The following is a 72089-nucleotide window of genomic DNA, read 5'->3' as shown; positions in this document are numbered from 1 at the left end:
CTGTTCACAAGCTCACAGTTGTTCTGTTCTCTCAGTAAACTCAAAGATTTCAGAGGTAGAGTGGCACCAACCTGACTCGATTCAACAACTTTCTGGCTTTAGTGATTACTTTTATTAGTGCCATGGATCTTATATGAATGTATTAAGCTCATTCAGCCAGAAAAAAAAAAAATCCAAAATCGGCCAGCATTGAGGGGTATCATTTTTTTTTCTTTTAACCCGCGCCGTCCCGGTGACGTGAATTAACGCGGCAACATTGCAAGGTCCCTAATTTGCACAATTTTCAGTTTTCACGAGTGATTTCGCGAGAGATTTTTGACACGTATACACGGGACACCTTCCTCTATTCCCCTACAAGATGCCAAGCAGGAACAATGCCTTACACTGCATAACCTCTCCCCCCCCCCTGCACGCCATTGTCTCGGCAATTCACCTGTTACCAGTGACCTGGCCAATAAAGACATTCAGGGCCAGATTGATTCCCCAATCGATGACAATGTAGAGGACAAAGTTTACATAGCATTAGAGGAAGAAACAGTCAGAAAATGATGATCAGGTAATGTGGGAAAAAAAAGGTCATGAATGGTGATGAGTTAGTGAGTGAAACAATGCTTATAATGCCTATATTACTGTTTGAAAACCAATATACTCTTGTACTACATATAAATTCGTACCAAGTAAATAAATAAATACTACTCTTACCTAAATCCGGTATTTTAAACCTCAGGTGAGCGATTTCTCTATGAATTTTCGATGTTTCTCACCAAAAGCGGATGTTTGAGCCAAAAAAAAAAAAAAAAAGGTCCAAAAACGTTGGAATGAGGTAGGTTAATGGAGAAAATACATCTATTTCTAGTGCTGGATTTGCATTTTCCGAACATGTGTAGCACATACTCTGATACCTCACCGTTATTCACAAGAGATGATAGAATCGATTATCCTTCATATTCACTGGAAAGTATGAAGTAAGCAAATAATTTACCTAAGATCCATACGTATTTAAAGTCTTGTTCAGCGCAATATATGCTCATTATTGTATAAGTAGTTGATGTATCTGTATCTTAGCCATTTCTTAAGTGTAGTCCAGAACTGGGCCATCGGAGAGGGAAAATGGAAACAAAATTTTACTCTTATAAATAGTGACCAACTGCAAATCAAAAAATGGTGCCTATTATTAGAGTAGTGCATGTGAAAATCGGGAAGTTCCGTTCGAAGTTGGTTTTTGTTACAGTCTGTAAATGTCATCAGTATGAAATTACAATGTACGAATTATCCAAACACATAAAGATATGCTACCAGCACTATCTTAACCCCTAAACCGTGGGGTTGTTTTGGCTCGACTTGCGTGTCCCGCGGGCATATTCGCGCTCTGACAGACTCTCTAAAAATATTTGCCAAAAATCAGTTATTAGTCCAAGAATATTATAATTAAATATGCTTATGGCACATACCTTTAGCTTTCTCCTGGGATGTTATTGAGCCTTCGTCGAGTACCGTAGGACTTGTGGAGACTTCTGAAGTTGGGTAACGAAGTCTCCACTTTACACTTCCTGACACCCCGTAATATGATTACCACAGCCTGATATTATCACTAGAAACACTATTCTATGATTTTCAAATAGTTTGGAATCCATACTCAAAAAAAAAAAAAAACACTGTGAAAGCAATGAAAATTACGAGCGCGTATGACCTTTCCACTTGCGCTCGTTCACCCCCTGGTATTCTGTCATTTATTATTCATAAAAACACTCACACTTTATATTTCTATTACTATAAAACACTTATATATATCTGCAGTCTTTACCCATAAGTTTCCTTCAGTAATAGTAGTTTATTGTCACTGTAGGCATTCAATTTCTCTTTCAGTAAAATACGTAGCATTCACTTACTCGTCCTGTATACTAGCGTTGAGAGCGAATCTGTCACTTTCACTTCCACTTTCATAACTCATAGTATTCATACATGCTAGATTGAAACTTTTATTTTCATTACTCCTAATATACATACTCGTATTCTTATATTACTACTCATTACATTTCTATTTACATTCTCTATTTTATTTACATTATTTACATTTCTATTTTATTTACACTGTGTTATGCACTGTCACTTGCAGTAACTTATAAAACTATTTTCCACTGTTCACTTATATTTACATTCATTGCTTTCACTTGCTGTTTACACATTATTTACATTTCCACTTGCACTGTTTTAATCGCTAGAAAGATTGCAGTCACTGTCCATCATTTTCATTGATAAATTAGCCAGTTCACGTTCCACAGCAGTCACTTAGCCCTTTATCCCTTTCCACACGAGTTTTAGTAGGGGTAGAGGTCACAGGGCCCTTTGCATGGGGCTAAAAAGCGGCGGAATTGGACAGGCGTGAATCCGACGTGGTTTCACCTTGAAAGACGACAGTAAACTGAATGCTGTGGTGGCCTAGGGGGAGTGCAATGCTGCCAATGTCAGCTTGGTGACAGCTGCTAATATATACACTATGAAATGATGGGTAGGAAATCTAGACAATACATAATAAATTAGGTAGTTCCAGGTGAATGTAAATATCACTTAGGCTTCTCCCTTCCTTTCTCATATATATTTTTATTACAAGAATGTATTATACGGCATATTTCAAGGGGAAATAAACAGCGAAAATTAGTGAACGAGTGCACGTGAGCTGTTGTCAGGTGATAATTAGCCAATTCCAGGTGTATGGCACTATCACTTACCTTATTTCTTTTTTGTATATATTATTTGGTATAAGAATAGGGCATAGGGCTTATTTCAATATATGAAATCAATGGAAAATTCCGAGGGAAGATTTACTTAGTGCAAAGTGGCTGGGCAGGAGAGAGGAGAGGGTAATGGAGAGGACATAGGGAGGGGAGTCAAGAATGGGGAGAAATGGCTACTTTGTCAACAATGGATGGGAGTACAGATGAGATTAGAAGTGCTGACTAGTGTTGGACATTGGCAGTACTGATAGATGATACAAGCCACCACTTGAAAGCCCCGGGCGATTCAAAATAACACAGAATCACAAAAGTGATGCCCCGTGGTATGATCCCTTGCTCCCAAGCGTCACGAAAGTGATGCCCCGCGGTTAAGGGGTTAAGACAAGGGACATTACAAGCTTGACTCATTCCTATAAAGATACAATTAGGTAAAGAACAATTAGGTAAGAACACACACACACACACACACACACACATGGTCAGCAGGCAAGGTAATAGTTTCACAAATGCTCTGCATGCATGCCGACACCACAGACAAGCAGGGAAACTATTAAATGTCAATATGGATATTTGAGGTTAGTGATATTGATGTTGAAAACAATAATGATCATATTAATGATACACGTGAAATGATATTTTAAAATCAATTGTGCCTTGCCATTTGTTTACTAGTCATTTCATAAAATGATAAACCAAATTTGCACTGTCTGGAACATCACTAAATTTTGTAACAATACAGTAATAATGAAACTTAACATGTCATAACACCGGTGCTACAGGTATTCTCACATCGTTATGAGTAGTGCTATGGTGTTTGTTGTAAGTGTGTTGATGGTGCATTGCTGGTATGCCATATGAAGCTGTTTTATAAGCTTACATTATTAACCCCTCTGCCCACGATGACGTGTTTGTCGTCATTTGGGCATATCTGCGACTATACTTGATGACATTGTTTGTCATCATTTAAGCATAAAAACCTTCATCAGAGAAAAAGTTTTCAGTCGATCGGTGTCCTTTTTGGAGGCGTCATAGTTCCCACGCTTCTCGTCATAAGTAATGACTTGGCAACCTCGGGGCCTGAGACATGCAGCAGCCCGGACAGGTTGGTTAGTTCCACATCAGCTGTCAAGGAAGATGGTATCGTGCAGCTGGACATTTAAATCGTACTCAGGATGCGTGTCGTATTCCACTATACCTATAGTGCTTGTGTTTAATTTTTGAGCACTATTGTAATTAGATATGATGTTTGCAATAGGGAATTAGGTTTTTGTGAGTCATTCCTGGTCATTATCAGCCATTGATCCAACAAAGATTGCACTAGGCCTACCCTGTTTTCTGGCATGTCCCAACAACTACACTCCCTCTACCCTGCACCCAATGTGAGTATTTAACCACTGAACAATAGTGACAGTGAATCAGGTGAATATAGAGCACAGTAGCTAGTGAGGAAGGACATGGTGAAACGTTTAGCAGGAGGAGGCGGGAAACCACTTGACGACACGGCGTTGTCTATCTATCTATCTATCTATTGCCAGACGCCTTAATCCCATATGGGGTGGCCACAAACAAATCGCCTCCACGTTGCCCTGTCCCCTGCCATTTCACTGCCCTGCTTCCAACTCCCTCCCTCATATACCTCTCCACTCCATCCCTCCATCCCTCCATCTCATCCTCGGCCTCCCCCTCCCTCTCCCCCCCTCCACCTCACTCACATACACTCTCCTCGTCAGTCTCTCACCCTCCATCCTCTTCATATGGCCAAACTACCTCAGTATGTTCCTTCTAATGCTTTCTAGCACATCCACATCCACTCCACAATGCTCCTTTATATCCTCATTTGTCAGCCTGTCTCTCCATGTGACTCCACAGGCTCCTCTTAAATAACTAATTTCCGCTGCTCTCACTCTATTTGTGTCCTTCCAACAACGTCCAAGCTTCACTTCCATACGTTAGAGTTGGTGTCACAATCCTTCCATGTAGTAACTTTTTCACTTCCATGCTCACTTCCCTGTTTCTTATCACTGCTTTCAATGAACCAGCAACCTTTCTTTCTTGTTTTACTCTTACAAACTCTTCACCCTCCAAACCTCCATCCTTACTCATCACACTCCTCAAGTACTTAAACATACTCACATTTTCCATTTACCATCCAACCTCACTGTACATTCACTGACTTCTCCTCTCTCAAAGACCATCTCTTTACTCTTCCCTACATTCACCTTTAGATTCCGTTTCTTACACACTCTCCCAAACTCATCCACCAAGCCTTGCAGCTCCCCTTCGTCTTCACTTAACCCGTTGACTGCTCAATACAACCTGGGCTGTTCTGAGTTCTACTGCTCAATACAGCCCTGGCTGCACAGGTGAATTTCGAATATAATGCCATGGTGACCAAGGCCGACCCATGCAAGCATGTTTAAGCCTTGAAAACCGAAAACGAAACCGAAAAAAGAAAACTAAAACCATACATTCCAATCAGGAATCAGACACTTCAATCTTCATCCATGGCTTTACCAAGGTAAATATTGAGGTAATATTTCATTACTATATACTTTGGCATGTGTTCTCTCAACTCCTAAGAAAAAATTTGGCCTTTGGGATTTTTACCCCTATGTCTACATACCACTGACACCCCCAAAAAACCGCCATAAGCAGTTAACGGGTTAACAACACAGTATCATCTGCAAACAACAGCATAGGGAGTTTCCAAACACTACCCTCTCTCACTTGGACCACCCCAACATCCACTGTTTATCTTGTATCTCGTATTACCCCATCCATGTGCAGATTGAACAACCATGGAGACATGACATATCCCTGTTTCAGCCCAACCTTCAAAGAGAAAATTTCACTCAGTTCACCATCCACACGCACTGCAGCCTTAGCACCATCAGCCATACTCTTCACAGCATTCAACAACTTCCCATCTACTCCATATATTCTTGATACTTTCCACAATCCTTGTCTATCCACCCTGTCATATGTCTTGAACAGAATATTTGGCAAGGTGTTGATGAAGTCCTTGTTTTATGCTGATATATGGTGGATAGTGTTATTGTGCAATAGACAGGAGTATAGTGCAACAAGTGTACCGTCTCGGCCAGGTGTAAGTATCCAGCCTCTCCCAGTTAAATCAGGCATGTGGCAGCGTCGCATCCATGGATTCGAAAGGTGAAGCAGGGAGAGACATATCAACCTGAGTCGAATCAGTTACTTGAGCTATAGCTAGCGAGACGATAATGGAAGGTGATGTTTTTCATTGTTACATTATTGTTCCAAAATACTGGTATAATTTCATTGTCAGCTTTACAATATTTAAAAGCACCATATTTATGTGCTTTACACGTCATGCCATCTTTGTAGCAGATGGAATCATGTAAAATGCATCGTGTTCAGGCGCATCATTTACTATATTTTGTCTGTAAGTTCCCATATTGTAGAGCCTCGACGAATGTCGGTCAAAGCGATAACACTGATTGGTAATGGTTCCTTTAATGAACTCCTGTCACGTTATCAGTTAAATCCCTTTATACAAACACCTGTGTGTGTGTGTGTGTGTGTGTGTCTCCATCATTCCAACACGAACAGATGACATGGAAATGAATTCCACCGAGGTTGGCATCAGAGGCCATGTAGCCCTACTAGGGTTATTACGGATGGGCACTACCCACATCTCGAGACAACACAGCGGTACCGGGATTCGAACGCATCACCACCAGGTCGCCAGTCGGAAGTGCTACCAACTGCGCTACTAGCCTACTCACCTCACACGAACTGATGAGGTGACTATGATGCACATTGTGGATCAGACTGTTCCCCTCTTCGTCATGAACACATCCCATGAGAGAGTAGCACGTCGGGGCCGTATAGTCGGTATGCGAGATGCAGGCATGTCAATTTCTGCCATAGCTCACGAGCTTGGAACAACACAAAAAACAGTGAGGATGTGGTTGAACAGATGGGAAGAAAGTGGCAGCCTACTTGAACATCCGAAAAGAGGAGGACCACGAAAAACAACAGAGGAACAAGACAGACAAATAGTGGAAGAGGCAAGGCGTAATCCCATCACAAACGCTGCATTAATTCGTGATCGGCTGCAGTTTGATGTGTCAGCTAGAACTGTCAGACGCAGGCTACACGAACGCGGGTATCATCATCGGTCCCCAGCTGTGAAGGAGAAGTTAGAGGAGAGGCACCGAGAGGGTCGGCTACGATTTGCTGAGACCTATGTGCAAGAGGATCTTTCATACTGGGGTAGAGTCGTCTTCTCTGACGAGAAAACCTTTGCCAGCAACACCCACGGACGTTTACGATGTTGGCGGTTGAACAACACTAGGTAGGCCTATAAATGTTTTGCATGTCTTAATGTTCTCATAGTTATGTTAATCAAACCATTATCTCGTATTCTGTAACTGATTTTTTCTACTCTGTTCCCTTTCTGCTTATGTCCCACATCTGTCACCTACTCGCCCTACAAATACTTTTTAGGACTAAAGAGGTTTTCCTTTCATTGACATTAACCATTTATAATGAATATCAGTGTATAACAATTCACTATATTCTAGGTATTCCTGCCAAAATATTTTCGAATCACAACGGAGTGGCCATGTGACCTGCAATGTGTGAGGCTGGCTACATCTCTACGGCCTAGGTGAGCTGACAGAAATTCATGGGCGATTTACTGCTGACCAGTATCTCGAGATTTTGGAAGAGGTGATGTTGCCATCTGTTCGGGCAATGGCTCTCCCTTATCCTGAGCGGATTATCTTCATGCAGGTAGGTGAATGAATTTTGTGTTTACGTTACGTTATCTTATAGGACACTGTGTGTATGAAGCACCTTTTCTGAATATGGGACACAGGGTTGGGTGTCCATAAACTGCGTTAAGAGTATGCGACACTTTGGTGACGTGTTTTTTTCCTGTTACTTTATAATTACTTTTATTCGTACTCTTTTCTGCGGACTGAGGCGATAAAGTATGCAGTAAGTTTGTAAAATGAGTGCATGTGTTAATAATTACTTTATCCATATTCAATTGTAATGGAAAATATCAATATTTTTTTTTTTTCCTCTTATTTAGAATGCCCTCTTATGTCCTGTTTCATTTGGTGGTTTCTTGCTCTAATATATAAATCAGTATCTATAATCCGGAACATGCAACTACCATACATAAATGTAAGCAGCTGCAACTCCATTATCATGCGTTCATACGTAAATATCAATAATAATAGTAATGTCTAAGAGATGTCGTTTCATTCTACTTTTACATCTTCATTATCCATTAATCACTGTTTCAAACTAACATTGCATCTAAATATATCAATTCTATATGTCACTATTGATAACTGCTACAAAGAAGAAAACTAATATGGTATGTTGCTTCAACAGGATAACTGCCCAGTCCACACCGCGCGAATTGTTAAACGGTGGTTTGAGGATCAACGCGATGTAGACCTCCTTGAATGGCCAAGTAAGGGTTGTGATCCTAACCCAATAGAGAACATCTGGGCGAACATAGTGAATTCGTGGGTTCCACAACACGAACGGAGGTCAAACCACCTGCTGTGTCACACGAATGCAGAATGGGAAGCATATCGGAACAACCACGATGTGATATACAAAATTGTGGCGTCCGTTCCAGACAGACTGCGCGAAGTCATTGCCAGCGGTGGAGGGTGGACCCATTACTGAGTTCCGGTTTACTGTTAGGGCTCCAGTGTTTGTAGGAGTTGAAGATGAAGGGAAGATAATTGTAATAAATAATATATATATGCATCACTCACTTGCTAATAACAAATCATGTTGCTTCCTTTCGGAGTTTCTCTTTATTCCGTAAGCAAATGAGGCCTCATATACGGTGAGTAAAACGTTGTGGGCTCTAGTATGAAATGGATTTTTTTTTCTATCACTGTACGATATGGCAACATTATGACATACTTTTAAAAACATATATTTTATTGGCAAGTGTGGAGAGAAGTTCACATTCCCGTGAACTGATACATGGAAAATCAGTATGATGCTGGGATGGGTGGGTGGAGGTGGACGAGATAAACTGAGTGGAGGTGCGGTTGAGAGAGAGAGAGAGAGAGAGAGAGAGAGAGAGAGAGAGAGAGAGAGAGCACACACACAGGTGTTTGTATGAAGGGAATTAACTGATAACGCGACAGGAGTTCATTAAAGGAACCATTACCAATCAGTGTTATCGCTTTGACCGACATTCGTCGAGGCTCTACAATATGGGAACTTACAGACAAAATATAGTAAATGATGCGCCTGAACACGATGCATTTTACATGATTCCATCTGCTACAAAGATGGCATGACGTGTAAAGCACATAAATATGGTGCTTTTAAATATTGTAAAGCTGACAATGAAATTATACCAGTATTTTGGAACAATAATGTAACAATGAAAAACACCACCTTCCATTATCGTCTCGCTAGCTATAGCTCAAGTAACTGATTCGACTCAGGTTGATATGTCTCTCCCTGCTTCACCTTTCGAATCCATGGATGCGACGCTGCCACATGCCTGATTTAGCTGGGAGAGGCTGGATACTTACACCTGGCCGAGACTGTACATGATAAAATATTGGCTAGGTCAGGAGTCACGCACGGCTTACAATCACGGCCCGCCATTGTCAGGAGGGGATAAAATAGAAGAGGTTTATAGGGATACTTGATTTTATCATATTGTTATATTTATTCTGTATGCTTTCTGTGTGAAATAAAGCATGAGTGTTATATTGTATCGTATGCTTGTGTGGATGAACGTAAACACTGCACCAAGTGCTCGTCAGAAAATATCGTCTGCAATACCTTAGTATCGCAGATGTGACATAAGAGCATGTTCATGTAATGTTGCGGTGAAATATACTGTATGTCTCATAAAATGATGGATTTGATTATGTGTAATTTGAAAAAAAAATCGTAAACACTGCAGTATCTTCAGGTATGGGAAACATCATCTGCTACACCTTAGTGAACAGGTAAGGGCCACATACTTGTACTTGTTGTGGTGTAATATACTGTGCATCTCATATACTGATAGATTTGGTTATGTTTTATGTGAAAGACAGTAAATGACTGACCCAATTGCTCGTACGAAAGAGTGCATCGCGTACATCTGAGATAGCACAAAGGTAGCATCATGCAACGTGAGGTTAGGAACAAGTGCATTTACATTTTATTGATGAAATATACTGTGTATTTCATATATTAATATATTGGGCTATGTATTATGTGAAAAAAACGTAAAAGACTGACCCACGTGCTCATAAGAAATAGAACATCTCGTGCACCTGAGCTAGCACAAAGGTAGCAAAATGCAACGTGAGATACATAATAGTAGATGGTGTAATGTACTGTGTATCTCATACAGTGATATATTTTGTTATGTGTTTATGTGAAAAGAAAGTGAAAGTGAACCATGTGATCGTCTGGAAATCATCGTCTGCTACACCTGACCGCCTAGGTATGGGCCTCGCAATTGACCTACAGAAGATGTGCATTTACATTTTATTGGATTAATATTCTGTGTATCTCATATATTGATAGATTAGGCTATGTATTATGTGAAAATAACGTTAAAGACTGACCCACGTGCTCGTAATGAAGAGTGCATGTCGTAGCACAAAGGTAGCGAAATGCAACGCGAGGTTAGAAACATGTGCATTTACATTTTTTTTAAATACCTGTATACTGTGTATCCCATGTATTGATATATTTGGCTATGTTTTATGTGAAAAGACTGTGAAAAACTGACCCAGGTGCTCGTAATGAAGAGTGCATATCGTACACCTGAGCTAGTACAAAGGTAGCAAAATGCAATGTGAGGTTAGGAACACGTGCATTTACTTTTTTTTTTTTTTTGTAAAATATACTGTGTATCCCATGTATTGATATATTTGGCTATGTTTTATGTGAAAAGACAGTGAAAAACTGACCCACTGCAGCGTGTTCTCGTAAGGGAAACACTGTCTGCAACACCTTAGCACACAGGTAATGGCCTACAGAACATGTCCATTTACATATTAGTGGTGAAATATACTGTGTATCTCATAAAAATGATAGACTTGGTTATGTGTAATGTGCAAAGATTATGAAAGAGGCAACCACGTGCTAGTGGCCCCTATCTGTGCGCTAAGTCAGGTGTAGGAGACGGTGTTTTTCAAGGACATACACGTATATCATGAACCTTGCGTTGTGCCAGTGTTGAGCCAAATTCTTGATTGGCTGTGAATAAAATATTTTGACTCATACAAAGTGATAGATTGGGTTATGTTTCATGTGTAAAGGCAATGAAAGACTGATCCACTGCAGTGTGTTCTAGTAAGGGAAACACCATCTGCTATACCTTAGCGCACAGGTACTGGCCTATGGAACACGTCCATTTACATATCAGTGATGAATGTACTGTGTATCTCATATAAATGATAGATTTGGTTATGTGTAATGTGCAAAGAAAATGAAAGCGGTAACCACGTGCTAGTGGCCCCTACCTGTGCACCAAGTAAGATGTAAGAGATGATGTTTTTCAAGGACATACACATATATCATGAACCCTTGTGTTGTGCCAGTGTTGAGCCAAATTCTTGGCCGGCTGTGAATAAAATATCTTGACTCCTTTATTTCAGCTCACACTCCTACCACGTCACTGGACTACCACAGGGCCCAGAATCCCTCTGACAGCAATTTATTCTCCAGTTGGATTGCAATGACAGCAGTCTTGCAAAGATGAAACGTGCGTTGGCACCACACGAATGGTATAAGATCCCCGATGAGGTAGAGTCGGAGAGCCACATTGAGAGTGAACGTTCTGGGATGGAAGTGGTTGAGCTGCCACCATCCAGTCAGCAAGTGGAGCTGCCCTACCGCCTTCCATCAAGGGAGACCACACCACCATCATCGTCCGGCTTCACTGGAGAACCCTTCCCACCTCTAGGACCTGCCGGTCCCACTGCTCTCTTCGTCAGCTCCCAATCTCCAGGCCCCTCTGCCCACCTTATCGGGCCAGTGTCACCGGAAGCCGGGCCATCATTCCTTGTGATGGCCACTCCACCTGCTTCTGCTGTGCAGGATGCTACGGTGACATCCTCGCCGGCCAGGACGAGGAGACTGGTGTCACCAGAGCCCTCTGTCTCGTCCTCGTCCGAGGCGAACCCTCCCAGAGGAGGGCGCCGTGGTCCACTGCTTGGGCACGGTGGACGTCCAAGGGGTCAGAGGGCAGGCCGAAGGGTGTCGACAGGCCGACCCACTGCCACAGCCGCTGAAGAAGATCCTGGGTGGAGCAATGGCCTGTTCACACTGAACCACAGGCAGTTCACTGGCTCCCCAGGGATCAAGGTGGATATTCCAACAACTCCCCCGCAGTTCTTCCAGCTCTTTTTCACGCAGGAGTTGTTGTCATACTTCACCGTGGAAACCAACCAGTACACTACATTCCTGGGGACTCAGCTGGATGCCTGGTTCTCTTGCAATGAAGAGGAGATGGCCAAATTCCTAGGGTTATACCTTTTCATGGGGGTCGTGCACATGCCGACCATCAGGCACTACCGGCGGAGCTCCGAGCTGCACGACTACCCTAGGATCTGGCGCACAGTGAGTGAAAGGAGATTCACTGTTAAGCACTTCCACACCTTCAACTTGCTCGCCATTCCGCGGGACAACCAAGATTGGCTCATCTGTGTTCGCATGGTCACGGAGTACCTCCTTCAGCAGTTCCACTTAGTATACCTACCCGAGGAGGAGCTCAGCCTGGATGAGGGCTCTCTTGGGTGGAAGGTCCAGCTGTCCTTAAGCGTGTACAACCCCCAGAAGCCCACCAAGTATGCAGTCAAGATGTACATGCTGTCTGAGTCGTCCTCGGACTACATCTGGAACCTCAAGGTCTACATGGGGGTGCATCTTACTCTTGAGACCACTGTGTTGGGCCTAGTGGAACCGTTGAAGGACCAGGGCTATAAGTTGTTCATGGACAACTAATACAATTCTGTTGCCCTGTGTGAACGACTCTTCACTGCAGGATTTTACGTGTTTGGGACACAATGGCTGCCTAGAGGAGCGCCATGCCAGCTGCAGGCCATTGCCAGGGCTGAGAGCCTGCCCGAGAGGGTCATGGCATAGAGGTACAAGGACAATGTGCTAGTCCTGCTGTGGAGGGACAAGCGCATTGTGAACATGGTGTCCACCTTCGACACTGCGGACAATATTCCGAAGAGGGTTCAAGGAAAGGTGCAGGGTAATGACGGGCAGACAACCTACATGGAGCCTGTCGTTGCGGAGGAGTACAACATGTACATGGGTGGGGTGGATCATTTCGATCAGATGGTCCAGTACTACCCCATCCAATGCCGAACTGTCAAGTGGACGAAGATCACATTTTACTTCGTCTAAATGGCACTGTTCAATGCGTTTGCCTTGTAGAAGATGTACAAATGCGCGAAAGTAACTCTCCTTAAATTTGTGGAGCAGATCATCTACGATCTTCTGCTTTTCCATAAAGAGGACTGGCCCGCGTCTGGACCGACACTCATCACACCCCAGACCTACCTACCCAGCGGCCAGCACCAGCAACACCTGGCACGCAACAGGCACGACCGCCAGAGCCAGGATGGGCCCAGCCACCTCCAGCACCAGCATGGCCTGCAGGACACCCCACACCAGCTCCACCTACAGCAGGGCCATCACAGGTGCCACCATCTCCATCAGCACCACCTGCAGGAGGCCCATCAGGGATACCAGCACCACCACCACCTCCAGTTGCTGGTCCATCGGGAGAATCCGTGCCTTGGCCTACAGCTCCCTCACGACAGGACCACAGAGCACGAGGGTATCCAAGCAAGCATTGCTGGATGATTGACGACAACATGAGGTTGGATTGCACTCTGGGCCACCACCGAGTGAGGATCCCTGACAAGAAGCTCAGGTGTACCTTGTGCTTCAAGTTAGGGGTGAGGAAGGACACAAAGAACTTGTGTCCTGGATGTGATGTGCCGCTTTGCATGGATGATTGTTTCGACTGGTACCATACTGACCAATACCTTCACTAGTGGAGCACACACACACACACACACACACACACACACACACACACACACACACACACACACACACACACACACACACACAGTACAAAACTCCTCACCTCCCAATTGATCTGGTCCTGCAGGAAGATCATCACCACTGGAGAAGTATGTGATATTCTTTTTTTATTTATCTATTTACCCCTATTTATGTAAGTATATTTACATATACATATATATTGTTATTTACCTCAACACAAATGACAGGGAAATAAGTACAGCTTCAGTTTCAGTTTTCTGAGAGGACTAAAAACAAAACAGAAGTAATTATATAATATAGACGTTGGTATAAAACCAAAGAAAGTGTAGCTAGCAACCATAAAAGTGTTAGCATGCTATGGTGTAAGTGATCGCGGCTGACGGCGGGTCAGCACTCAGGAAAATACACTGTAGTTTTTTTTTCATTTTTCTCGAAAACTATGAGACCTAGGATTACCATTCTTGGCTCAAATGAAAGCGAATGAAATTCTGCATAGGATGATGAACTAAAAACATAACAGTGCTGAGAAAAGTTCTTCGCTAAACTTCCCCAAATAAATTTTTTTTAATCTGTCGGAAATGGGTTTTACTTTTTCACTTATTACTCGAAGACCATACCTCGTATCAAACTGGGACCTCCCCCACTCGAAAGCTAATAAAATTCTCTTTCGATTGATGTATAACATGCAGAGCCTGATTAGTAAACATTCGACTTAGGATGTTGGGAAGTGAAATCTATGATCCCGAATGTTTATTTCGTGGGCCCTAACGTACGTATAATCTGTTCTTTTTCTGCTTATCGTGTAGAACAAACATCGACGAATAGGAATATGAGAGTTTTGTGGCAAAATAAATGTGTTTGGGTGGTGAAAATAAGCTGAGAATACACATTTTTGGAGCACACAACAGCCAGGAGGGGAGGGGATAAAAACCGGTGCGTCATATCCCAGAAAACTTATTGACTTATCTGTGTGGAAAAGGGTTAACATGTATTAAAATACTTTGAGGCGTTTATTTTAAAGCATCCACTCCGAACTCAGTGCAGCCTATTTTTTCCTTGTTGCCCATAGAAAACTGATATGCTATAAATGGTTCACATATGCTTATCTTACCCACATGGTAAGATAATGGGTGTAGTCTCCCAATTTATCACATAATGTATCAGATGTAATCAATTCCCCCACCCCCCCAAACACACACGGTTTGAATTGCAAGGGACGTTTAAGTGCATAGGTTAAGAGAGGGACAGGAGTCTTTGGTAGGGGTAACATTTTAACAACACCTCATGATTGTTGTGGATAATATAATACAATGCAGTCAACAAAGTACCAATATTTTAAGACAATGAAGGATTTACTGACTTTCATGGTGAGGAACTTGTTGTTCCTGACAAACCAAGTCACAGTTGACGACTCTGGGTTTTGCTGTAGTTAGACATCATTTTCATCATCAATATCATTACCATGATCGTTGAACTTTAATATTCCTTTTGAGATACTATAATGGTTTACGCGGCTACATTCTATAATGGCAGACGTGAAGTAGCGGATATTCATACAGCTGTATTCGTGTGTGCTTTATGAAGAGGGCAGCTCAGTATTCTGAAAAGGAATCTCCATGTAGGACTGACAGACACTTTGCAACTAATTCACAACTAGAGAGTTAGAATATACTGCTACCCACATACACTACAGTTAGCGCCTAAGATCAGACACTGCAGCTTCGAAAGCACTCTTAAGAGACATGAAATACAGGTAAATATGCAAACCATGTATTACACACTACTATTAACCACCACACCACTCCTGAAGAAGCAAAATTTTCTATTAATATAAATCTGTTGAACGGGAGTTGTTGAAATGTAATTTTTCTACACTTCTACAACCACTTCTAGTACTGCACAAATTTGAACTACTTACTGCTGCTGTGGCTGATGCAATTGTGCCTAACAATAACTATGGTCTACATAATATGCCTTGATTTACAATTTACCTCACTGCTAGGTTACTAAAAGAAAAAAAAAAAAAAAAAAAGAAGACACTGCAGTGCTATCTTTGCTAGTTAAAGTAGCCTGTCAGTGGAGTAAAGTGGAAAACTAAGAAAAATGAACACCGCTATTGTTGGTATGTTGACCCTCGAGGTCGAGGGAAACCTGCCAGGTGTATATTTTAGTCAATAATTCCTGCAATACACTTAGTACTTGGTGAGGGAGGGAGGGCACAACATTTGTTGATGATATACACATAATGGTGTGTGATATTTTTCTTTATCTGCGCGATATTTACCATGTGTTGGTACTGTGTGGAATAAATTAATAATATATAACGAGAAAAAAAAAAAAGGTTATTGTCTGGTATCAAAAGTAGTCTGAATGCTGACCATTTATCGGCATTTAAAATATCACAAATGCTGTACTGTATAACAGTAAGAAGTATCATATGCCCTTGCTCTGACACTTAATACTTGTGATTTCAGCATATAGCTAGTCTGTCTGTCCCTCTGTCTATCGCCAGACGCCTTAATCCCATAAGGGGTAACCACAAACAAATCGCCTCCATGTCCCCCTGTCCCCCTGTCCCCCACCATTTTAATGCCCTGCTCCCAGCTCGCAGCCACCTCCCTCATATACCTCTCCACTCCACCCCTCCATTTCATCCTTGGCCTCCCCCTCCCTTTCTCCCTCTACCTCACTCTCATACAGTCTCCTCATTAGTCTCTCAATATCCATCTCCACATGGCCAAACCCTGCACATATACGCCGTTCTTGACACATTCTATCACATTCACACCACAACGCTCCCCCACTTCCTCATTTGCCTGTCTGTCTCTCCATGTGACTCCATATGCTCCTTTCAAATAACTCATTTCCAGTGCTCTTATTGCTAGTAATCATACTATTAACTCATCCACTGTTCCTGCTACAATATACACCACGCATGCAAATACTGTTACCAAACACTACTGTTCTTATTGTTCTCATATCAACATCCGGTGATTATGCTACGTTTTCTGCACCCAGATACAAACTTCCTCTCGTCGCACCACCCTTTCCCAACCTCCCTACATGAACATTACTGTGCGTCATCTGTTGGGTGAAAATGGCGCTTCTTTCAGATGCTTCGTTTTTCAATCCTTAGGTGTTTCTGATTCACACAATGGCTGGTTGAGGGAACAAACTTTTGTTTGTGATAGAACCTCAGCCAGCCTTTCCTGAAGATCCTTTGCATAGCTGGAGGTGTCTGTAGGCATCTCTTCACCAGGTGGTCTTCCCATTAACAAGTCAATGAGTAAGCGTAACTCATGACCCAACATCAGTTTTGCAAGTGTGTAACCGGAAGACTCATGAGATGCAGACCGATATGCCATCAGCAACGCAGGTAATTTCTGGTCCCATTCCATTTGTCCATCTACGCAGTACTTGGCCAGTTCTTGTCCCAGGTTCCAGTTGAATTTCTCTACCATCCCATCCGATTGTGGCCTTAGTGGGATCGTCCTGGTCTTCTCGATCCCCTGTAACTTGCAGCATTCACAGAACACGGCAGACTCGAAGCTCCTACCCTGATCTGAATGTAGCTCATATGGCATCCGAAAATGACAAAAAACTGGTCAACAAACACCTGAGCAACAGTCGCAGCCTCTTGATCAGGGATGGCACAGGCATCTGGCCACTTTGTAAAGTAGTCCATGGTGACACATATACACCAGTTTCCTCTTTCAGTGAGAGGCAGAGGTCCAGCAATGTCCATTGCGACACTTTTCATCAGTGCACCCATTTTGTACAGCTGAAGAGGAGTGCAAGCACATTTCTTGGGTCCCTTCTTGGCACAACACACATCACAGGTCCGACATCACTCTTCAACATCCTTAGGTATACCAATCCAGTAGAACCTTTGTCGCAGCTGGCTTAGAGTTTTCTTCACTCCCAGGTGCCCTCTAGTGATCTGGTTATGATTCTCATCTAAGATCCCACATCTCATCTTCAGAACCACCAGCTGCCAACACTTGCTGAGGCCATCAGGTATTTCCCACTGATGCTCCAGTAGTCCGTTGTTCAAACGAAGAAGGTCCCACTGACTCCAGCAGCTGCTGGTCGCAGGGCCCAACCCTGAAACCCCTTCCCAAGATGACTACACTGTACTCCACTGCAGCCACTCTGACACTGGTTGTAAATTTGCATCCTCTCCACTACTAATATCTGGCCCAGAATTTCCATTGCAGCACCCTTGACCCTAGTAGGAAGCTGCACTGCCCTCTCATACTTCTGCTATTCTAGCTTAGCATCTACTTCCTCCTTAACCCCTTAACCACGGGGCGTCACTTTCATCGGGCACAATGGATCATACCGTGGGGTGTCTTTTGTGATTCTGTGTTATTTTGAATTCGCCCGGGCTTTCAAGTGCTGACTTGTATCATCTGTCAGTACTGCCAGTGTCCAACAATATTCAGCCCTACTAATGTCATCTGTACGCCCGTCCATTGTTGACAATTTAGCCATTTTTCCCCGTTCTTGACTCCCATCCCTACCTCCCCTCCATTACCCTCTCCTCCCGCCTGCCCAGTCGCGCCGCACTACACAAATCCTGCCCAGATTTTTCCACTGATTTCATCCATTGAAATGTGCCCTATGCCCTATTGTTATACAAAATAATATATATAAAAAAGAAAAAAGGTAATTAATAGTGCCATACACCTGGAATTGCCTAATTATCACCTGGCAACACCCCACGTGCACTCGTTCGCTAGTTTTCTCTGCTTATTTCCCCTTGAAATATGCCGTATGACCTATTCTCAAAATAAAAATGTATAGAAGAAAGGAAGGGAGAAGCCTAAGTGATATTTACATTCACCTGGAACTACCTAATTTATTATGTGTTGTCTAGATTTTCTGCAAATCATTTCATAGCATATAAATTAGCAGCTGTCACTGACATTGTCAACCTATCCCTGCACATGTACACCACATCATTCAGTTTACTGTCATCTTTCGAGGTGAAACCATGTTGGATTTGTGCCCCTCCATTTCCACCGCTTCTGAGCCCACTGCAAAGGTCCCTGTGACCTCTACCCCTACTACACCTCATGTGGGAAGGGGTAAAGGACTAAGTGACTGCTGCTGAAGTGAACTGGCTGATTTATCAATGATAATGATGGATAGTGACTTTGATCTTTCTGGTGAATTGTGTGATGAGCATGTGGAGGAAATGGTGACAAACTCCCAGTACGAGTGCTTCAGTGTCCCAAATGCATCCTGGCTCCAAGGGAATGGAGCCCTTAGTGCAGCAAGGGAAGGAATTTGGGAAGGGAGCGAAGAGGAGGAGGGTTAACCCCGGAACAATGGCCCTGTGTGACCCAGCCCACCATGAGTCCCAAGGTGAATCACCTCCCTGCTCTCCCAGCCCCACTTCACTAATATCTTCCACATCTTCAGCCGAAATTTCTCCTGAGTCTTCATCATCGGAGTCTCCACCAGCACCTACAGTGAAGACACGCCATTGGGGATGAGGTAAATCCCTTACTCATTGTCAAAGTAGACTTGTTTCTAGAGTAAGGGCTGTTAGTGGTACACAGCAACCTAGGGTCAGTCAGAGTGACCTTGAGACAGCTCAGTCTGCCTCACAGCCACCCTCATCCACCATCACCCGGCCTACACGACCACAAGAGGGAACTCTGGATGCCTTCGTGTGGACGGAAAGTTCCGATTTCGTCCCGGAACAACTCCAATTTGACGAGAGCTCCTCAGGGATACAGCTTGCCTTCACTCTTGATGAGGATGCTGAGTGTGTGGACTACCTTTTGGCCTTCCTTGATGACGAGGTCATGCAGCACATATGTGATAAGACCGACAGGTATGAGTCAAAATGTGCTGCAAGTGCTGCAGGTACAGCGAAAATGCAACAGTGGACCATGCATGGAGTGCAGGAATTGTATGTGTACTTCGCCCTCATGCTTCTCATGCCTCATTCACGGAAGCATGAGTTGGAAGATTACTCGTCCATGGACCCTTTACTACCCTCACCCACTTTCAATAAGTACATGGCCAGAGATTGGTTCAGTAACATCATGGGAAACTTGCACTTCGCCAACAACGAGGTACCTTCCCAGACTGACCCACTCTGGAAGATCCGGGAGATTCTATCTATCTATCTATCTATTGCCAGACGCCTCAATCCCGTTTGGGGTGGCCACAAACAAATCGCCTCCAAGTCGCCCTGTCCCCCGCCATTTCACTGCCCTGCTTCCAACTCACACCCCCCTCTCTCATATACCTCTCCACCCCATCCCTCCATCTCATCCTCGGCCTCCCCCTCCCTCTTCCCCCCTCCACCTCACTCACATACACTCTCTTCGTCAGTCTTTCACCCTACATCCTCTCCACATGGCCAAACCACCTCAGTGTGTTCCTCATAACGCTTCCTATCACATCCATATCCACACCACAACGCTCCTTTATATCCTCATTCGTCAGCCTGTCTCTCCACGTGACTCCACAGGCTCCTCTTAAATAACTCATTTCCACTGCTCTCACTCTTGACTTGTGTCCTTCCAACAATGTCCAAGCTTCACTTCCGTACGTTAGAGTTGGTATCACAATACTGTCATGTAGTAAGTTTTTCACTTCCATGCTCACTTCCCTGTTTCTTATCACTGCTTTCAAGGAACCAGCAACCTTTCTTCCCTGCTGTACCCTTTCAAGCACTTCACCCTCCAAACCTCCATCCTTACTCATCACACTACCCAAGTACTTAAACGTACTCACATTTTCCAATTCATCACCATCCAACCTCGCTGTACATTCACTAACTTCACCTCTCTCAAAGACCATCACTTTACTCTTCCCTACATGCACCTTTAGGTGAATAAAGGATAAATTTATGTCATTCTTCCACCCATTTCAGAAGGTTGTCATAGATGAATCCTTGGTTCTGTTCAGAGGACGTCTGAGGTACATTCCAAGCAAACGTCATCGGATTGGAATAAAGTTCTTTGTACTGTGTGATTGTAAGACAGGGTACTTCCTTGACTTCATCATCTATTTAGCCAGCATTGTCAGTCTGGACAAAACACACCCCCTTGGCTTCTCAGGCTGTGTAGTGAAAGTGCTGCTTGAAAGGTATTTTAGTGGGAATCATGTGCTGTATACTGACAACTATTATACAGCACCGAAACATGCTAAATACCTTTCAGAGCACGGCATTGGCTTCTGTGGCACTGTCAAGAGCAATCGTGCCCACTTCCCCAAATTCCCCGAGGCAGGAACTTCACAGTGGGGAGACGTGCACCTATGAAAGTCTGAGAAAATGCTGGCAATACGGTGGCATGATAAGAGGGTCGTGCACATGCTTACCACCGTACACAAGGGGGAACTGAAAGACAGTGGGAGGGTTGACCGTAAGACAGGCGAACCTGTGTTGAAACCTGATGCTGTCATCGACTATAATATCAACTTGCGGCTGATGGACAAGTCCGACATAATGATTGGAGAAAGCGACTGCCTCAGGAAGAATACTAGGAGGTACAGGAAAGTGTTTCTGCATCTTTTTATGACGATGCTAAATGCCTTCATCCTGTACAAGATGAAGGTAAAGCCACCCAAGTCCTTCTCCCTGAGGTTGTTCGCCAGGACCTTTGTTCAGCAGCTGCTTGAAAGATATGGTAGGGTGACAGCATCAACTCCAAGGAGTCATGCTGTAAGACTTCCCGATAGACTTGAGCAGAGGGCGTACATGGATCGGCACAGACTGGTGCAAATGCCTGCCACTAGGAAGAGGAAGGCTGCGATCTGCATATGCCAGGTGTGTGCACAGACCACCCGACGCACATCTGAGCACAAACGCACCCCTTGGCAGTGGCTGAGTGCCAGGTTCTCCTCTGTGTACCCTGCTTCTTTGATTACCACAGCCTGAAACATTTCTAAAACAGTGCAAGCGGGAATGTAAATAATGCGGAAATAATGTGTAAATAGCAAGTGAAAGCAATGGATGTAAATATAATTGAACAGTGGAAAATAGTTTTATAAGTTACTGCAAGTGACAGTGCATAACAGTGTAAATAAAACAGAAATGTCTATCTATCTATCTATATACCTAGGCTGCTTCCCCCAAGGAAAGGGAGGTAGCCGAGACAGGACGACTCACTCTCCATTTACTCATCCATTCAAACACATTCATTTGCATCTTAGCCCCAAAGGGGAGAACGGACAGATCCTCACCGCACCACACCGCACAAGGGTCAACTGGGCAATGCAATCAGTGACATCCGCAGCAGGGCCCGACAGCAGAACTGGTTTACCCCTGCCACATCATAACAGACCCATCCCCTTACCCGCACCTGACCTGACTACCTGATCAGACCAAATGCGGGAGAATATCCCCTCAGGGCTGCGTCATCACTTATTCATTCACAATTTCTCTCCATTTATTTCTGTCACGCACAGCCACTCTTCCTTGCTCAACAGACATCCCTCTCGCATCCAGCGCTCTCTTCACACTGTCCATTCATCCTATTCGTGGTCTTCCTCTCAGCCTTACACCTCTCACATCAGATCTAGTTATCTTTTTCACCAATCGCTCATTACAGAAATGTAAATAATGTAAATAAAATAGAAAAAATAGAAAATGTAAATAGAAATGTAAATAATTAGTAATATTAGAATATGAGTACAAATACTTGGAGTAATGACAGTGAAAGTGAAAGCTTCACTCTCTACGCTAGTTTACTGAAAGAGAAAGTGAATGCCTTGAGTGAAAATAAACTACTATTACTAAAGGAAACTTATGGATAAATACTGTATATATAAATAAGTGTAATAAAGTACTAGGAACATAAAGTGTGAGTGTGCTCATGAAAAATAAATGACAGCATTCCAGCGGGGAACGAGCGCTGGTGGAAAGCTCGTACTCGCTTGTAATTTACATTACTTTCACAGTGTTTTTTTTTTTTTTTTTGGAGTATGGATTCCAAACTACTTGATATTCATAGAATAGTGTTTCTAGTAATAATATCAGGCAGTGGTAATCATATTACTGGGTGTCGGGAAGTGTAAAAGGGAGACTTCATTACCCAACTTCAAAAGTCTCCACAAGTCCTACGATAGCTGACGAAGGCTCAACAAACATCCCAGGAGAAAGCTGAAGGTATGTGCCATATGCATATATAATTGTAATATTCTAGGACTGATATCTGACTTTTGGCAAATATTTTCAAAAGTCAGTCGGAGCGCGATTATCCCCTTGGGACTGGCACGGATCGCTTCCAACATCCCCGCGGTTAAGGGGTTAAGCTGTTGTTGTTTGTCCTTCATTTCCCCCATGATAGCATCTAGCTGTCCTTGCATCCTCAGTTGTAATTCCCTCTGTTGTTCCTGTAATGCCTCTTGAAGTTGTTCATATCGTTTTTTTTGTTTTCTCGTTGTGCCTCTAGTTGTTCACTCTGTGCCTTCAATTGTACGCTTTGTGCCTGTAATAGTTCTTTGAGTTCTTTCTGTCCTTCACTCAGTGCTTGTAGTTGTACACTTTGTGTTTGTAAGTGGACACTTTTTGCTTGTAATTATTCTTTGAGTTTTTTTTTTTTTTTGTCCTTCATTCTGTGCCTGTAGTTGTGCTTGTAATAGCTCCATAATTGCACCCAGTGATGCCTCCTCCTCCCTAGCTTGGCCTCTTGTCTATACACCTTCTGCCTCCATGTCAAAGGTTCGACGTACTGCAGCCCTTAAATTATCCCACGCCTGATACCACTGTTACATCCCCGTCCCACACTGACACAGGCTCCAACAGCAGTAGTTCAGTATAGGAAGGATTTGCCCGTTAAGTTGTTCTTCCTTTGGTCAGCCTTTCAGTGTACGGCACGCAAGAGCAGCTGAGTCAAAAATAAATAAACACTGGCTTCTCAAGTTCACTGTCTTTATATTCCAAATAAGTACAGTTAATGCTTTCCAACTTCACTTCATTATTCTTACAAGCACTGGAGCTATACAACCTTCATCAGTGCATTTACACTTAATGCTTGGCAACGCTTCAATATCTTTTGCAAGTGCCGATGATATACAAACTTCAGTAACACTTCACTGTTTGCCAAGATCACTTTACTCTTTTCACAAGTACCGATGATATACAAACTTCACTGACATTGCACTGCACTACATTCAAACTGAAAACCGACTGAACTCACTCTGCTCTCTTCCCCATTCTTATATAGCCTTACATTACCCCAGAAACTTCTACATTTCTCCACAATTCCAGAAAGAGAGAGAACAGTTACATCAGTTACGAACTCGGAGATATCCAAAATATGCCAGAGTTTTCTTACACTGCATAACACTCGAAATTATTTAGTATACAAACTTAAATCACATAGTTTAGCAATCAGTCACATACATATAACATTATAAAGAAAAAGAGCACAAAAATTAATGCATGATTTATAAAACAACTATGCTCACAAACAGCAAGAAACTGGCAACTCTGACTCGTACCAGAACTAGGTTATCATCGGGAATCAGTGAGAAACTTCTCGACTACCTAACAAATCTTGCTTCTTAACGATATATATATATATATATATATATATATATATATATATATATATATATATATATATATATATATATATATATATATATATATATATATATATATATATATATATGTATATATATATTATATCTTTGAAGGAATTGTAAAATTATTGTAGAAAATGTACTATAATGAAAAATGCTATTGTACATCGTACCGAAGGTGAATTTATCATATTTATACAATATTTTTCGTACATATTGCAACAGTGCATGAGTGGCGTGCAGTGCCGGCGAGCCGGTGACTCACCCATCACCATCTGCCCGGCTGGGCCATGCTGGTTTGGGGAAGATTTGTGTTGGCAGAAGTGCTTCTGCAAGCAGAACACCGCAAATTTGTGTTGAATTTGTTGCAAATGTAAATCAGCAAGTGAAAGCACACTTCCACAATTGCAGAATTTGCAGTTTGCGGAAGTGACTGTGGAAGTGCCCAGCTCTGAAATGTATCCCAGTGAAATTAAAATGGTAGGCGAAATCCATCTGTAGTAAAGATGCTAAGTATTGTGAGTCTTTCATTTAAAGGGGGATACTGAACATTCAACAATGGAAATCACTCGGACTCATACTGAAGCTCTTTTATGGTCTGGATTCGGACAGGGATCCTCCATTTGTGTACCAGTTCTCTCTAATCATCTCTTAATAGCATTTGTATCGCTTTTTCTCTGGAACTGAACTGGGAGAAGAGAAATGGGATAGAAAGGTGTTTAGGAGATAATGCATACGATGAAAGAAGGGAATGATGATGGGGAGGTAAACTGGGATGCAAAGTAAGGAAACTTAAAGTAAATAGAGTGGAATAAGAAGAAACTAATCGATGTATGGAGAATATAGAGCAAAGGAGACTGAAGTTGTGTATGGGAATTGAGAACGAAGGGATATTACAGAAATTGTTGGTCCAGAATACTAGGTTGAAAAGGAAATTTTGGTGGACAGCCAAATCTAATAGACTGGCTGTTTCACTGACCGTACTAGCGATGGAGCTTTCCCTGCTAGGGGCAACGCATCCATAGCGGATTAGTTTTCTCCTAAAACTTTATTAACATGTTTTATGTGAGTTCGCCATTTTAGTGGCTTCATCACCATTAGCAATGGCGAAGAAACGTATGAAGAGGATTCTTAGTTGCAATGTACAGAAGAGCTCGTAAGGAAGACGTGTTACAAAGTCATTAAAGCCACTTGGAATGCTCCATTAAATGGAATTTGGCAAGCTAGGTCCTTTGAAAGACTGACTTTGGTTCAAACTAAAACACTCCCACAAAGCACATTCGTCGTGACCAAACAAGAAATGACAGATCTTATCAAGCATCTTGTTCTTTCATTTTTGCTACAAACTCAGAGTGAACAGTATAGTTAATTGATGCCAAGAGAGAGAGAGAGAGAGAGCATAAGAAAAATCTAAAGTATGGGAGTAGGACAGGGTACTATATTTTTTAAAAACACTGCCAGTTTTCAACTCTCTCTCTCTCTCTCTCTTCATAAACAGTATACTGTATATATGAATGCATACATGTACGAATATATATATATATATATATATATATATATATATATATATATATATATATATATATATATATATATATATATAGATTCGTACATGTATGCATTCATATATACAGTATATGCCTGCCCTTGGCCGTGGTGGGAGTACTGGAGGAGGGTCCGGGCTGGTCCGGGCCTGGGGTCAGCTGAGGGGTGCCCCTCGAGGTCCAAGGGCTGCGGTCTCGCGGAGAGGGGAAAGCTGTCAGAGGCTGTCTGCAGCTGCTTGCCCTTAGAGAGTCCGTCAGCTGCTGGGGGCGTTGGTGGCTGGGCTGCAGGGACAGGACACCCAGGCTCACGACAGGTCCACTCCAGATATTCTCCAACAGGAGTCCTGTTGGGGAGCAGTCTCCGCCCTTTGTAGAGGAGGGGGAGCAGGGGGAGTGTCTCGCTCGGTCTCTGGAGGGGCGGGCTGAGCCAGAGACTGTGCCCTCTTGGGGAGCCTCCTGGGTAGTGGAGGAGGGACGACCGGTGGTCTCTCCCTCAGCCTGGCAGGTCCAATGGACTCTACTGGAACTCCACTCCAGGGCAAAGGAAGGAGGTCTGGTGGACTCTCCTTCCGCTTGGCAGGTCCAATGAACTCTGTCCAGGCTCCCTCCCAGGGCAGTGGATGAAGGAGGTCTGGTGGATTCTCCCTCGGTCTGACAGGTCCGATGGACCACTCATCCCGGGGACAACAGGAGGAGGAAGTCTGGTGGAATTTCTGGCTCCCGCAGCAGGTCCAATGGACTCTACCGCTCTCCTGCTGCTGGAGGAAAGTTGCAGCTGGGGGACAACCGGTGGTCTCTCCCCTGGTGGCAGGTCCGATGGACTCTCCCACTGGCCCACCTCCCTCCTTAGGACTGCATGTGAAGGTCGTCTGGCTGACAGTCTGAGATGCCTGCTTCCGAAGGTGGGTGGCAGAAGAAGGAGAGTCCGGTGGACTCTCTACCTCCTTTAGTGGCAGGTCTGGTGGACTCTGCTACCGAGGGCCTACTTGGGACTGTCTTGAAACAAGTCCCACTCTGAGTCTGGTAAGCACTGTCCTCGTCAGAGGGTAATACACCTGGCCGATGCATTTCCCATGGGTCTGGCTGGGTGGAAGAGGGGCATAAGGTAGCTGGGGACACGGGCCAGTGTGGAGCGGGACACATGTAAGCCTCCCCGTGGCCTCCTCTTGGGGTGGGTGTCGCCTCCCCGTGTCCTCCTCTTGGGGTGGTGGTGTTGGGTTTGCTCAATTGGGTAGGTATTTCACCTGGGGGTGGCAGAAGAAGGAGGTACGGTGGACTTTCCTTCTACATCAGATCCGATTGACTCTACTGTACTGTGCTGGTGCTCCCCTGTGGAAAAGTAGGGCTTTGAGGACCGGTGGTCGCTCTACCTCTTTTAGTGGCAGGTCTGGTGGACTCTGCTACCAAGGACCTACTTGGGACTGTCTTGAAACAAGTCCCACCCTGAGCCTGGTGAGCGTTGTCCTTGTCAGAGGGTAATGCACCTGGCCAATGCCCTTCCCGTGGGTCTGGGTGGGTGGAAGAGGGGCATAAGGTAGCTGGAGACATGGGCCGGTGTGGCGTGGGACACCTGTAAGCCTCTCTGTGGCCTCCTCTTTGGGTGGGTGTCGCCTCCCCGTGACCTTCTCTTGGGATGGTGGTGTCAGGGTCACTCCGTCAGGTGGGTATTTCGTGTAAATATATATATATATATATATATATATATATATATATATATATATATATATATATATATATGCATGTGTGGGGGGATAGTTGGGTATGGGTATGTATGAGTAAACTTGTATTTATTTTGTTATTCCTATGCATTACCTTCTTCTCTCCCATCCTGACATTATGAAAAACAGAGAATATTACGCACAAAACATAAATACCTCAACCGAAAGTATGAAAAATTAGCCTACTCCAAAGATTTGGTTTCCATTGACCATAAGTGCCAATCAGTCAGTTCCGTCTCGATGAAAAGAGCAACTAAAGCAAGTGAAGAACAATACCCATGTATCACAAAGAGAGGTATTTTAAATGACTGAGTAATTGAAGTAAATTGATTATTCAGCTGGTGCCCAAGGTTACCATGTGAAGAATTTTTTTTTAAACAGTATTTAACTTACCACCCTCCCCCTATTGATTCACAGTCGCGAAGCTCATTGGTTCGTACCCTGCGATGCAACTTTTCTTCAGCTTTTAAAATATCTGAAAATTTTTAAAATATATAAAAATATTTAACCAATGGGTTAAATGTTTGTCTGTTTATATGTGCATTTATCTATAGCCTGACGACGTATCCTGTGAGGGGTAGCCTCAACAAAAGGGTGCCTAGGAATATGCGTCTCTACAGTAATGACACCTCTTCTCACAACATATCGCCATCCTGTGCATATTCTGTAATTTGTACTTTCCAGCCTGGCACCGGTCTCCCTTTCTTTTAAACTACATCATGTCCATAATCATCTTGCCAGCCACTCATTCCCTGTTTGTTGGAAGTAACCGAACCATTCAAAATGTGAACTTCTACAGTGCGTTCGTACATTGGCACCCCCCCAACTCCCTGTCTTTGCTTAAATGAAATGAGACTCCTGCTAATGATGCTACCTGTACAAGATAATTATGCAGTCTTTTGAATCTCGCATGTCAAATCTTATGTTAATTAACAATCTTTTCAAAGATCGAGTTATTCTGAACAGATGTGGGCGGGTTAAAGTGAGAAGAATCGATGTATCTGACCCATCATGGAAATTACTTTTTGCATCGCTAGAGAACATCCACCAGGGTAGCCAGGTACCTCAACCATTCTGCGGGTGTTGTCAAACGAGCCTGGAACCTGGCAACCCAGGACTACAGTATAATACCCTGTAGCTGTCCTTTAGTTCATACCTCCAGAAAGGAATACAGCATCTTTTTTGAGTAGTTGGAATAGAGGAAAGGCTATATGAGAGAACTGTGGTACGAATGACCTATAGTACCCAGCCAGACCTAAAAATTGTCTAACTTCGTCAGTTGTAGTGGGCTCAGGAAAATCTCTCACTGCCTGTATTTTGTCATAAGTGGTGTGAATACCATCAGAACTTAATTTGTGGCCTAAGAAATTTATTTCCTTAAAGCAAAATTTGCATTTAGAAAGTTTAATTTTTAAACCAGCATCACTAAGCTTTTGTAAGAGTAAGTCTAATTTCCTGAGATGATCCTTAATATTCTTCGTTGCGATTATAATATCGTCAAGATAAACAAATATTCCTTGTCCTAAAATTCCGGACAATACGTAATTCATAAGACGCTGGAATGTGCCTGGGGCTGTCCTCAGTCCCATTGGCATTCTTGTATATTGATAATGGCCTCTGTTTGTTGAAAAGGCAGTGTATTTACGTGACTCCTTCGATACCGGAATCTGATAATAGCCGTTTAGGAGATCGATGGTCGAGAATATATTATTCTCAGGACCAATATTCTGTAGAACGTCGCTTAGCAATGGCATGGGAAATCTGTCTGGGATTGTGTGATTATTTAGTTTACGGTAATCTACTACCGCACGCATTTCTCCATTTCGTTTGGGCACGAAGAATAATGGGGCATTCCACGGGGAGACTGAAGGCTCAGTAATTCCAAGTTTTAACATTTCATCGACATACTGATTTGCAAGTGTACGTTGGGAGTGTGGTATGTGGTAAGCTGGTACGAAAATTGGTGGTGTTTCTGGGTGCACATTAATCATGTGATTAATCAAGTTAGTACACCCTAATTGTTCTCCGGGCAATGCTACGGTGTCCCTGTGTGTTTCCAGCAGGGTTAACAAATCATTTTCTTCATCAAATTCACCTAAGTGAATTAAATTCTCTTTTATTCTTTCTCGATCCGTAGATTTTATCTCACTTGTTACTCCAGCTATAACTATTTCCTTCACAGGGGCGGGACATTTTTCAATATTAACTATGCAAGTTCCCTTTTTCAACTGAACTTCCCCATTCATGTGATTAATTATGAATATCTGAGTTTGCCCTTCGTCGTTCGTATGACATAATGCGTTTTCTACTGACAATCCCTTTACTTTACATAATTCTTCTAAGACAAGAACAGTACTATTCCTTAATTTGCTCTTTATGGTAACCTTCATGTAGGAATTAGGTGGTATAACTAAATCATTAGTGAGATGGGCTGGAGAAATTGATAAATCAGTACTGTTATCTGGGTCACTAATTCTGGAGGATGGGGTTGGTGGTGGGAGTGGATCTATACACTCATCTGTTTGTGTATGTTTGTTTAAGCCTTTAATATTACCAATTCTTTTTGGCTCTCTTCTACCAATTGGTGAGGGCTCTGAAGTTATTTCCTCTATGAATTAATTGTCAAAGTCTTTTCCATTCATTTGTGGGAGTATGGTTATGTTCTCAGCTCTCATGGATCTTAAGCCCAGTAACATATGAGCTTTAACTGCTAAGCTTTCAACAATATAGAAAAATGCAGAGAATGGTCTTGTAGTCTCTGTGAAACTGATATTTAATCTTATCATACCTTTCACTGTAATTTGTTGTCCATCTACCGTGTATAAATCTAAATCAGCTTCATCCAGAAAGTTACTTTCTTTTTATTTTAAAGAATTCTATTTAGTTCTTCATGTGTTATTAAGTTCACTGGAGAGCCTGTATCTAAAAATAAGGAAACGTTTTGATCCTCACATACAGCTGGTATCAAGATACACTCATTTCCCAACATGCCTTCTATGTGAAGTTTAGACTTGTTGTTCTTTACGTTTGTTCGTTTTTTGTCATGACTTGGTCTTCCCCCGATTTGAACATAGAAACAATTTTTTCTACTGTTTTGCAGTCACTGGTCCAGTGCCCCTGGTATCTATGATGCCTACAGTAAGGACCAAATCCTTGTGTCTTTTGTTTGTCCTCCTTTGCTTTGATAAAGCATTCATATCTTGTGTGTCCTGGTTTTGCACAATAATGATATAGAATGGACCTATCCCTTGACTGTGACCTACGATGTGATTTCCCATAAGAAGTGTTGTTTATGGCGCGAGACCTGCTCGGGCTGCGCGAAAACTTATGAAACTGCCTGTGGCACGGCGTCTGTGATCGAGGCCTTGTCATGTTTGGTTGTTTGGTCTGCCTGCTTTCTGGTCGCGATCGATATTGTTCTCTGTTTGGGGTCGGTGTAGATGTTTTCACAGCTGATACTGTCTCAGGTACCCTCATCCTACCAGAATGTGTATGTGTGTCGACCATACCTGCTTTACTGCACTGCATCTCTACCTCGTTCATTAAGTCTAGCAAGCACATTCCTGGGGTGTACGCGATCGTCTTGGCGATCTTAAGGGTCCTATCAGGTAATTTACACAAGGCAGCTACATAACCAATGATGTCCACGACGAGGTCTGGGGACATCTTTCCATCATCTGTTATCCAATTAGAATTTTCCAAAGTAACTAACAATGTTCTTTTGATTGTGGAGACATCAGCAGTTATTTCACTGAGCACATGGTTTGTAGTGTGCTCCCTTACAAGATCTACAATTTTATGTAATTCTGGAATTATACCTGGCAAGGAGTTCATACCTCCAGAAAATTTCTTCAAAAATTCAGTTTTAAATTCATCATATGTCCTAGCCCTATGGAGCTTGTCTGAGCGGAGTAAATTGCTTGCTGGACATCTTTCCTGGCTTATGCAAGATGAAAAAATAGCAATTTTCTCTTGTTCATCTAGTATGTGGCGCTTGATGAACATTTGTTTGCACTGACTGACTAATGAAATGACATCAATGCGATCTTTATCTGTGCCAGAGAATTTTGGGGCAGTTTTATCCTCGTGATACACAAACACTTGAGGTGTGGTTGTTAGATCAGCGGTATTTGTTTCTTGATTCATTTTCACTGTTTGCTCTGTTAATTCAACTTGGACGTGTTTATCGTTGTGTGAGGGAATGGTGGAATATGTACGACCGGACCTGTGAACCCTGTTAAGTATATTGGCATACGTGTGCAAGTCAGAAACAAAGTCCTCACTTGCTACGTCAGAGGGGGTTTCCCACTCATCATCTGAAACTGCCGTATTTGTTTCTTGGTCTTTAGTTTGTGGTGAGGTTTGTACAAGGGGTGGGTTGCCTTGGTGCTCTCTAATTGTGAGTCTGTTGTTGTGGCAAATTGTGTGTCATCTGGTGTGTTGCCTTGGTGCTCTCTTAATTGTGAGTCTGTTGTTGTGGCAAATTGTGTGTCATCTGGTATTAATGTGGGTGGTGGCGAAAATATTCCTGTCATTAAGATATGGTGTTATGAAATACGCCTCTTGTTTATTTATGTCCTAACAAAATAGATGAGTAAATAAGTTGAAATAAATGATAGATAGTGAGTGTATAAGTGTATATATGGAAATAAGTAAAAAAAAAGTTGAATATAGCTAATTTTAGCACTGAGAAGAAGTGAGTAAGTATAATTTTACCCACTTAATACAGATCGTAGAGGTGTGTCGATACAAAGTCGATCTCGGAAGAAAAATGCAGGTTTGATTGAAGATCTCTTGATAATTCTAGTGCTGTGTTGATGGACGATATTACTCAGGAAATTCCATGGCCTGGTGCTTGTGGTGGTTAACAGCTGTCCCAGGCAAACCTCAGCATAGAACGTCGAATTTCCAACTCAACTGTGAAAATAAATGAGTATGAGTAGGAGCTATGTGAATAATGAGTAATGAGTAGTGGGTGAGAAGTGCCTGGTGTCAGTCACACGTTGCTTGGCATGGCAGACTCGCGTTGTGATGTCATCTCAGCACATGGTGACTTCGGCTTCCCACACTGGTAGCTGTGGTGAGTAAATGAGTAGCGATGAGTAACTTGAGTGAAGATGAGTGAGTAAGATGAGTTGAGAATATGGACTTGGTATTTGCTTCGTCGTCTTGACCTTTTCACTCCTTCGGCAGCGGTGGAGGTTGGGTGGATGTAGCAGAGAGAGGAGGGTGAGGTCTGGTGGTTATGAGTTATGAGTCGTGTCTCACTCTTCGTTTGTTTGTTTTGTATTTTTTACTTGATGTATTCTTGGTCCTTTTTTCTTGTGATTTACTCGTTGTTGGATGAAGACTGCCGCTACTTGTAGGTGCGTGTAGAAGATTATACAGACGACTCGTAGAGTTGTTACTTGTAGATGATTGTAGATGGTTGTAGTTCGTTCACTGTAGAACTGAAGTTAATCTTGTAGAGTGTCGCCTGCTTTTGTAGAAATTCACTGTTGATTCGAAAACGAGGTGCGTTCTTTTCGCTGCTACCAAATGTCATAAAAAGACTTTATAGTTACTTGTAGAGAAGTTATATATATTAGACTTGTGGACGAGTGGTTGTTATACTTGAGTAGCTTTGTAAGTAGATAACCTTCTTTCCCATTTGTCATTCAATGACAGGAGAGGTAAAGAATAGTATGGGACTATTTTTATTTGTCTTGGAAATATTAACAAGTCTCTCACACAGAGCGAAGTATAAAGTAGAGTCCCGCTAGCTATCTCCCTCTCTCTCTCTCTCTCTCTCTCTCTCTCTCTCTCTTTTCCAAGTTGCTAAGCCTTTCTTCCCACTCCCTGCCACTTCTATGGCCTCTCTTCTTCTGAGCTCTCTTTCCTAAATTCTGGTGAAACAGGAGTCGTGTCACGTGTGTTCACTGTGGTTGGAAAGTTCTAGAAGCCTGTGTGTGAGTATGTGTATATGTGTGTGTATGGTCAACAAGGCTTTGTTCACCTGGTGTATCTCTGACAAACTAACTGCATCATCTCCTGACTGGCTACTTCCTAATCTGTCGTCAGCTTTTCCTCAGTGTAACTTGCAAGATCATTTCCCATTCCCAGGCTCGCATAGAGCTGTCTATCTGTCTATTTATCTATCTATCTAGTATGATTTGTAAATATAATATGGACTCATAACAATAGGAAAAGTGATTGCCATGATGCATCAGATCCATCGTTTCTTCCCACTTTCATCCGTCCACATCGGTTCAGAAAAACTATCTGAAACTAAGCAGTTTGGTTAAACAACATAAAGCTTTGCTTGTGAGATGTCCAAAGGTTACAGTATTATCTTGTGTAGGTAGCCTCATTTGGTAGGTACTCATTTCGCCTGGGTAATGGGGAGGGGGCGAATGTGCTAAAACATCTTGTACATGCCGTCTTCATGATCCATCCATCTTACTTTCTCTTCCTCGAAGTCATTCCACAGGCACGTCTGAGGTAACATGGTTCAACAGTTCTCACTCTTCATTTAGGTACAGTACTTTAGGCATCGCCCATGCTCCATAACTGTACGATAATATTGTTACTAATATTCGGTACAGTGTTTCTCATCTCCCTGCCTTACATTCCAATTCACGGTACCACGCTTAAAGCCCCAGCTGACCCCCTTTCTTCATACAGTTTATCTTCATGATACTTGTTTTTCTCACAACACTATTTAGCAGTTGAACATCCGCACTTTTGCATTTTCAGCAATATTCAATCTCAACTTGTAATTCGATTCTTTGCCTGTTAAAAAAAAAAAAAAGTTGTTCCTCTTTATATTCTCCTCCATATTACGCCTTTTATATACTGTACCTAATATCACTTGTCAGACATCATATCCTTGCACTTCTGAAAACAGTTTCGTAAACAGTTCCTACTGTTTGCCTTACGTGACCCAGTGTACTGATATGATTAGATGATATAACAAACACAGTTTTTAACCCTTTTGCCAGTTGTAACTGACCGGTTTATGGTTGAAAATATTTTAAAGTAACCAACAAATTCCGTATATAAATATGTTGACCAGAAATTGATGTGCGGCAGCCTACCTCTGTATGGTTGTGGCATAAGCGACCTAGCTGTACCTGTGTCGTTCTGTATGGTAATTGTTTGTAGTACGCCATACAGATAATACTGCGGCATAATGCTTCGTCAAAGACAATAAAACAGTGGTTTCCAACCGGGGGTCCATGGACCCCAATGGGTCCATGGAAGAATTTCAAGGAGTCCATAGGGATTCTATATATTTTTACATTTTTATTCTACTGGAATTAAGAGACATGCATTCCAGTATAAAATTCTGACTATACAATACTTAAAACAATGTTAAAATGCTAGAATTTTGCTACAGGGTATATTGTGCAACTGTTTCTGGGTTTGACTGATGACTAGAGCTGACGACCATCAAAATAATAAAGTGTGCTGAACTGAATGTCTCCTGTTTTCGTAAACATGCAGTTTAAGCAGAATTACAATGCATGGCGTGTGACATATGAATGTATGTATTTGTTGCAGAAATAGCTGCTATCAATTTTGCTAGCTCGACCTATTTTGTTGTAGGGGTCCACAGGTGAGAACGTGGTTGGAAGAGGGGGAAGGAGACAAAAAAGGTTGGGAACCACTGCAATAAATATTACTATTTCCTTCCTGTACTAACACAGAGGTGGATAAAAGTGGATTGATTTTCCCGTTGGCACCACAGATTTCTTAGTTGTATATTGTTGATTTTACGTGACCGTCTTTTACCAGTCAACCTTCTCTGCTGCAGAACAGCATGTGGCGACAAACTACATATTTGCAACGGCGAACTTTCACCCTTTCCAGTCAGTATTTCTCTCATATTTAAAAAAGCTAAATCCTGTGTTTAGCCTGAATGAAATATCCTTGTGTGTACTCAACCGCGGATGGCCAGCCCAGACAGAGCTTACGACAAAAGCAAATAAATATGAGTTACAAAGTTTATGATCATAAACAGTACACCACACGGCACAAAATTTAGTTGCTTCATTGTAAAAAAAAAAAACACAAAAAAAGTGCCAATGGAGGCATTTGTACCTGAAGGATGCTATTAATTCTGGATATTTTCCACTTTAATACATCATTACATTATTTATAAAAGTCAGAGGATGGGGCTGCTGTCACCCTTTCGGGAGATAGGGCCTACACTGGTGAAGTGGATAGCAACGAGCAGACAGTTATCAGAACTACGGCTTGAAGTGCTTTATCTGCTTTTCTTTGCTAAACTACATTAACATCAAGGACGGTAAAGACTAGTAGAATATCGAGAAGTGGTTTAAAAATGTAGCAAGTTCTTGACTAAGAGAGGGTTGCAGTGAAATATGAGAGAGAGAGAGAGAGAGAGAGAGAGAGAGAGAGAGAGAGAGTAAAGAAGAAGAAAATTCAGTGTCACAACCGCGGTAGCCATTTAATCTAAAGCCCAGACACATGACTAAGCCCCATGGCCTTCGACTTGGACAGATTGCTCTCAAAACGTATTTACTTCATTCGTGCCTGATCGGTAAACGCTCTACCAGTTGTGGTCTAAATCGTACAGACACTGAGTTCACCTTGCCCAGTAACCATAACATTCGATGTTTCCACGTGATCTTGGCATATGGCTCATGATTCTCAAAATTGAAACACGTAATCCGTGCTTTACCTTCAAGTGTTCCACAGAGTTTGGTTTAAATCGAATATATATATATATATATATATATATATATATATATATATATATATATATATATATATATATATATATTGTTAAGAAGCGAGATCTTTCTCGACGTTTCCTGATATTTACGGTAGCTAGTTCCGGTACGAGTCAGAGTTGCCATTTGCCTGCTGTTTGTGAGCGTAATTATTTCGTAAGTTATGCATTAATTTTTGTGCTCTTTTTCTCTATAATGATTTTTTTAAGTGACTGTTTGCTAAATTATGTAATGTAAGTTCATATGGTAAATGATTTAGAGTGTTATGTAATGTAGGACAGTTATAGCTTGTTTTGGTTGTCTCTGAGTTGACAACTTGTTCTCGTAGAATGTAGAAGTTTCGAGAGTAATGCAAACTTATATAGGATTGGGTAGAGATTATTACAAGTTTAGTCGGGTGTCAGGTCAGTTTGAGTGAAGTGCAGTCGGTTTTGGTGCAGTGTCAGTGTCAGTGAAGATTGTATATTTTTGATACTTTTGAAAACAGTGGCAAACAGTGACGGATTATTGAAGTTTGTATATCATTGGAACTTGGGAAAACAGTGAAGTGTCAAGCATTAAGTGTAAGTACTGTCAGTGAAGATTATTTTCGGCACTTGTGTAATAAGTGAAGTGTTAGCAAGCATTACGTTTACTAACTGTGAAGTGTTGTCAGGCATTAAGTGTAATTAATTAGTAACGTATATATAGTTCCAGTGCTTGTGAGAACAGTGAAAAGAAGTTGGAAGACATTAAGTGGAATTACTAAGAAAATAAAGTCAGTGAACTTTAAGGAGCCAGTGATTATTTTCGCCTCAGCTGATCTTGTGTACTGAACACCTAAAGGCTGACCATAGGAAGAACAACTCTATGGGTAACGTCCTTCCTGTTCTGTACTACTGCTGTTTGAGCCTGTGGCAGTGTGGGGACGAGGACGTAACAATATATATATAGCCAACCTTGACTTTGACCTCCGATTTAGTGTTTTCACAAACTCCAGTTCAATCGTTTTAAAAATTCCTGAACTCTTCCACGATGTTTGGTTCAAATCATTGTCAAAATTGTTGTGGCAATTTTATTCAGACGCGGAGGTCTAACTTTAACCTTGCAATATAACCTCAACCTTTGGCTGATTGTCCTCAAAATTGAAGCCCATTGTTCTGACCTAACTCTCATCCCATGCTGCAAGTTTAGTCTATATTGGACAAAAAAAATTTCCACATGGTTTGCCCTGTGACCTTGACCGTTTACGTACTGTTCTCCAGCATAATAAGTCAACTTCTCCACTTACCATGATCATAATTGGATGGAAACAGTTTGGGTTATTTTCTTCACACACACACACACACACACACACACACACACACACAGTAAAATATAACACCCGCACTCGCTTCACAAGCTACTGAAGGCCCGTGAGAGTAGATCGAGAAAATGTAAGTAAACAACTCGAAGCAAAATGACGGAAAATGGGAAGGAAAAGAAGACAAATGTTGGAAAATGGGAAGCAAAAGGAGAGAGGGCGGGAGGTGGAATGGGAGGGGTGAGGGTGGTGGTAGTCAGCTAGGGAACATATGACAGTCCAGCAGTCAGTGTTGTCACCACTCCAACCTCATTTTTCTCTCTCGCCTGTCAGGGGTTCGGCTCTTGTTGCTCTCTCTCTCTCTCTCTCTCTCTCTCTCTCTCTCTCTCTCTGCTGTACTTGTCTTACGATGTTCGTGTATAGTATTCGTCATTGTATTCTTAAGATTATGAAAAGGATTATCGTCAACTTCTTGGTATGAAAAACAATAAAAGCATATGCTTTCTCATCATCTATGATTATATATATATATATATATATATATATATATATATATATATATATATATATATATATATATATATATATATATACATATATATATATATATTTTTATATAAATATATTTATATATATATTTATATATATTATATAATATATATATATATATATATATATATATATATATATATATATATATATATATATATATATATATATATATATATATACTGTATATATATATATTATATATATATTTTATATATATGTAATAAATATATATATATATATATATATATATATATATATATATATATATATATATATATATGCTTGGTGTTTAAGGGGCGACTTCTCGTCCCTAGAACGCCTAGAGTGCAGCTGGGTTCTCTTTCTAGACCGGAGCTTAGACAAACAAGAGAGGGCCAGGGCATAAAAACACAGGGCAACAACCTTACACGTATATTGACAAATTCAGCTGATGTGGAACAGGTAGACAATCTTACACAATCTCATAGACAAAAATCAACACATAGGGTGGCATTAATGGGTCTGGTATCGCACAGGATATTTTATGCTCAGGAGTCTAAGTCTGGTTCAGGAGGGCAAAGGCACTGTTACACTGTTCTTGGTGGTGAGACACTGGCGTGAGGCGTTCGCTGCTCCGACACTGAGTTCAAAGGCTGAATACTGGGGAGGGTGTTATTAACTTCCACAAGGGAGGGGAATAGTTACAGGTGTCGTTATAAAGGGGAGAGAGTAATATCACTGCTTATAATATTCATTGTCTAGTCTTACTTGGCTCCAAGGGACACTGAAATTCACTAGGGCGCCTGTTCTTCTACATTCACTTGTCTCGGTCTTTTCTGGCCTCACTGTATTCACTGTAAACTCACTTTTGTGCCTTAAGTGGCGGTCTTACTGTTCACTATAAATTCCCTGTCTTCGTGTACACTTGGTTTCACTGGGAGAAGGGAAGGTCTAAGGCTCACAGCTCTCGGCCCGGGGTGGGCGGAGGCCCTGTGGGAGTCCCTTTGTCCTGCAGCCAAGGAACCACTCTCAGGTACGTCGTCTCTCTACTGAGGCTCGGTCTGTGTGTGGCGAAAGGCCCCTCACTGTCGGGGCTGGGGACTGGGGTCTGGCCCTAGGGACTGGGACTGAACAGGAGTTGGAGTCGCTCACTCAAGCACCTGGTGGAGGACAGGCATTGCCTTCACTGGGGTGGGGAGTGGGCCCGCCCAGGGTCTGGGGGACGTCCTTGGAGGGGCACTGGCTACGGTCTTCTGTTGGAGGCATCGCCGTCAGGGCTGGGCTGCGGCGTCGCTCTCAGCCAGAGTCCGTCAGGTAAGTGTCCTCTTCCCCCGGACGGAGGGAGAACAACCATGGGGACAGTGCAGGGCCGCTCCACCAATCCTCCGAGCAGTGGTCCTCTTCCTGGAGGTTGCCTCTGTCTGGGTGGACAGGCGAGTAACCTGTGCTCCTGCTGGAGGGCAGGACTGAGCACAGCTCACCATTTCGTTGCGGAGTCACAGGGGGGGAGAGACTTTGGCGACTCTCCCCAGCGCGACTACAGGCCATCGCTAGGTTCCCTTGGGCAACAGACGGAGGGTGGTACAGGCCGTTCCTTCACTGTTCGGCGTGGCTACAGGCCCATCACCAGGGCCCGACTCCCTAACAGGCACTTAGGCAAGGTGTGGCTTCTGGCCTTTGCCTGCCTGCTGGTGCGGCTACCAGCAATCACCGAGGTCCCACAAGGAGGATGCTGTGCAAGAGAGGAGCGGCTGTAGGCTCTCTCCTCCCTACGGGTGCGGCTACAGGCCGTTGCCGGTGGCATGCCCTCTGAGGCAACTACAGAAGGAGAGGGGACATACCGGTCTCTTCCCAGCGTGGCTACAGGCCGTTGCTGGTTTCTGTAGGGGGTGTGAGCAGCACTAGGTGGAGCAGCTATAGGCCGTCTCCTAAATAGTGGTCTGGCTACAGACTGTGACCTTTTTTGTGAGTGGCTACAGGCCGTCTCTGGTGCCCAGTACAGGCCATTGCTCTTTCTTTTTGTGAGAGGCTACAGGCCATCTCTGGTGCCCGGCTACAGGCCATTGCTCTTTCTTTTTGTGAGTGGCTACAGGCCGTCTCTTTATAAATTGAGTGGCTACAGGCCATCTCAGGTGCCCGGCTACTGGCCATGGCTGGGTTGCTGCTCGGAACTGTTAGGCTGTCGGTGGTGGCGGCAGCCGAGTTCCGTGCGCAGTCCAGCCCTCTGTGTCCTCCTCCTGGGGGTGTGGTGGCAGCTTGCGTTGTCACAGCCGCCATTATATACAGTATACATATATATATATATATATATATATATATATATATATATATATATATATATATATATATAGATATATATATATATATATATATATATATATATATATATATATATATATATATATATATATATATATATATATATATATATATATATATATATATATATATATATATATATATATATATATATATATATATATATATATATATATATATATATATATATATATATATTATATATATATATATATATATATATATATATATATATATATATATATATATATATATATATATATATATATATATATATATATATATATATATATATATATATATATATATATATATATATATATATATATATATATATATATACAGGTATGTGTGTGTGTGGGTGTGTGGGTGTAAAACCTCTACCAGAGAAGCTCAACAGTGTTAACGTATTCGCCTGTGTCTGTTGTGTATAGTAAAATATGTCACAAAAAGTTGATATTGGATTTTAATTAATTCCAGGGGATCGCCATGCAGTGGTTAAGGAACTGCTGATTATAATTTGATGTGGAGCTGGATACGGATGTACTAAGTCAAATAATCTGATTGTCGTTAGCGGAGGTATGCTCTTTATAATTTTTGTAGCGGGGCAGAGTAAGACAGAAGAAATAACTGACTATGAAAGACACCGTAAAAATATTCGTCTAGTAGGAGCGATGAATTACTGCCGTAAATCATAATATTGGTTGGCATTGGCGGAGGTATGCGCTTTCTGGTTTAGATACAGTATCGGTGTTAAGCTCGTGTGCTCAATTGCACACACACACACACACACACACACACACACACACACACATTACACCAGTTGCACTGTATTGGCGGTTTCAAGCTTTCCCTTTAACTTTCCCTGCTGTGTTTATACTTTTAAATAAAATCGTCAAGCGATAGCTAGAATGGGATTCCTAGGAATGGCTAAGCCATTACGAGCGTTAATGTAGCGAGTAGACTAACTCCTCTTAGCGAGGTTTTTCAGTGATAATGACAACTCTTTTCCTTTCACTGTGATTACATGTTTACTTCAGCCCAGTAACTTTTTTTTTTTTTCTGTCTTCAGATTATTATATTCAACTTACGAAGGTTAGTTTAATACTAAACGGATTAATGTCAGATGTTTCTAACCCTTCTAGTTTTAAGAATCTTTACAAAACTGAGCAGAAATGTTTGTAGATAGCAGGAATGTACACCACCGAACTGATGGAGATGACCAAGCAAAATTTTAGTAAATGGTACCTTCACAATATCTCGTAATTGTGTTTAAAAAAAAAATGAACTTTTCCTAAACTATTCATTCATAGTGATTCGGATAGGAAGGGTTTGAATATCGTTTATTCAGTTCGAAACTCTGCATGTGTAGTAGGATTACTGGCTGCAAAAATACAGTAGGGTAAAAATATTAAACATATGTCTGTCAAAGGTGCTGAATATGTGTTGTAAGTGATAGAACAATGTGACAATGTGAACTTGAAAGTCTGTCCATTAGGTAATATATTTTTTGTTAAGTCTGTCTTGATAAGCGAGAATCTGGAGACATTCGGGCATGCTCCGCGGATGAACACAGCATAACAGCTAGTGAAAGCGCAGCATAAACCACCCTATAAGCACCACATCAGTCTACTCCCCCCAACCCACCAACCCAACCATCCACCAAACAGTGTGTCTTAGTAGCACCATAATGACTCAGCGTGCTACCACCGACAAACCCAATGAGACAGGTTCTTCTAATACACTATGGCAGTAGCCGTGTGTGTGTGTGTGTGTGTGTGTGTGTGTGTGTGTGTTTTGGGCAGCCGAAACTACACATTCAAATCGCACCAAAATTGGCACAAAAATCGCAAAAAATCGCTGATGTAAAAAAAAACTTGGTCCCATCACGATTAAAAAACTTTTACTATACATAATGAGCGATCACATTTTGACCAAAAAACTCTGCTCCCGGAGCCCGGCATAGGATCTCCGAAGAATTTTTTGCCCACAGGTAGGACAAAAATAAACTGTAGCAGTAGCCGTGTGTCTGTGTACTTCGGACTTGCGTTCGGACAACTTGGGTTCCATTCATGAAGTTGCAAATAGCACGATCAGTTACTTAGCTGCAAAAAATCCAAGTGACAAAGTTACACTAGAACTGCACATAAACGCGAGAGCCCTCCGCAGGAGCAAGTGCGAGGGGCCCGAAGGGCGCACGAGCACTTGTTCACACTATAGACAGTATAGTTAGTTACTAAGGCGCAGTTGCGAACAAATATACTGCGCCACTCTTTTAGCTGACTAGTAGTGAAAACCTTGCGTAACGTTCCTATAAAACTGTTGGGTTCCCATGTTACCAACACTGGTCTTGAAAAGTCAGTTTTCTGTCTTGCTATTTATCGTTGTAAAGGGAACCTGTAATTAAATCCGCATCAGTACATTAAAATGAAATAAAGATTTGGAAATCTCAACCAATTCAGTACGAGAAAATCTTTTATACTATATTCTTGCTGTTTCCAAGCAATTCTGTTCAGCATCTAAAAGATTTTACGAGCTTAAAAGTTCAACATAGCCTTACATAACTCATTCAGATCTAGAAGTCCTTATCGAAATTCATTCTTGATGTACCCTGACTAAAGAAAAAAAAATCCAGTCCCCGTAATGAAGAGGTTTACACTCTTTGGCTCCAATGAATCTCTCTCAGCTGAATAAAACAGCCAGGGGTTAACTGAATTAGAACGGTTGTGCCGACCATGCGGTGGTAAATGGAGATAGTACAATAATTACACTCTTATGACTCAATCAGCTAAATAAATCGTCTCACGTTAAACAGAATACAGTACGAGAAAAAAAAAATACAGATAGAGGGTTAACTTCAACTGTCTAAAATCCCACGGCTGCTTAATCAACTCGCCCTTCTGATTCCTGGCTCCTGAATCTGATGTTTCTTCTTCCTCATACCGCCAAGCTAACAACAAAATATTATCCACCTATCATTTTCCTGCCTGACATTTTCATTTTGACCTTTCACTGAGTTTTATTGAATTAATGTAGCTCTCTCTCTCTCTCTCTCTCTCTCTCTCTCTCTCTCTCTCTCTCTCTCTCTCATTTTCCTGCCTGACATTTTGATTTTGACCTTTCCCTCAATTTTAGAAAATTAATATAGTGTAATGTAACTCTCTCTCTCTCTCTCTCTCTCTCTCTCTCTCTCTCTCTCTCTCTCTCTCTCTCATTTTCCTGCTTGACATTTTGTTTTTGACCTTTCACTCAGGTTTATAGAATTAATGTAGTTTCTCTCTCTCTCTCTCTCTCTCTCTCTCTCTCTCTCTCTCTCTCTCTCTCTCTCACACACACACACACACACACACACACACACAACCATCACGTGATCCTGACCGACCCGGTGACCCGGTGAATTACACACACTGTAACCCCTTAAGTAACTGAATTTGTTTTGTATCTTTCATTAAAACAACCAGATAGGTTAATGAACTTCGGAAAGGCCTCTCATGCTGCAGAAGCTGGATAAAGTTAACATGAGTATCTTATTAGGATGATGCCTTTCTTGTTCATAATCATATTACTCTTAGATGATTTTTTTTTTTCAACTTTAATAGAACAGTGAATTAATAAGTAACGTTTCTCGCAACTTTAAGCTTTTCCACAGTTCATGCCATTTGATTATTATGCCAGTGCATACTTAGCCGCCATAATTATCAACCAAGGGCATATTAAGTACATTTTTTTTTTTTCCGACTCTGGGCATAGGCGTCACAGCCTGCTCCCAAGTCCCAGTAGTCCTCCTACATACAATACACCTCTACATGTCTCCACGTGGGCGCTAACACCTACCGTCCATATTGAATTCATGCTAGGGCTGTGTTATACAGGATTGGTGTATTGGTATTAGTGGGGGTATTTTTACGACATGTCGGCGGGTCTTCTGGTAGATCAGTAAACTCTGCTGTTATTAAATTTAAATCCTTAAACTGTTCCCTGTCCCAGCGGGGATTTGAACCTGGGTAGACTGCAGGCCACCTCTCTACCGACTGAGCTACCGCCTCCCCCTAGAGTACTTCAGAATTAGCTATTGCGAAATATTTTGAACCACCTGAAGATATATATTTTTTTTAACATAATCTGATTATCTATGATAAAAAAAAAAATGATTTCCATATATGTAAATGGTCTTGACATAATAATTAACAATAAAATGAAGACTAGAAACGGAAGTGAGCGACTTATATCACTAACGACATTTCGTTAATATAGTTTCATTTCCTCAGTGTGCTAACACTGTATATAATACAGTATTTGCATTTATCTGTATCTGTCTGTACTTGTATGTCTCTCTGTCTGTCTGTCTACCTGTCGATCAGTCTATCTATAGGTTGATAGAGTGGCAGACAGACATCATATTTTATAATCCCAAGTTCACGGCTGTCTGTCGGTCTGTATTCAGTGCGAACATAAGAACATAAGAAGAGAGGATAACTGCAGTAGGCCGGTTGGCCCATGCTAGGCAGCTCCTAGAAGAGTAACTGAACTACTAGAATGAGATAAGGATAGCAAAGAAAAAGGCTCTCCCCCGCCCTCCAAACCCTTCAGCCGATGCCGGCAGGAAAAAGTCAGAAAGAACACCACGCAGTATAGATAAACTGGCGTGGACATTTTACAGAAAAGTGTGAAAGGAGAATAGAGACTATCATAGTGTAACCTGAAAAGGAAAAATTATGAATTAGTATTGGTTATAAGAATTTCTTTTTTCTATACCCACTCCTTATTTGTCATATGCTTATCTACCCCATGCTTGAAACTTTCAATGGAAGAGGCAGCAACTACTTTATCAGGTAGCTTATTCCATTCGTCTACTACTCTATTACCAAACAAATTTCTACCTATTTCCCTATTGAAACGGAATTTTTCTAGTTTGAAACCATTATTTCTAGTTCTATCCTGTATGCTCACTTTAATTACCTTGCTAATATCTCCCTTATTTATACCCTTCATCCACTTAAACACCTTAATTAAGTCTCCCCTTACACTACGCCTCTCTAGCGAATGCAGTCTTAGTCTTTTCAGTCTGTCTTCATATGACAGGTTCCGAGCATCATGTATCATTTTTGTCATTCTTCTCTGTACATTTTCTAACGAATTTATATCCATTCTATAGTAAGGACACCAAAATTATACTGCGTAGTCTAAATGTGGCCTTACAAATGCTAGATAAAGTTGCAGTATTACTTTTGATGATCTATTGCTCACGCTTCTCGAAACATCGCATTTAAACGGTAAGACATAGCAACAAACTCTACAAGCAAAATTTGTTAAGGACCTTTTGAAGTGTTCTGTAGGCCATAACAATAATTAGGAAAAGTCTAACTCTATAATCCTAATTTCATGTATGTCTGTCTGCCTGTCCTGTTTGTCTGTCTTTCTGTAGTGCAGTCTTCTTGCGAAACGTCATGCAAAAATAACAAAATATCAACAAATCCCAGAAGCAAAAACTGCTAATCAGTCTTTGGATTGTGTCTTAAGCATGCCAGAATAGCCGGAACTATATCTCAGAGGGGCAAGGCAAAATATCACATACATCATTAATTCTTTAATCCTTGGTTCGCTTCTGTATCTCCGCCCGTCTATCGGTCTGTCTTTACTGCGAACTTTGTGTGGAGCAGCATACAAAAACGAATACAGATATTAATAAAGTCCAAATGTATACCTTGTTAACTCGTTAGAATCTTCCATTAGTATAAGAAATGAGGGGGAGGGGAGGCGAATGTCGACCGCGTGTTTGTGTCGTGCAAGAATACCCGTAAATGTGACATAGAGAGAGAGCAAAACTTTTCATTCATATATTCTCACATATGGTGCTGAAGAGGGATGTATTCTAGTAGTGGCATTGGTATTAGTCACTCACCTCGGTAGCTTTGTCACCCACCTCCCTATTCCATGAGAGGATGATGGTAGACTGTAGGTAGGAGAACGGCAGCTTCTACCGGGTTCACGTTCCAGATGAACCTAGGGCTACAAGAACAAATACTACTACTACTACTACTACTACTACGACGACGACGACGACGACTACGACGACGACGACTGTTCCTACTGCTACAACAACAACAACAACTACTACTACTATTACTAACACTACTACTACTACTACTACTAATAATAATAATAATAATAATAATGATAATAATAATCTTATAATACTGATTTCTTGTCAGATTGTCTGTCTGTTTGTTCTGTCTGTTTGTCTGCAATGCAGACTTTCTGCAAAGCATAACGCAAAAACATTAAAGAAGTGTCAACACACTCCAAAGTAAAAGTGCGTAAGGACCCTTAGATTGTATTTTAAGCCCCGCCCCTTTATAAAAAATATTGAAAATAAAATCCTGTTTCCCTTCTACTTATAATTAAAACAATAATGGCCATCTCTTAGACGGAGACGATTGGAATTTTCATCGCTCCGTAAAGTATGAGTCTATGAGAAAGCCCCCCCCCCTCTCTCTCTCTCTCAGCAATATTAGCAAACATGCGTGGCTGTTACGCAATGCCAAAGATCGTTTGAGATAATCGTTAGGTCAGAATCATAAATAAATACAGTACTAACAGTGCATACAGTAGATTAGCATGACAGTCAATTTCGGGTCCAGCTCTCCAAAAGAAACCGCAAAAGTCTGGTTCCAGTTCATAAATCAGCAATTCAACTTTATAATCCATAAACCCTTTTCTTTCCCTCTTTCATTGTCTTAAGCCAAATTTCCCTGAAAGCTTTGTGTTAAGCCCCACTCATGGAATGTAGGTAAATCCAAAGTCCGGAGCTATATTGCGGATATATATCGAAACAAAAGAACTGCACAGGTCATGCCCCCACCACGCCACATCTGAATCTGGCCTGCAGAGGCCGGCGCGCTTCTCTCTCTCTCTCTCTCTCTCTCTCTCTCTCTCTCTCTCTCTCAAGTAAAAGATAATAATATGTAAGCAAAATTCAAAATGTGGTTAGACCTTAGGTAAGGGAAAAAGGTCACGTAGCCCTTCAACACACTTAATACTTAGAACACATACTACTGGTTTTCTAGTGGTTACATTTGGGTTAATCCATTCCTTCGTTTACCTCTACCTATTTCTAGTACTCATGTGTTATCATAGTTTCATTTTACTTTACCCTCTAGTACATTAAGCGATAGGTTTTCCGTAGATAAAAGGAATCACTCGTCGAAAGCTTGAATGATATATGAAGTTTCATAGTTTTAGCCAGTGCTAATCGTAATAATTTCTTTTCCTCCATTTTCTTTTTTCTTTTTTCATAATATGTATGAATTAGGTTCTCGCAGGAAAAAAAAAAAAATGAATCTTCGTCAAGCTTGAAAAACGACATACATGATGTTTCATATTAGCCAACACGTTAATTTTATTTTCTCTTCCCTTTTCTTTCTTTCATTTTTTTTTTTTTTTTACCAAATTTAATGACTTAGAAAACTCGTGAACTAAGTGAAACTGTCTGACATTGGCTAAAATAGACTACGAAGAAGATAATTTGAGACCAGTGGATTAACCAGTCACTTTGAGTCAGGTTATTGTTAAAGATTATTTTATTATAACCATCTTATTCCAGGATCACCAGTTCTTAGGGTCATCTAGAGAGAGAGACAGACAGACAGACAGACAGAGTGAGAGAGAGAGAGTTTGTTTTTTCATAGTTTCGTCTTAATTTTAGTTTTTACGCCCTTTCGGAAATTTTAGCTTCTTTGTGTTACATTTTCTTTTTTTATTGTTTGCTGCATCACTTTTCCTCTCTACTCCCTCTTTCTTATCTCCCTTCCCTCTACTGACGTGCTATTTCTCTCTCTCTCTCTCTCTCTCTCTCTCTCCTCTCTTTCTTTTCTCATTTTTCTCTGTATCATCTTCTCTCTTAACTTGCGTGATTTCTTCCTCTTCCGACCTGTTCCACGTTTTCTCATATATCTCCACGCACTTCACTTTGTCATTATTCCTTTCACGTCTCATTTTTCCTCCTTTCCTCTCATCTTTCTTACGTTTGTCCTCCCCTTCTCCGTCTCTCTTGTCTCTTCAGCATTCTCTCTCTTTCTCTCTCTCTCTCTCTCCGTCTTTTGCTTCGCATATCTCCTTTTTCCTCCTTCCGCATTTGTGCTCCCGTCATCCATCTCTCCATCTTCTTACCTACTTCCTTTTCTCCCACCTCTCATCTTATCATGTCCTTCATCTAACTCGGCATTTTCTGCCATTCATTTGTCCCTTTTTTACTCCATTATTATATTTTACGGTGAAGCTGAATGAGGAGGAAATGGAAAATGTGAGTGCGTTTAAGTGCTTGGGTAGTGTGATGAGTATGGATGGAAGAGTAGAGGGTGTAGTGCTTGAAAGGGTACATCAAGGAAGAAAGGTTGCTGGTTCCTTGAAAGCAGTGATAAGAAACAGAAGTGAGCATAGAAGTGAAAAATTTACTGCATGAAAGTATTGTGATACTAAGTCAAACGTACGGAAGTGAAGCTTGGACCTTGTTAGAGGGACAGAATTCTTGACTGAGAGCAGTGGAAATGAGTTATTTGAGTGGTGCATGTGTAGTCACATGGAGAGACAGACTGAGAAATGAGGAAGCGAAGGAGCATTGTGGTGTGGATGCGGATGTGATAGGAAGCGTTAGGAGAAACACATTGAATGTTTGTCCATGTGGAGAAGATGGAGAGTGAGAGACTGACGAGGAGAGTGTATGTGAGGGGAGGCGGGGAGGGAGCGGGAGGCCGAAGATGAGATTGAGGAATGGAGTGGTGAGGTATATGAGAGAAGGGTGTGTGACCTGGGAGTAGGGCAGTGAAATAGGGGTGGACAGGGCGACATGGAGCCGATTTGATTGTGACCACCCCTTACGGGATTAAGGCTTCTGGCAATAGATAGATAGATAGATTATATTTTACAATTCCCTTTCCTTATTCCCTCTTTCTGTCTCGACTGCTTCATCCTACCATTCCATCCCTCTTTATCTCCTGACTCTCTTCCTTTTCTCTTCTCCTCCTCCTCGCCTTCTCTGCGTCTCTCCCTCCATGACAGATGACGCTAGGGTGACCAGCTTATGCTTAAACTTCTCCATCGCACTTGCTTCCTTTACTCCTTTCCTCAGCCTCCTCCACATCCCCCTTCCTCCTCTCTCCCTCTCTCTCTCTCTCTCTCTCTCTCTCTCTCTCTCTCTCTCAGTTAATAAACTAACACGCACACCCGCACAGCATATGACGGTAGCTTCACAAATACCATTTGGTGGCAGTTTGACCGTCGGTTTTTGAGTTAATACAAAAAAAGTAAGTTTTGACTGTCAGCAATATTCTCATAGGTGGAGATCAGTAACTGTCTGACAGTTACAGTCATATTATTATTATTATTATTATTATCATTATTATTATTATTTCTACTACTACTACTACTACTGCTACTACTACTACTATTATCTATTACTCTTCTTCTTATTATTATTATTATTATTATTATTATTATAATTTAGCCCCCAGTTGCGTTAAAGCCGATTCTTTCAATTTATGGGTGGTCCTGTTAATCTGTGCCTATATGGTCACTTTTGACGCAACCATCGAACTAGAAATGAGCTCTCCAACCACTCCATTTTCAAACGATTTGATGGAGCCTCAGAAAGACTTTATGTGTTGAAGGATTTATGAATGTTGTATTATGTGACCCCTCCAGTTGGAAATATCTGTCTTCAGCTATAGTGTTATTTGAGTGTACAAAAAATGTAATATAATATAGGGAAAAGCTAATCCAAGTATATGTCGGTTATTTCAACCCACTGTTGCCGAAGTCACCAACCAGACGTTTTTATTCAGTTTAGGAATTGCGCTTCATACCTTATGGGGTGATGAAGTGTGTGTGTACCCCAGGCATTTCAAAATATCGTTTGAGGATAGGAAAAATTTGCAGGAAGAATTAGTAGCAGGAAAGGCGTTAATAACGTTTGTTTGAACTTTTCATTCTTTGATCCTCTGAACTACTGAAGCCTCCTGATCTATGTTTACTCACCATTCTATAAATATAATAGCTTCAGTGAAAATGTCGGTCCTAATATGAATTAAATTACGTGAAAGACAGCAAAAATAAAAAATATACTCTGCAAGTTATAATACTGGCTAATCAAACCTTCTCTCACCGAGTTCAACATCGTACTTTGAATCTTCTGAACTCTCCAAACCTTGTGATCACTTCATTAGTCTGGCAGAGGTTGAATAGAAGGACGTCGGCGATTAGGGATGAGAGGTGTTAGATTTAACAAATACAACTTACATTTTATTTTAATGTGCGATACATTATAATGCTTTATGCAAGGGTATAATAAATTTATGGGTGGTTATAATTTAGTAAAGGATTACGGACTGATTTCCATGCCAACTTTCATAGCAAAATGGGAGATTTATTTTTTTTTTTTAGGGAGGTGTAAACTTCTGCCTTAATGCATGTATTAATTAACGCCATGCTCTTATGCTTTATTCTACGCTGAATAAAATCTTCGATGTAAGTTGGAAAAACTATACCAGATATATCTCTACCAGGACAGGTTTAGTGTTCACTGTATTTGTAATCAGGGTCCTGAGATTCACTTTCAGTTGAAAAAAAATAATCTGTTATGTTTGTTTGAAACGAATACTAGAGCTGTTCCATACAATGAAAGGACTAATGGTGACTGTATTTACGCTATGACTCAGCTGAATTATATCCATTGTTGTTAGCTGGAATAAACACTACTGTACACTGGCATGGAGCCACGATTAGTTATATATATATATATATTTTTTTTTTTCCACCTCAAGGGAGCATAGTGCACTGGGGTAATTTTTCAACATGGTCGCCACAGCACACTTTTTACCTGTACTCATACTTTCTGGAGTTTGTTATTAGTGGTGGCTGTAGTACAGTTTTTACCTACTCTCACAGTTTTAGAGGCAAACTTGTCTATGTTAGGTCTAGTAGCTTACAACTTTTAACTACAGTCTCAGTTTTTTTAGGCTACATATTCCTTGTGGTGACAGTAGTACAGGCTTTACATTATGTCACAGTCTTAGAATCAAACTGGTCTTCATGCTAGCTGTGGTACAATCTTTATCCATAGTCACACATTTTGAGACACCCTGTACCTAGTTGTAGCTGTAGTACAACTTTTCCTTAGTCACCTTTCATTGTGATACCTGTGTTTTTAGTTTCAACCAAACTGACGCTTTAACATGCTTCGTTCATTTGTTAGCCTACTATTGTCATTAAAACCATCTCCCAAGATCTAGGGAGCCCCGTGTCAGGTGTGGGCTGTAGGGGAAAGTAGATGAGTGAGCCCCGGGGCCAAATATTCCAGGTATGGCATCTACTGTACAGTACATAACTTACATTTGGATGGATTTTCAATGAAATAGTATTTGGATGTAATCATTAGCCTTTGACCAAAGGCTGCACATTAAAATCATTTTATGACCTGGTCATATACCGTGCTCGCTATTATTGTTAATAATAATAATAATATTAATAATAATAATAATAACTTTATGATTATTATTATTATTATTATTATTTAAATATTCTTATTTTTAGTGTTATTACTAATACTGTTAATTTTATTATTATTATTATTATTATTATACTTGTGAAATTCGAGCGATTTATTGTGTTAATCATCGCGCGCGCGCGCGTGCGTGTGCGTGTGTGTGTGTGTGTGTGTGTGTGTGTGTGTGTGTGTGTGTGTGTGTGTGTGTAAATCAAATAAATCAACCCATTATAACCCGATCTTACCCTATCCTGGAAAGGATAATTGGCCAAGAGCCTTACTATTGGTTTATAAAACAGTAGGTAAAAGCTCGAGTTTACTTAAAAGTGTTAATTCGAGTAAGATCAGTCTTTGGAAATGGGATTATTGGAGGGTAAGAACGAAAGGATTCGATTTTAAGAACAGTCTGTCAAACAACTTCACAGGACAAGGTCAAATGTCACTGTGACATGGAAAGGTGAATATAACGGTTTTGATCCAGTCCAGCCCAACCATGGTGGAAGCGTTTAGGGTATGCAAAGATGAAACTATTTGATTTTAAGAACCCTCTATCAATGGTCAGGGTCTCAGTGCATTATCAAAGGTCAAAGTAACATGGCAAGCTCGGCATAAACAACACTGACCCAGTTTAAACCAAAACAGTGAGAATGCTTCAATGCACGGCAAAGAAGAAGGGGCTCGAGTTCAGAAACGCAGCCAATGGCAAAGATAATAGGGTAAAGTCAGATGAAAATAAAAAAGTGTGATCTGATTTGAAAAAAGCATGGTAGAAGAAAGTAGGTTAAAGCAAGAAGGTATTTGAGTTTAAGAACAGTCAACAGTCCAGACCACAGGCATTGTCAGAGTTTGAGAAGGTTTGCAGCCATTAATACTACTACTACTAGTACTACGCCAAACATTTTGGAAAAGGTAGTGTGAGACAAGTTTTAACGTATTCCATACTGAGAACCATTCATAAAGATCAAGGTCACAGGGCAAGGCCAAATGTTCAACAGTTCAACTTAAACTGTTTCATTTAATTAAACCCCAATGTAATCAGGTCAGTCTCAAGACGGAGTCTGCCTTTCAGTGTTGGAGTATCATACATTTAGGATGCTGAGAATTGTTGTTATTATTATTATTATTATTATTATTATTATTAGTGAAGAGGAAAAAGGAGGTAAATGATGATCTAGGAAGAAAAATGAATGCAAACATCTCTGAAAATAGGAAGTTATTCCGGAAAGAGGTGCAGAAATGTAGAAGTAAAAGCGGAAAGAAATGTGAAGGTGTGAAGATGCAGGTGGTAGATTATTAACCCATGGGGATGATTCAATGAAGTAAGGACCAGATGGAAAGAATATTTTGAAAGCCTGATGAATGGGAACAGTGACAGCAGAGCCAGTGTAAACATGATTGGTTTTAGGGGTGTGCAGAGAAGGAATACAGTGCCAGGAGACGTGACCCTCACACAGATGAAGAGTGCTGTGAAGCGGCTGAAAAATAAGAAAGCAGCTGGGGTTGATGAGGTGTATGCAGAGATGATCAAGTGTAGTGGAGAGAGCGGAATGAAGTGCTTGTTGGAGATATGTAAGAAGGCAGGATGAGTGAAACTGAGCCAGCAGAGTGGGAAAAGGCTGTGATTGTACCCTTGTACAAAAATAAAGGTGAGTGAAGTGAGTGCAAGAATTATCGTGGCATAAGTATATTGAGTGTGGTGGGGAAGGTATATGGAAGAATTATTATACAGAAAGTAAGAGAGATATCAGAAGTCCTAGTGAATGATGAACAGGGTGACTTTAGGAGTGGCAGAGGATGTGTGGATGAAATATTTGCAGCGAGACAGATAGTGGAGAAGGCTTGTGAGAATGACTTGTGTTTATGGCATTCATGGATCAGGAAAAAGGCATACGACAAAGTAGACAAAGAAGGATTGTGGGAGGTTTTGCACATGTACGGTGTAGATGGTAAGCTGCTAGGTACCGTCAAGAGTTTTTATAATGGTTGTGCAGCATGTGTAAGGGTTAATGGGCATCTAAGTGAATGGTTCATGATGGTAGTGCAGCATATGTAAGGGTTAATGGGCATCTAAGTGAATGGTTCATGATGGTAGTGCAGCATATGTAAGGGTTAATGGGCATCTAAGTGAATGGTTCATGATCGGTGTGGGCGTGTGACAAGATTGTGTGATGTCCCCATGGTTGTTCAGTATATATATGTGGCAAAGCTGGGAATAGCGCCGCTACTATTTTAATAGCGATGGTGGTAACGCCATTACTTTTTTTAGCCTTTCGTGGAACTGAGAGCGCTGCTACTTTTTGGCTGTACTCACACGTTACCACTCTCCTCGCTACTCACGCAACGAATACAGGTCCGGAGTCGGTGAGTATATACAGATATGCCGACGGTTTGGTTGTATTTATTAATGACAAAAACTAATTTCGTCAGTTCTGTCAATTAATGATGTTTGTTCTACATTACATCAGTAGTTTATTAATTATTAATTAGTAATGTGCAATAATTAGACAGGAATTTGCTAGTTAATTGTCGATCATTTAAATTAAGTAAAGATAAATAAGGATGTCAGCTAGATGTAGCTAACACACACACATACACACACCTCAAACTATCACCGTCTCTAACCCCCGCTCACTCCCCCACTCTCAGACTAATTCTTACTCACAACGTTATTATTTCGTAAAAGTATGTTACTTTCAGTTTAAAGTAATGGAAAAAAAAAATTGCTATTGTATAAATAGCCTTTAAAAGAAAGCCCTAGTTCATTTTTACTTTCGTTTTCGTACACATCTTAAATAGGTATCATTGATAATATATCTATATAATATGTATGAATGGTAGGCCACACATCCAAGTATCGGATCATTTAGGGAATAACCAAACATGTGCAGATATAGACGTCTGCCGGGTCCCCCCTGCTGCGTGTGGCCCCTTGGGGGCCCCAAAGAGGCCCCAAAATTCAATTAATTTAAACATTGGAGGTACCAAATGAGACTTCTATCTATATACTATATACAGATAGAAGTCTCATTTGGTACCTCCAATGTTTAAATTAATTGAATTTTGGGGCCTCTTTGGGGCCCCCAAGGGGCCACACGCAGCAGGGGGGACCCGGCAGACGTCTATATCTGCACATGTTTAGAATAATTATGGCAACCCAGGAAGTATTAAATGGACCCTGCCAGACAAATTGTCTGCTGCAAAGTGCCCACCAGACACCCCATAGGGGCCCTAAAATTATGACCAGATTAAACATCCGAGGTACCACTTGAAACCAGTTTTAATAGAAAAAGTACATCCCACTGAGTACGGAATGGCATCTGCCAGACAATTTCTGCTGCAAAAGGCCCGTCAGATGCAAATTTTTGGAGCGTAATTTCCGTAGGGAATAAATAATAGTTACGCTTATTAACGACGGTTTACTTTAGTTACCGGAATTCTGTTTGGCATAATTTTGTATATTTCATTGATATGCTTGATAAAATTTCATGTAAATCATTATTTATTATTTAAATAAATTTATGGAACTTAGGTAACGTGTATAATTAACCCTTTCACTTACCATTGACAACTTTGGCTGTCTTCAGCCTCTGAGCCTCGGACGTCAGATGATGATTTTCGCTGTCATCCATAACAGCACTTTTTAAAATTTATAAATAAAAAGCAAGAGCTATTATGCCATGTCCTTGCAGACTAACTTCTTATTCTCACGAGGTGTGGTGGGGAGCTGGGTTCTTTTAAGTCCGGGTCTTAGAGCATTTAAGTGTAGAAATAAAAGGAAAGGAATACACCAGTACAGCTTAGAACTTTAATGATTATGAAATACCAGGCAAGACTTCTCTCTCTCTCTCTCTCTCAGACACACACACACACACACACACACACACACACACACACACACACACACACGTGTTACAGATAGTAGATATTTTATGAACGGAGGACGCCACTAATCTGGTGTATGGATCTTTTTCACATGTTTTTCCTTCCTCTGTTCTATTATCTAAAAAAATAAACATTTTAGCACTGGCACTAACACTCCCTCATGCAACCCACGCACAGCTGCAACACTTTAGCTCCTGTTTCTTATTAAGGCCTCCAATGCACCTGCTGCTTTCCTTCCTTGTGTCACTCTGCTCTCCATTTCGTTTGTACATTTTCTTCTCTTTTCTGTCACTGTACTCAAGTATTTGAACTCTCTCACCAATTCCAGTCCCTCTCCATTTACTGTAACATCACACTGGGAGTCACCTCTCTCAGTAACAATCACTTCACTCATTTCTATATTTACTCTCAAAGCCCCTCGTTCACACATCCACAATTTTCTGCACGAGTGTGCACAACTCTTGACCGGAATTTGCAAGCAGTACTCCATCAATCTGCATTTAGATTTAAGATATTCCAACCATCACCATTCAATACCATCATCACCCATCCCTTCATTTCTAGTGTTTTTTCTTCTCTCATCACCCCATCCATGTAGCTGTATAATTACAAGTCAACAGCTTCTTCGGAATTCACATCTCTGCTTCACTCTCTGAGTCATCACTCCAAGCTAGCTCAGAGCCTGAATCATCATCAATCTCTGTGGCATATAATATCTCATTAGTTATAATTATATTTTTTAAAGTACCCACCACACTAGTGGGCAGGGCTATAAGGCAGAGGGAATTTGTGTGGTAAAACCAGTAAAAATAAGGTCAACCTAACCTAACCTAAACCTAACTGAGTTAGGTTTGGTTAGTTAGGTTAGGTTACTGTGGTTAGGTTAAAGAGGAACCAGTTGAAGATTAGCCTACATAAATTTTCACATGAGTGATGTTTTCTTTCAGGCAGGGCTAGATGTTTCAAATCTAAGGAATTTTCCCACATTGGAGTCATTATGCAGCTGCAGTGACTGCTTGTGTTCTCACAAAGGTTAGTTGTTTGATTAGGTAAGGTTAGTTCTGCTAGGTAAATAGTAATCTCTATGAAATTCACTAAAATCAGTCCAACGAACGAAAAAGAAAACCCCAAAACAGCTGCAGTGCGAAAAGTAAATATTAACTAAGAGATATGTGCAGTAAATGTTGAACGAGCCGGGCAATCTCCAAGTTGATTGGCTAATCCTGTAATTCCCTGAATAAACTGGCATGGATTTTTTTCACGGGGGATAGGTCCACTTATAAGTGTTTTAAGTACGGCTTCCCTCACACTTATTTTTCCACTCTGAATTAAGCTAACAGCCTACTCCAACTTTCACTACCGTAGGCCTATTCATTAGTTAAGCTTCAGTATTTATATAGGTTATACTCTCCTTCTCCAATGAACGATTGCTAACCTGGTCGGGAATAAGAAGTTGAGGTACAGAAAATGAAGAAATGATAACATATATGCAGAGGAATAAAAAAAATAATACCTTAACTTGCTAGCATTGCCGCCACGCTGGTGTACATTGTCAACAATGAACATTTGAGCGCGAATGAAATTATAAATTTAATCTGATTATCTCATGGAGCTTTCTTTTTTTTTTTTTTTTTTTTTTTTATTAAATTAGCAAATATTATATTTATCTTAATAAGTAATGAGTCCTATGAAATTTTATCAAGCATATCAATGTAATATACAAAATTATGCCAATCAGAATTCCGGTAACTAAAGAAAACCGTCGTTAATATGCGTAACTATTATTTATTCCCTACGGAAATTACGCCTCAAAAATTGCGTCTGGTGGGCCTTTTGCAGCAGAAATTGTCTGGCAGATGCCATTCCGTACTCTGCGGGATGTATTTTTTTTTTAATTTTTTGAAACTAGTTTCAAATGGTACCTCAAATGTTTAATCTGGTCATAATTTTAGGGCCCCTTTTGGGTGTCTGGTGGGCATTTTGCAACAAATAATTTGTCTGGCAGGGTCCATTTAATACTTCCTAGGTTGCCATTATTATTCTAAAGTAAGTCTCATATGGTACTTTCAATGTTTATATTAATTGAATTTTTGGGCCTCTTTGGGGCCTCCAAGGGGCCACATGCAGTAGGGGGGGGAACCGGCAGATGTCCATATCTGCATATGTTTGACTATCCCCTAAATGGTGCGATATTTGGATATTGGTACCTCGATCGTTTAAATGAAGTGCTCTGGGCTACCAGTCTATAACAGGAAGGAGAACTGGTCTCCACTGAAAGGTTACGTACTAAATATTCTCACCAGAGGCAACTGTGATAGGAAGGATATTAAAGAGAAATGCAGGACAACGACGAAGGGATGGAGCAACGGACGAACACTGGTGTAAGAGATCTAACGGGACAAAGGCCGCTGGCATATAGTCGTGAGACAGAATTACAAATTCACAGAACACAGATGCAGTCTAAAGAGAGCCACTGAAAGTTGGAGGGAAAGGAATTAGCTGGATGTGATCTAGGGTGGCTGAAGAACGAACAGGAACATGGACCATGATAGTCGTGGAAAGGAAGATAGATTCCAATAAAGGATACTCAAATTCTAGACTTGAGAAAGGAAAAATAGGACCAAGAATAAAATTAGTGCGAGCCCATTCCAAAACTGAACAAAGATCTGACACCAGGACAAGGTTTAGGGTAACATGACCGCTGACAGCATCTACTAACAGAAAAATAAAATACTTTACTTGTAACATTAATGGCTGGAGGGACAGAGACAATGATTCAAGATGAAAGATGACTTACAGTATTTCTGTGACAATGTTAATCTTATATTTCAATTTCTCTAAGACATCTGAAAATTTACTCAGCTAAGTGCCAACTCATTCATATGAGTGACAGTATTACCTAGTATCTTATAGTGAACATTTAGCAAGCTATCCTGTGCTTCTAAAGCTGAAGCAATTGTTTGTAATAGTTCATGATAGGCTGACAGATCAGTAGATGTTGCTAAGCCAAAAACACAGCCAAGTACTTTGCTACCAAAATCAGAGAGACCTCTCATTTTAAGTGAATGTGATCTTCCGTCAGGACCACTGTGGAGGAGGCATTTCAACTAACGAATAGTTTCTCGAGGTTTATACAGTGGAATGCCAAAAGACCCATTCACATGTTTGTTTACTATGCAAGTGAGTGTGGATCGAATGGTGGACAGTTGACTAGGAAATTTTGGAAGTTCTTGTGTGACTGCCATCAGACTCTGAAGATCATTACGGACTGAGATGAAGTCCTCCACTAACACTACTCGTTGAGTTTATATTCAGGTAGTGTCGTTGTTGTGAAAGTGAGGTTCATGACGCAAGTGTGGTGTGGTATGTGGAGCTGTAGTACAGTCAGTGTATACCTCTGATTGCCTGCCAAATGATTTTTGTGTTGATACTGGGACAAGAAAGGGTGACATCGTAGCATGGCTGGGAATGAGCAAGGGATGACTGTGTGATGAAGGTTGAAGAAGGATATGATTTGACTGGCGGTGTTTGTTACACCTCCAGTCAAATCATATCCTTCTGTGGTAGCTAAGAAGTTGTATTCTTAAATACAGTGTTTGCTGGAAGAGGAAGGTTGAAGTTGAGATCGTCTGTAAGTTTTTGTTTATGTATTCATATTTTATTGTTTTAATAGACAGTGCTGAAAAATATAGTTAAAATAGTGAGAAGGATCCTATTCCGGGATGATAAATTGTAGACCTCACATGTTTAAGTGATCTTTGATTCCGATTACTTCTGAATCTTTGTGCAACTTATTTACATGTGGTCCTTGTAAATTCTGCCTTTTAAGGATTTGTGTAGTATTATCAAAGGTTTTCCTTGTGTATGACTACTAAGGTTGGGGATCAGCTGTGGCTGGCATTATATATATATATATATATATATATATATATATATATATATATATATATATATATATATATATATATATATATGGAGCCACAGTGGTAAAGTGTGCGTTTTCGTACACTGGAGAGCAAGGATTCGCGCCCAGCCAGGGTAATAAACTTTGGGAGCGTTCTTCTGGCCACATACTGCTTGGCAGACATCAGGGGTGCTGTGGTTGAACCAGTGTCGCATACTATAAAGTATGCTTGCACCCAATTGGCTTGCACGGGCTGATTACACTTGGTTCACAGACTACACACACATCCAAAGCCACTCCAACACTACAATTACACTAACAAGCACTTCACATCCTACATACTGTCTCTACCAGACAGCCTAACCCACTTGGTAGAGATACGTTGGCTGTATCGTCCCCACTTCGGTTGGGATAGGCCGGTCCTGCAGTGGATACTTAAACGGGCTGATGATATATTATATATATATATATATATATATATATATATATATATATATATATATATATATATATATATATATATATATATAATATAGTGATGAATTGTTTCTGGAAATATTATCGCCCGCCTTTAGAAGGCGGAGCAATTGTGTTTTTGCTTGTCACTGTGTGTGTGTGTGTGTGTGTGTGTGTGTGTGTGTGTGTGTGTGTTCCTATTATATCTCATGAACGGCTTGAGCTATCAACATGAAACTTCAGGGTATCAAGATATGGCCAAAATCTTGGGCGAGTTTGAAAATAGGCACTTGAGGTCAAGGTCAAGGACACCAAAATGGCTGCCAAAGGTCAACTATACTCGGTTCCACGGAGTCTGACGCACTGATTTTGCCAGCCGAGGACAGGTGGATCTGGTAACACTGCGCGATGTACTCAGGCGGTGATTGGTCGATTTCCGTTGTGTTTGAGCGTGCACCAAATTGACTTTGTATTTCAACCAAGGCCCTCATTGATTTGTAAGATACCGGATTATACAGATACAAATCAAGGCAATGATATCTTTAATGATAAATATGTGCCTCTTGAATTACTAGAGATAAACCTGAACGACTATGGTAACAAAAAGTAAGTAAAGTCGCGACAGGACGCATGCGGACAAGTCAGCGACTGATTTAAATTCATTTCATTATGTTTGATTTCGTTTATACGGCACGTGGTTTTATTATAGCAGCATATTTCAACTATTATTTTCTCATGGAGTTTGCTTTTATCTTACACTCCTTTCTTCCACCATTAACAAAAATTCGGTTCATTTTATAATGATGTAATCCATTACTTTCCCGGCTCTTTGTCGAGGGGACAGAGATACATGTTTGAGATGCATTGTGACCAGGGATAGGGTGTCCGTCTGTATGTCTGTCTCTTATGATACGAAAATGTTAGGGAAAATCAAACACCAAACTTATTCAGGAAAGAAATAATTCTACTGAATCTGACTATGAATACAAACAAATGCAGAGTTTAAAAGCTACTGTTACCTATGAAGGTAATGAAAATATGTATGTACACTATATGTATTGACAACAGAATAGCATGTATTGGCCCCAGTAATGTGTGTGTGTGTGTGTGTGTGTGTGTGTGTGTGTGTGTGTGTGTGTGTGTGTGTGTGTGTGTGTGTGTGTGTGCTTACACAAATCATAATTATCAGAAGCTAAGCTAAGCATATCTAGGGTAAGGTTGTATATTAGTAGATGAGGTAATGAAGGGCATGGTGAAGACTGTAGACTGTGACACTGTGTAGTAATGGTGGGAAAAGCATTCGTGTCTTCACAGGACCTCGGGTCCACCTTGCTATGAACATCTGAATTCCCGCCACAGTCGCTGACTTGTCCGCATGCGTCCGATCGCGACTTTACTTACTTTTTGTTACCATAGTCGTTCAGGTTTATCTTTAGTAATTTAAGAGGCACATATTTATCATTAAAGATATCATTGCTTTACTTTGTATCTGAATAATCCGGTATCTTACAAAACAATGAGGGCCTTGGTTGAAATACAAAGTCAATTTGGTGCACGTTCAAACACAACGGAAATCGACCAATCACCGCCCGAGTACATCGCGCAGTGTTACCAGATCCACCTGTCCTCGGCTGGCAAAATCAGTGCGTCAGACTCCGTGGAACCGAGTATAGATTTTACCGCCCCCCTTTAGCACCACTATACCTCAAGAACGGCTTGAGCTATCAACATGAACCCTTCAGGGTATCAAGATATGGCCTAAATCTTGGACTTGGCCAACAGCATATTCTGGCGGGCGATTAGCATTTGGCTTCCGAATGCATTTCTTTCATTTAAATTACAATTTCCTTTTCTTGTCCGAAAACATTGGCTGAGGCATCGAGATTATAATCTTGCTTCTAAGTTGCTTGCGTGTTGAAAGAGATTCATATGTGTATCCAAGTGAGCCCTGTAATTCTGGGATCTCTCTCTCTCTCTCTCTCTCTCTCTCTCTCTCTCTCTCTCTCTCTCTCTCTCTCTCTCTCTCTCTCTCTCACCCGTTGTTTATATTTTCTTAGATTTATTAAACTTGGTTCTTTCCTTCTTTTGGGAACCTCGGTAATGAAGTCATATACCCATGGGCATCTCTGTTGCCTCTGGAGTTATAGTGTTGCCCAAGTTCAATTACACTCATTCTTTCATAAACTAAAGATACCATGGGTTCGTATTCTCCAAGGATCTTGATCATTTTTCACGAAAAAAAAAAAAAAATCACAGTTTACCATTTTCAGAAATCGTTATACTTGCAGAATACTGTATATTGCCGTCCTTTCACTTTAAAATATTGTTTTAATAACAGTATCTGTACAGCGATTACGAGTGAAGGAAAAAATCAGCAGTCAGTTATGCTTAAAATCAGAGTTGTTTTTAAATACAGTCGTTGCTTGCTAATTATCCGTTGAAGTTTGTCGATTGTTATGGTTTTTCTGCCCACTCCTTAGTTGCGTTGTCGTAAAGGTCTGGGCGTGTGTTGGGCACTTCTTGCAAGAATAGTTATTTTCTTTATTTCATTTCAGGGCATAAAAATTGTTACTTCATTACAGAGTAAAACAAAACAGTAACTCTTGAACCCCTGTGTTGTAATCTTTGTTGCCCGACAAACTCCTCAGAATATTATTTAATGGTAATATTTGTTTGACTATAAAGATATTACTGCTAGCAATTAAACAATTAAATTCCCGTGTCTCTTGGTACAGTAGGCAATACATTGTGTTGAGTGTGACATGTACAGGTGGCGGTAAACCATAGTGCATCTAGAAGAGAAGTGGCCTGAAGCTATATTTTGATAGTGATTTGCCTATGTTGCTAAAGCATTCACTCTATCTAGGAATTTAAAAGGTCAGGTCTCCAGAACAGTCACCTAGGAGACCATATTTTCCTGGATTATGGATATTTACTTGGATTATGGTCTGGGTCAGTTGTGTGGCTGCACTGACTTAGGATGGGTCTTTGATGGAATGAATCATAAGGTTCTGATAATTGAATTTTCATATTCGATAACTGATGGCTCTTTTCTCCTCTTATTAATGGAATCTGTAAATGAATGGATCGACCATTTTGTTGCAAGTGGTTAACAGTAAATGATATAAGCACTGTTTTTAAAAAGGTCAGTTATTTTTCGTTATTTGCACACAAGACATTTTACTTTGTTTAGAAAATTAACTAGTTAAATGTGTTGATGGTCACACAGGGCAGAAAAATATTCCTTTACCTAGTAATATAGCTGGGGTTGCCAGTTCTTCAGGTATCAATTAAGAACATGGGGCAATAAGTGTGGTACGAGGATACATCCCAGTAAGACTCATTCTTAAACACCTACCAGATCTTCCACTGGCAACCATGCATTTGAAAGTCTTTTTTGGTGAAAGTATAGTTATAATTTAGCAACTGTATTGAAATCAGCTTAAATACTGACAGCCAGCTGATATCCGACCTATTGTTCTGTGCCATATTTGAATGGCAATTTACCACTTGTCTTCGGTTTTATGGCAGTGTTCCAGTGTTTTTGCAACTGCTTCAACTTTAATATTACTTTTTGTTAAAAAATCTTTCCACACATCTGCTACTAACTTTATTTGAAACAATTGTTTAGTAACATTTATTCTGTGAAATTTCCTGTATCTTGTTTAAGGTGCAGAGTATGGCATCAGCGAAACATTAGTCTATTTCATATGCCTAATTTTCCATTACATCACTCATCGTATGATTGAGAAAGGGATGAGAATCGCAATGACCTGCTAAAAGTGGAGCATTTAAAATCTGATGCTTGAATATAGTGATGTGCTTCTGGCTAGCAATGAACAGTAACTTTGCAGATTTGTGAGTATTTTTGTTGATGTCAGTGAGTGTCGTGCACACACACCACAAAGCCAGCCAGGAGGCAGGACGTGTGTGCTGGGCAATCCCCAGGTCCTGTCTTCCCTCCTTACTGTTTTTTAACCAGCCCATACCCCACTGACCGGGCTAATGTATGGCTCGGACTGCACTATAAGTGCAGGGAATCTTTAAACGAACGAGTGTCGTGCCTTAATAATTATAAATGTCGATAACAGTAAAGCGATGGCTGTTATGAAAGTGACTCCCAGTGTGATGTCCTGGTGAAGAGAGAGAGAGAGAGAGAGAGAGAGAGAGAGAGAGAGAGAGGAGAGAGAGAGAGAGAGAGTGAGTGAGTTAAATTGTTTACAGTGGTTAAGTACAGTGGTGCAGTGGTGGAAGAGAGGAAAGTGTGGAAAGGAAGTGAAAAGCAGCGTGATACATGGAAGGTAAGTGGCTGGGACTAAGAAGGCCTTGTTACGAAACTGTGGTTTGAGCACGGTAGCTACAACATGATTGCCTAGAAGAGCATTTGTGATCACACTAACGTACTCACATGAATGCGAGACTTTACTAAAACAAAAAGTCAAGAGTTAGAGCGGTGCAGATGGGATTCCTAAGAAAAGTGTACAAAGACAGAAGAGCAGATAACAAAAGAAAAGATGTGATTCACGAAAGACGTAAAGTATGGAAGTACATGGACAACTGCGTTCAAGAGAGAGTGCTTAAAATGTATGGTTATATGGAGAGAATGGATACAGATTAAAGAGAGTGGTGAATAGGATATGTGTGAGTAAATCTGAAGGTGGGAGGAAGTAGACCAAGAAGTAGATGAAGAAGAAGGTGGATGGATATGGTGGATGAATGTGAAAGAGTTACGGAAGCTGACGAAGGGTGGCAACTGACATGGGATCCAGCAGTTTGGAGGCACTCTATATGACAAAGTTTTGGCATTCCATATTTAACATACCAGTCGTCGAATTTACTCTGACTGATAAAATACGAAGCTTCTTGTAAGTAGGACAGTGTATCCGGAGGAGCCAGGATTTTGGCTGGACGGGTACACGTAGATATAGTCTGGAGGAATTTCAGTGAACCTCGTTCTTAGACATATACAAAGTTTTATTGCATTTTATTATGCATTGGACCCTACTAGTGAAAAAAAAAAAAAAAAAAAAAAGAGCACCTAATTGGCATACTTGAGCATTTTGTTATATGGGCCGAAATCCAAAATGGCCGCCCGAAAAAAAAATTACAATATTTGATTACTATTGTCACTAGTTTTACTAATATTAGATTATTTAATTGTAGAATTATTTCAAGAAATTCTAGTCATAACAAAGTATATTATATATGTGTAACTTGTGAAAAGGAAATTACTCAATTAATTATAATTGATTAAAGACACCAAATGTGATTACCGTATTCTGTTTGACTATCACCAGGTATTACCAAAATATTTCATTTTCTTAACAAACTATACAGGGAAAGGATGGAGAATTACGTCTTTCTGTCAGTAAACATTTTAAAATATGTAATATGTCTAGTCCAACAAACATATTTAAACCATAATCTTTTTCACAACTAAAATGTTTATATCCCATATATCAGAATGTTAGACCAATTACGCCCTTCAAAATTGATCAAAATGCTTTACACCAAAAATATATGTTACATAAATATATAAAAACACTGATAAACTAAACACATTTTCGGTTAATATATTAAGTGTCTGTCATTTCCATGTCCATATTTTCCTCCATAGTTTCCTCTTCTTCAACTGACACTCTTGATTTACTTTGAGGATTGTGGCAGTCAGTTCCATGGCAAGCACAAAACAGTGAGCAAGAAATTTGTGCTGCAGCGCAACTGCAACGGGCAGTTGATCATGGGGTGTGGGATTGACACCCACACTTAATTAGTTTTAGGATATCAAGTGTTGCAGGAGAAACATCAGGCGGCAAGCCAATTGGAACCAACATGTTTGAATCAGGATCCTTAGTCCACCCATAATGAAGAAGGTTCATTTCTGGTGGCTCTGGATCAAGGGAGCTTCTCCAAATCGCTGCCTGTAAATGGGCTTTGCAAACATGTCCTTCAAATGCTTCTGTTTTTGGTGGCAAAACTTTTAGCTCTGGTGCTGTGGTGAGCTGAAGATTGCCCGTCTTTGACTGCCACACAGTATATCTTAAAGATGTCATGTTGTTTTCATTCGGAAAGCCATAACATGCTGCAATGAATTTTGTGGCTGTAGCAGTAACATCATTCAGCTCTTCTTGTTGCCACACTAATCTAGTAAGTGTCTTCCCACTCTTTATTGCCTTTAACATTGCTCCTTTACCAATACCCCTTAAATATGAAACACTGTCACATCCTGTAAGAACATGGGCAGGTAACAGACAGCTGAGAACATCTTGATTTTGCTCAACTGTTGCTTTGATATCTGAACTTGATCGTGAAGGGCTTGTTCCAACCATTACCATATTGCAGGCAAGATTTTCTTGCTAATAGAAGTGGCATTGCAGGACAAATATGTCTGTGTCATCAGCAACAATTCTAATGCTGTCTTCCTGACCCTGCCAAATGGACAGCTTGCTGCACCACAGTAACATCAGTTTCCTCATGTGTAGTGCGCAAGTCAGGCCTGCTTCTTCTGATTCCATTACAAAGCTCTACTGGTATTGGTTCCTTACCTGTAATCACAAGGTGTTTGTCGTTGTGTAGCAGTAGATCAGTGTGCTCACACAAGTACTCACAAATGAGATTAATCACCTGGGATTTATTGTGTGTAACAGATATTTATTGCGTGTAACAGATAAACAGACCTTTTGTGGTGGCAGAGGTGTTGCCAATGACAGTCTGTGGCATCTACTTGCTTCCTTCCCAGCTCTAGCTGCTGGTGTTGCCACTTTTATGTTTCCACTGTGATATCTGTCAAAGACCAGATGTGTGTTTGCTGCTAAAAGACAATGACATATGTACTGCACAAACTTTAGTATATAATCTTCTATGACACCTTTGGTTGGCCTTTTGACAACCCAGAGACTTGCACACCCATCAAGTATTAGAGCATCAGCTGGTACCGTTCTACGATCAGATACTTCTACTTGGATTTTCGCTTTTAGGGTGGCTTTAGAAGTGAGAGCCTCATATCACCTGTCTTTTCCTGGAATATTGAGGGTGGAAATGCAGCCAACTCATAAGAGAGAATATCTCTCATGTTGATGTTCCTAGAGGTTTGAAGACAAAGCATCCTCGAACAGATCAGTGTGGTATCATACACAGATATATTGTCCACTTTAATTTTTTTTTTTTTCTTGAAGTTGACATGAGCACAACTGATCTTGTGAGTGGCTTGTGAAAACTCTGTGGCCATCCTACCTCAAATGTTTTCAACATAGCTGCTCCCAGTTCAACAGTCCTGTCAACACTGACACGCTCTGCACATATCTTACCTGTAACCACATTAATAAATCCAGGTGGATGGCATTCTCCTTTCCGTGGATCTATGCAGCTTTGAAGCTTCTCCCGAATTTTTGCTCTGTCCACTTTATCACTTTGTTATCCTGAAGGACCTTCTTGCTTATGGGTCATGACTGTGGACTGTGCATTTCCATCAAACATGGATACAACATCTTTTTTTCAGTTGAGCGCAGGTATGTAGTCCAAGAGCCCACCTTTTCAGTGCTGCTGGTTGATTGGTTATTCTATTAATTCCTCCTGGACTATCGCCATAACGCATGAATGTAGTCTCAATGTACTGGTCAGACTAGGTGCCATTCCAGATGCCTGGTTAATGTCGTAATTCATGACCTCCGTCCAAGAAGGATTTAATCACTTCATCAGGCAGTTTGCTCATAGAATGAAAGTAATACAAGGCTTATCTTGCAAAATTGGCATGACCACTAGCAAAAAGAAATAAGGAAGCATCTCTTTGATGACAGGATAATGGAGTGGCCAATCACCTTCTCGTTCAGCACGAATAAACTGCATCATCAGAAATATTGATTCATAGTTTTGCTGTTCTACTTTGTGCTGCTCTGAGGTTTAGTTCTGTCATCAACTCACAATAAAATAAAATGTTACAATGTGTAGTTTACAGGTGATCATTTTGTTTAGTGCATGTTCTGATACGAAAAATTAATATTATTATTGTACGAAGAAAATTAAAAACTGAAAAGATAGCTAAACATGTTTTATTAGCATCATCATTCATGCAGGCCTCCATATTGGATTTCGGCCTCCATTTTGAAGCGTTCATGTGTGCCAGCTGGGTGCACTTTTTATTCTGATGGTTACATCCCAAAGTATCAGAAAATGCAATAAAACTTTGTATATGTCTCTGAACGAGGTTCATCCGAAAATGATCATTCTGCCGCCAGACTAATAGGTGGATTAGTGGTTAGTGGTGAAAGTAAATAGATGGGTTTCTAAATAGGCTAAATTGGTGAGTCGATGAGTGAACTGATTGCTACATGAACACTGAGGTAGTTGAGGCGTCCGGAGCCTATTGCGTGACGCAATAAATTGGCAAACGTTAGGCTACCGAATGCCAAGCATCAGTAAATAATTGGTTCCCCCCTCAAGTATGAAGGTAAGTAATATAGCTTCTTGATAGATTCTAGTGTTCTTAAATTAGCCCCTTCAAAGAGGGTTCGGGAAAAAAAGAATGTCTGTTGCATTAAATGTTTTGGAACTGATTAATATTAATACTCGCTACTGAGCACTTCACTAGAGCTGATAGTCCCCCCCATCTTTGTCTGTCTGTCTGTCTGTCTGTCTGTCTGTCTCTCTCTCTCTCTCTCTCTCTCTCTCTCTCTCTCTCTCTCTCTCTCATAGACACACACACACACACAGGTACAACATAGCTCCTCTGCTATCTTCTGAACTATTATTTTTTGTGTGTCTCGTCACCTCTCAACACCTCCAGGCCCTCCCTTCCTCCTTTCTTCGTTCTCCACTCATATATCTCCAGAATTCTCTGACATGCCGAACATCTCTCCCTCTGTTTATTTTTTACCTCCTCATGTCCATCCCGCTCTCTCTCTCTCTCTCGATAGATAGATAGATAGATAGATAGATAGATATAGATGGATAGATAGATAATTATATACTAACGGGGATACCCGGCGTTGCCGGGCCCAAAAAGGCGAACACTCTAATTCTGTTTGTTCTAGTTCAGTCTTTCTTTCTACTCCAGAAAGACCATGTACTGTACCGCTTATTCTTTTGAAGAGTGATTATATGAGGCCCAGGAACTTTCTAGTTCAGCTTTCGCAGACTAACGCACCGTGTTTGTGCTCACTTGTTTACTATTACCGATGACCTCAAATGACCTCCGACTGGTGACCTCAAATGACCTCAGCGGTCAACCTCACGTAGCCTGTATCTGAACAAGGGGTCATGTGAGTCTCTGTACCAAACATTGGGCTGCTGGGTCTAGTCGTTCGAACATGTATTACCGGTGACCTCAAAAGACCTCCGATCAGTGTCCTCAAATGACTTCGGAGGCCAACCTCACATAGCCAGTGTCCAAACTGGAGATCATGTGTGTCTTCATGTCAAAAATTGGGCTGCATGGGTACCCGGCGTTGCCCTGGCCGAAAAGGCGAACACTGTACTGGTGACCTCAAATGACCCAGATCTGAATTTTGACTCCCCCAAAACAATCCTTGGGTCACCCTGATTCAGGTTATATATGGGTAGGGAGTTCTCTGGCCCTTGGTTTGGGCGTGTTTGAAGGACAATCAAACAAACAAGGAAACTATCAATCGGCTTATATAATAGAGAGAGAGAGAGAGAGAGAGAGAGAGAGAGAGAGAGAGAGAGAGAGAGAGAGAGAGAGAGAGAGATTGACTGATTGATATAAATACAGTTATAGATATAGATATATGTGACTATATCTTATATTTTGCGCTTTGGGGTGACTGCTGTCGTAGGAATCTTCACTTCTTTCGTGTTGAGCCAGAACACGTCGATAACTGCCCACCTTAATTAAACCCCGGCTGACGCTCTGGTCAAAGCTTGTATGTGTGTGTGTGTGTGTGTGTGTGTGTGTGTGTGTGTGTGTGTCTATCTATCTATCTATCGATAGTAGACAGATAGATAGACTGATAGATAGATATATAAAAATAGATTAAATAAATAGATCATATATAGATAGACAGATAGACTGATAGATAGATAGATAAAAAATAGATTAAATAAATAGATCATAGATAGATAGATAGATATAGATATATATGGACAGGTAGATATATACCCAGTACATATGTATGGATCTATAGATCATACTTGTGCTATGGATGATAACAGTATTTATTCTGAATCAATGACAGAACAGATTTGTGATATTTTTAGTCGCTGTACATCCATATATTTAAATCTTCATCAAATAACTACATCTACAAAGCCACACACCTTAAATTTATAATTCAATGTTCTTATGTTTCGAACAAGTCCAGTGTTGACAGTTTCATTAATCCATGTCAAAGTTTTGCTATGACAAATTTTTTGTTCTTTTTTTACAAATCAGCCAACTGATTATTCTTGGAAGCATATTGCATCCATGCCTGTCTTGCTCAAAACTATTTTTTGTCAACAGAATTCAGTCCTTACCCTAGGCGCTCCTTGGTAACAAGTCCAATTTTTAAAATTGATATTGCTCATTCTAATAACGCAAATACATAGTTATTTCTTATATGAGTCTATTTTTGTGTGCTTTTTGAACTCTGTTAGTTCTGGTGATGGAAAATGTCTTTTTCTTTTTCTTTTTCCCGGAACTTGTCACTTTTGATACATAAGAACACTCTCTCTCTCTCTCTCTCTCTCTCTCTCTCTCTCTCTCTGTAGATATATAGACAAATAGGTAGATAGATAGGTAGGTTTTTATCAACATTTTCCTCGCTCTGTGTCCTTGCCAAGTTTCTATTAATCAACTCTGCTTCTCTCCCCATCTCGTCCCTCCATTTTACATTCTCGTGTCGTTTCCTCTTCCCTTACTCTTCTTTCTCCCATTACTCAATTCATTTTACCGACCTATTACTACTTTCAACCACTCTCACACCATCTCAGACGCTCACAGATCCTTTTTGCTTCATTATTCCATTAATTGTTCATCTAAACATCCTACGCCAACTTCTCGCTTAATATGCTCCCCTCATTCTCAATTCTGTTTGTTTGTGTGTTGCTTCTTGCATCCCTCCCACGAATAGCCTCCCCCTATTTGGCAGCTCCCTTCTTTTTCTTGCCTAGTTTTATCTCCTGATGGCCCTCCCACTCTCCCTTCGCGTCTCTTTCCCTTCAGTTATTGCTTCTTATTATCATGCCGTCTACTTTTTTATTTTATCATTAATCTTTCCCGAATGTCTTGTGCAGTTCCGATATCACATCCTTATCCTGCCCTTATTTTGCCTTCCAGCCCTGAATGTCTTATATAGTTCTGATATCACACCCTTCTCCTTCCCTTATTTTTCCTTCCATATCTTACTTATTTTCTTTTTCGCTTTAAAGGTTCGGTCTTGTGACCTGTCTCTGTCCTTTCTCCTTACTTTCCATTTTCTTTCGTGTACCATTTCTATTCTGTTTCTTCCTTTTCTTTCAATGGTTCATCTTTGTGTCTTTCTCTTTTCGCTTCTCCTTACCCTGCATGTTTCTATTCTATATCCCTTCCACTTCTCCGCTCAGTACCTCTCTATTACCCGTTAGTTTTTGCCTCGTTGTGTCCCTTTTACTTACCCTTACTTAACACTTCAATTTACCTTCAGTCATTTCTCTTGTGCCTTGTTTTGCGTCCTTCTACTTCCCGTCAGTTTTGCTTTCTTATGTCCTTCTTATCGTCCTTCCTTCCCCTGCCTCATTTTCGTAGGCTTCTGTTCCCCCTCCCGCCCTCTCCCATAGAGTCCCTTGTGAACTTTTCATTTCTTGCTCTTCACCTCCTTTCCTCACTTCCCTTCAGTTTCTCTGCGTCCT

Source organism: Coenobita brevimanus, chromosome 101, assembly GCF_032717465.1.
Source record: "Coenobita brevimanus isolate Jiangsu-jjx chromosome 101, ASM3271746v2, whole genome shotgun sequence".
Taxonomy (NCBI): Eukaryota; Metazoa; Arthropoda; class Malacostraca; order Decapoda; family Coenobitidae; genus Coenobita; species Coenobita brevimanus.
Note: the sequence above shows the minus strand (reverse complement) of the source record.